At 34.8% G+C, this 72,089-nt stretch overlaps 1 protein-coding gene across 1 annotated transcript; it reads right to left on the reverse strand.

Annotated features, from left to right (window-relative positions):
- Nucleotides 1-13,131: 13,131 nt before the first annotated feature.
- LOC149769750 (polypeptide N-acetylgalactosaminyltransferase 1-like) lies at nucleotides 13,132-49,314 on the reverse strand. Its single transcript, XM_089949772.1, has 9 exons — nucleotides 49,154-49,314; nucleotides 39,773-39,950; nucleotides 38,147-38,347; nucleotides 37,223-37,340; nucleotides 27,809-27,997; nucleotides 25,241-25,375; nucleotides 21,151-21,255; nucleotides 13,677-13,811; nucleotides 13,132-13,401 (listed from the first exon to the last, which is right to left on the reverse strand). The coding sequence occupies exons 1-9, from the start codon at nucleotides 49,284-49,286 to the stop codon at nucleotides 13,276-13,278; spliced, it is 1,320 nt and encodes a 439-aa protein (XP_089805898.1). The 5' UTR covers nucleotides 49,287-49,314; the 3' UTR covers nucleotides 13,132-13,275.
- Between the last annotated feature and the right edge of the window lie 22,775 nt (nucleotides 49,315-72,089).

Below are 72,089 nucleotides of genomic sequence, written 5' to 3' on the forward strand. Positions count from 1 at the left end.
CAATGATCTGATTCATCTAAATTTCCATTCGCAGATACACTCACACATCTTATTTAAGTCACATGTTTCTTACAATATTGCTAATTTTGATATGTGTCCATACAAACATCATCCATTTAATAATAATCATGTTAATACACTTGAATTGTCCGTAAAACCAAAATATAGATCTGTGTCCATACAAACATCATTAATTCAATAATAATTATTTAAATACACTTGAATTGTCCATATAACCAAAATATTGATCTGTGTCCATACAAACATCATTAATTCAATACTAATTATTTAAATATACTTGAATTGTCTGTAAATCCAAAATATTGATATGTGTCCATACAAACATTATTAAATCAATAATATTCATTTAAATACACTTGAATTGTCCGTAAACCCAAAATATTGATCTGTGTCCATACAAACATCATTAATTCAACAATACTCATTTAAATACACTTGAATTGTCCGTAGAACCAAAATATTGATCTGTGTCCATACAAACATCATTAATTCAATAATAATCATTTAAATACACTTAAATTGTCTGTAAGCCCAAAATATTGATATGTGTCCATACAAACATCATTAATTCAATAATATCATTTAAATACACTTGAATTGTCTGTAAACCCAAAATATTGATCTGTGTCCAAACAAACACCATTAAATCAAAAATAATCATTTAAATATACTTGAATTGTCTGTAAGCCCAAAATATTGATATGTGTCCATACAAACATCATTAATTCAATAATAATCATTTAAATACACTTGAATTGTCCGTAAACCCAAAATATTGATCTGTGTCCATACAAACATCATTAATTCAATAATAATCATTTAAATACACTTGAATTGTCCGTAAACCCAAAATATTGATCTGTGTCCAAACAAACACCATAATCATCTAAATACACTTGAATTGTCCGTAAAACCAAAATATTGATCTGTGTCCATATAAACATCATTAATTCAACAATGGTCATTTAAATACACTTGAATTGTTCGTAAATCTGTGTCCACACAAACATCATTAATTCAACAATAATCATATAAATACACTTGAATTGTCCGTAAACCCAAAATATTGATATGTGTCCATACAAACATCATTAATTCAATAATAATCATTTAAATACACTTGAATTGTCCGTAAACCCAAAATATTGATCTGTGTCCATACAAACATCATTAATTCAATAATAATCATTTAAATACACTTGAATTGTCCGTAAACCCAAAATATTGATCTGTGTCCAAACAAACACCATAATCATCTAAATACACTTGAATTGTCCGTAAAACCAAAATATTGATTTGTGTCTATATAAACATCATTAATTCAATAATAATCATTTAAATACACTTGAATTGTCCGTAAAACCAAAATATTGATCTGTGTCCATACAAACATCATCAATTCAATGATAATTATTTAAATACACTTGAATTGTCTGTAAAACCAAAATATTGATATGTGTCCATACAAACATCATTAATTCAAAAATAATCATTTAAATGCACTTGAATTGTCCGCAAGACCAAAATATTGATATGCAGTCTGCATGTGCATGGGTGTGTGAAACGTAAAGAGAAGAGAAAATAAACAAGGAGAGGGAAGAATACAAAACATTGGGTAAGAAAGAGAATCAATCACATTTAAGTCAGTAAGAAAGTCGCGGTTATACAGTACATCAGTATTCTCTCGTGCAATACTCTTGATAATGTATAGTAGGGTGATTCAAATTGCGAATTGTCATATACAAGGAAGGATACTACAGAAGTGCGGATTTGTTTCTACTAGAACTTCAACTACTTTCGACTTCTCTAGTAGGTGTCCGTTTTCTTTCAACATTTCTCTAATAATTGAAAATATTGCAAGCTGAATGATTTCTATTTTTGTTATTTCTACCGATTAATTGCATCGGAATTTAACGTGCATGGGTTATATACAGTCTGTGATTTTGTCTGGATGCGGAATTCCTTTCTTCCGTTGTAAACGAGGACTTAAAAATATATTTGTTGTGTTGTGTTAGCCTGTTTGATTCTGGATTTCACAATATAAGAGAGAGAGACAGACAGACAGACAGACAGACAGAGACAGAGAAAGTAAGACAGAGAGAGACAAAGAGAGTGAGACAGAGAGAGAGAGAGAGTAAAGCGCATATGTTCGTGCATTAATTTAATATAGGCATTTTGAAATTTACGAATGTCATATGACCTACAGAAAGTAACACCCACATAAGCCAGAATCCTGAATACTATAGTAGATATTAGGATGAGAAATCTTTTTAAGAAAGAGGAAACGATTTCAAATTGAAAAATGATTTCTTCTTCTAAAGGTGAAAAGTATTCAAATTGTAAAAGTTATTAATATCTTAAATTTTCATAGTCGTATATTTTCTTAATGCGTTTTTCGTTTTGATTATATCACGGTTGAACTATTTTAAGTAACAGATGTTCGAACGTATTTCCAAATTTGGACCAGTTTCCTTTTCAGAAGATATATACGTCGATTAGAAGTTTCGTCATAAATTGTAAAATCGTAAAATATTACATTCCTTAGTGAGAAAAGACTTATGCGATTAGGAACAGCACCAACATATTAAGAAAGTTGCTTCTCCGAGTTACCCGAAATATGAAAGTTTTCATCGTTATATTTACACCCATCCCAAATGAATCATACTGAAGATAAACATAGGTGTGTACACGAGAGTGAGACAGATAACACAGTAATGGGCTGGCAGTCTTACCTGTAATCAAGGTGGGCGACGACATTATAACTCTAAAACATGTTTCAAATAAATAAAGCTGATAAAGAAATCAAAATGTAATTTATTTCATTACCGTCTGCTACATCTAAGATCATTTCACATTCAACGATTTTACATAAAGCATTCTTTTCTTTCACTTTACCCCGGTTGAAAACTTACATTACCATCTGATGTATATCTATGAGCTGACTTTCGCAATCAGTAATCTTCTTCAATGTCTTTCTTAAAGTTACTATCTGAAGTAAAATAATGTATCAGACCCTAAGAAAACTTCGTTTTTACTCAAAAGTTAACCATGGTTCTTTCGCGTCTTTGCAAACATGCTTTATTGTCTGTATACCGGTACAAGCTTGTACGAGGAGAGTAAATATATACATTTTAATGACTACGGTATTGGTCTTACTATTTACGGTCAGTGATTTCATTTTTACGTTCTTTTTTAAAAACATTTCTGCTCTTCCTATTGGGTTTAATATAATGAAACCTATTAGTATTAATTTGGGTTTCAGATTTTATCAAGTACATCACAATGGATAAAACATATTTCCGTCTCCGCTAAAACTATGGGCAAATTGATCAACAGTATAAAAAAACATTGGCATTGAGATCATTAAGAATATGCATTACTACGACATTCCAATCTTTAACAGTTTATGCACGGGGGGGGGGGGGGGGTGCGTGTATTGCCGGTCCACCTATATTTTGTCCTCATTTCATCAATGTCATTTATTTCGCTCAAGGACATTCCATCATTCTGAATGAAAATCCGACGCACTTTGGTTCTGTTAGGTGTTCTACGGCAAATCAACACAAATAGGTTCTTAATAGTAAAGGCGATTAGGCATAAAGCGCCTTGCCCAGTGACAGCTTAACAACCCAGATTGATCCGGTGGCATGATTCGAACTGGCAGAGTTTTACTAGCGACTCCAGAAAGTTTGCCACTGAGCTACTTAAGACACAACCATTACATACGTTTATTTTTTTTAAAAACCCACATAAAGTTTCAAAATGACTCAATTATTACTTGCAACAGCACCTAAAACCCCCTTTATAAATGTACTTGAAAATTATATGTTTACTTTTTCTTTCAACTGTTCTTTTTTTTTAACTATCAAAAATTCTAAATTGCCCTTATTAATAGCTCTTACCTCAAAACTTCGTCTTGATTCACAGCAAGTGCCCTTTGCCCATTGAATTATTGATACGCATATACATATAGTTAATTTACGCTTCCTTCTCTTAGAGACACAAAAGTTTTATTAAAAAAACAAAAGGATTTAGCTTTATTTTTCACAGAGATTCTGATAATATCAAACGGTTATTGGCCTTTAGGGACTCGAAATAAAGAGTAGATTGATTAGCCACTTTGAATGCGCTAAATATGTGCACATAATAATTGCTTCGATTCTTTCATTGATTATGTTTTTAACTAGACGTTTTCTCACCAAAACATCATACCATATGGTGATACTTATAAATGAAGCATGAAATAGTTTTCCTTTGTAACAAGAAGTGATTATAAATCGTGCTACTTAAACCTACGTCACGGAGCAGGTTTCATTTAAGTCACCTTAACTTTAATACTCAACTGTATGCAATTTGGATGGAACTTACTATGCATGTTTCTTCTTTAACGCCTCACAGGTTTTGACACTGCAATGACGGTATTAGGTTACCAACTTGAACATGAGCAAGAAATTAAAGATAATTACATGTTCTGAAAATGTGCTAAAATATATAAGGCATTATTAAATCTTATTTTTGTATGTATAAGGTAAATTTCTGCATTAGTTATAAAAAAAAAATAAATAAAAGATAACGTGATTTGTACATTTTATTTTTCTTGGGAGAATATAAATATTATTCATAACATTGAGCATAAAAGAATCGTACTTTTTCAAAAAATGAAAATTGGATTTTGTCTGAAGATTTTATAAATTCTTTTTTACTAATCTGCATATTTGTAATTATTCATAAACGAGTGAAAGAGAAACTTCATTTTGAAACTGTAGTAATGTAAGTTTGCTCATTATACGGAAGAGAATATTTGAAAGTATACCTGTATAATACCACCAGCATTAAACTACGGATATTTGGAAGAACAACTTATAAAAGACTAGTAATCTACATCTCCAGGATATTCTAAATAACGCTACAGTGTTACAAACTGTCTAAATAGGTAGCATTGTTCGCGTGGACTTAGGTCACAAATATTACGTCCAGATCAGTACCGACGAAACGTACATAGTTAAATTGAAAGTGATTCATATACACAGCTAAGTTGAACATCCAAAGATATATGGCAACACATCAAAAAAAATTAATGGTCGTTCCAAGCAGAAATGGAATCCTTTCCGATGTTGACAAATAAAGAGGAAACTGCTCTCCATGAATCCCACTTGATATCTTAGGATATATGTTTATTTGAAAAATTGTTTGGTAATTAGAACAATATAACCTAACAGATTAGAGGGTTATAATTCGCTCCAAGCAGGATTCGAATATATGCAGCCAGCAACGGCAGCAATCGCAAAGTTCTTATATACAAGAACCAAAACTTCATTCGGTAATGCACCCATCTCGCCCCCCACCCCCCACCCCGACAAAAACTTGGATGGAACAAGTGTTATGTATATTTAATTTATATTGTGTCCTTGACCTTTGTCGGTGGTGGAGGGTACAGGTTTGGCCTAACTGCCTTCAGTCATTGTTTTAAAGATGTTTGCGTTGATTTGATTTCAAGATCTGGGTATTCTTTTGTCCAAGAATGCCGTATGAGTACTTAAATATTCCCAGGGAAAGGTATTAATCTCACAGAATCCAAATAATTTGAAGAAAAATTAAAATGTAATTCCAAATGGTCACCAGAAACTCCACCTTGATATCTAAGTCCACCTTGATATCTAAGTGTTTAAAAGCCAAAATGAGATTATTTCTCATAGCATCCTTATTATACCTGACTACTGCACAATTCCGGTAACATTATAATTTCGAAATAGAGGCTAATACATGTACAAAGTCACGTACAGCCAGCACAGCCTCCATTTCACCCTAAAATCCCACGCTAGGAATGAATAAAACAATTTAAAAAGAAGTTGTTTACTTCAACTGTTACTTATTTTGAATTAAGGTCAGGAACTAGGTCAGCATAAAGATATAAAGTTCTATTTTTAGGTGCTTACGAAAAGAAACAGTCAGGTCAAACCAATTTCAGGAAAAGGTCAAATTTCAGTAAATAAAACTGCATTACTATAAGATGTCATTGAATAAATAATTTTCACCGAAGTTATCATATGTTACAAGACTCGAGAATCTGTAGTGAGAAAAGGCAAATACGTTAGCAAATCAAGCATGAAAACGTTACTGACTCAAATATTCACCTGTGGAAATAAGCGTTAAACTTACAATTTACTTTTTTATTGAATAATCGGAGCTAAATTTAATAAATGTTTTTGAAACGATATGAGGCTAAAAAGAGCATTACAATACACATTATACGAGTTGTTAACTAATACAAGAAAAGCGTTGAGCCTTGGCTGAGTATTTTATTTCATGGACTTTTACCATTGAAGGTATGGAGCTTTAGCTGGACAGGCTAAAGCAAACTCAAAAGGACACACACAGTCAGCCTGGTTGAACTTGTTAAGGAAAACTCTTTGTTCAGTCAGACAGTTTTATCATCAATGATACTATTTACTGGGCAAATACAATCTGGATGAGACATATGGTGGATATCACACATAACTACTTAAGATAAGCACATTGACAAACATTGGACACTTTGATGCGTGTGTCAGGCCTTACCTTAAAGTTAACAAAACTTGGCAAGTCATACATCACAGTTTTTAATTTATTGATTCATTGATGGATGAAAATGCAAATGTGTTTATGACAAAATATTGACTTATTTCACACTATCAGTAGGTAGTTAGCAAGATTTCGGATTAAGAAGAATATAGGTGTTTGAGAGTGTATGCATAGGGAAGTTACTGCTAAAATCATTTCTCGTTGTCAGCTAAATATATCAAGTACAGTTTCCATTCTGCAAATGATTGCACAAGCACGAATAAAAGTGTCGTCTGTTACAAAGTGCATACATTATGCATGCAATAAGGATTTATAAAAATGAAGAGCAATAATGACGTCCACTGTTTGACTTCAGATTGGGTTGCTAAAACAAGATGCATTAAACATGTTAAATACTTACGATCGTGGATGAGTGGTTTGCATGTAAGACTTTACGTTTAATGTCAAAAACTGTTACGAAGTACGAAAACTACATAACTACATAACTACATAAATAACTACATAACTACATAACTACATAAATAACTACATAACTACATAAATAACTACATAACTACATAACTACATAAATAACTACATAACAACATACTACGTTTTACCTCTGAACAATAAGATCCGTGTCAGAAATAGCTTTATGCATGCTATCTACAGCATGAAACGCGTTGTCACCATCAGTCTGATTCTCATTTATAAGATAAATAATACGGTTTTCTTTCTTAATGGAACTAGTCTGATTCTTGTTTAGAGGACAATTAAAACGGTTTTCATCCTGAATGAAATCAGTCTAATTCTCGTTTAAAAGATGAGTAAAATGCGTATCGATATTAATGAAACCAGTCTGAGTCTTGTTTAGACAAAAAGAAACAAATAACAGAGATCCATAAAAGTAAACAAAATATAATTTAGCAAGGACATTCAAACAGTTTTTGCAACCAATGTCATAATTATAAAGCTTGTTGAAATATTTCATGACCCATGTCTTCTAAATCGTTTGCAGTTTCGGTTGTATGGATTACGAGATCTCGTCATTTTTATATTTGGTACATATTTTAGTAAAATTCTCATATTATATTTAACTGTCTGTCTTTGGGGACAGTGTCACATACAGTTGATCAACTGCTGAAATTTCATTGTTCCACGTTGGTATTTATAGCTGTATTGGTTCTAAGAGGAAATGTATCGGAAGACGTATTATTCTATACTACTTTTCCACACACTTTCGTAACTCTGACACTGGGCAAAACAAATTATACAACCACTAGCAAGAGAACAGCTTAGTCTATCTCGGAATCTGAAATATATTGTTGAAATCACGGGGTTTCCATTTAAATCATACACAGACCAAACCAAAGTTTTCGCAGGATCCTTAGCAATGGAAAGGAACTTTAGAAGGCGCATTCTTGTTTTAATTTGGCAACCTCAAATACATGTCACAAACGACTTAACGCTTTGAATAAAGATATTCTTTTTTTATTTAGTCTTTTGGCATCTAGTAGAACATTAGTGAGCCTATTTATTGGCATCATCACTTGTTCACATTTTATTAATTTCGTCAGCAGAACATTTAATCTAGTATTCTACAGTTCCGGTAACCTCACCCGCTTAGTAAGAAGGGTGGTTAATTGAATTTGGCTGGCGTTATCTAGAGGATCACTTCCCTCAATAATATAGCCCGGTGGGAGTGGAAAGGTAGAATTTCAATGAGAACTGAGCAGGACTATTGGCAAGAAATAAGGCAATACGAGCCCCCTTAGACAAGAAAAAATAACAAAATTGAATCAATAACAATTAATAGCAGCAAGTCCAATTCAATCCAAGTTATGCCAACATAATTTAAAAACAGTGTCTAGTTTGGATTTATTTCATCATAAAAATTAGTGGTGAAAAGAGCGCAATGTCCACGACTGATTGCATCACTTTCCTCCCTCGACCATGTATCAACGTCTTGCTATTTCCTCGATTCTTCCTATTCCGAACGCTTCACCCATTCATTGATTTCCATGTCCTTTATTCTGAACTCGTCACTTCTTTTTTTAGGACTTATGTCTTCGGAATGTCCCATCTCTCACCAGAAAGTTGTTCCTTAAAGGACAAAATTACCCCTAAAACTCTATACGTATTACTTTCTATACGTATATAACATTCCACACTTACCTTACTCAGAAGCATAAATAACTATCCGAACACTGCATAAATTCTGAACAAGTCCGATTGAACATCATCCTCGCTTCAAAGCGACTGACCATAAATTAACACGTGAGAGGTATATCTATAATTACTGTCTCTCTTTATCTATGTTACTACATGCTCGATTACTTTGCATAGAATTCACAAAATGCTATCTCACGAAAATCTCTTACTTACAAGAATGTTTAACCATTCCAAAATCAGATATAAATATGCTATTAGTGTTAACTCACGATAAGCAGTAGCGTCCTAACAGAATAAGACAATTATTTCAAATAACCCTATGAAATCCTACGCAGTCAATACTATCAATGAACTAGTAATTGCAAAATTAAAGAGATAGATTGCATAACAACTCTCTAGCTTTAACATATTTCCATGAATTTGAATAAACGATACATACTATGGATCCTAGTCATATTAAACCATCTGCATAAAAAACAATTAAGAATAGAAACTTACTTGGAATATTAAAATTGCGTACCTTAATGTTGTTCTTTTTCAGAAATTGTGTGTCTTAGCATCAAACCCTGTCTTTTCTTACAAGTCAGCCGCCTGCTCCCCTTGTTGCCACTTTACCGCTATCTCACGATATTTAGACTAAAGAATTTCTACCAACGGTCGTCACTTTAAATTCACATTACTTTCAAATTACGCGTTAATTTACTCTGCCCAATCGTAAGCAGCGGTCCCTAAGTTATCCAAAGATAATCATTGCTTTGTCGGATTCAGACAGCCTAGAATATGTGAACTGTGGTGCATATCAATTTTACTTTGAAAAAATGATAATTTGACATGGGTTCCTATCAAACGGTTATGATTGGTAGCTCAAATGTGTACTCTCTCAGGACAACGTTGCAATGATCTGGTCAAATCTCACTGGGTCGTAAATGCTAGCCTTTCAAGTTTTAACACTGACATGTAGGGAGAAAGAAAGGAAGGTTGAAGTGACCCTTCAGAAAGACTATTTTGGCTTAAATGTGATACAATTTTAATGCTCAATGCATTCAACTTTAAGGTTCAATACAATTCCAAATTCGACACTTTCCATACAGACACACAGACACACACACACACACACACACACACACACATATATATATATATATATATATATATATATATATATATATATATATATATATATATATATATATACATTTGCGTGTGTATTATAAAAGCTTTTAACATATCAACTTGTGTAGATTCTCCAAAATGTACATGTACAGTATTAAGATCGTCAAGGCCATTTTCAATAAAATATAAATCTTTCGCATTTATATATCACCAATCACTCTTAGAATGACATGGAGACATCTTAATTGATTATAGATTATGGTCATTTGCTTTACATATATCTCGTTGATTGGATTCAATACTTGTTCATCAGGTAATAGTATCAACATTCTGTAAATAGCTTTATAAAAATAGTTGTTTTACCTATATGTTGATTTTTCAAATTATAGTGTACTCTATTCTCATGAAAGTTAATAGAATATTCCATATCCTAATAATTTCATCAAAGCTACGAAAATTATTTTATTTTATAAACATTGCGTGCTAGACTAAACTCTATACATGTTTATTGTATCGTCTTTATACAAATCTAATGTGTGCTTATGTTATAAAAAGTGTTTAATGGTGTGTATTCAGAATAGTTTTTTGTCTGTGTGATATACCTTCATATCCTTAATTTCATTTGTTATATTAACTGGTATAATTTTTTACAGTCAATTTGATGTGTGAAACCGAGTTGCGGTACAATGATAAGATGTACCGGCCGATGAGTTTTTACAATTTTCATTATTTATCTAAAATTTCAAATTATATTTTACTTTCCAAATGTTAAAAATTTGAAAATATAAAACTCTCAATATTTGATCTATACGCTACAACAAAATATGTTTCTATTTTCTTATGAATGTGTACATTAAAGAACGGCATGCGGTATTAGCAGATCGTTGTTCATACTTCTAGGATGAAATGCTGTAGGTCTTATAATTTATGATGTAGTTATAATAACCGCAGTTCTGGTAGTTTTGATATGTAAGTTCATTGTAAGTTTCCTTCTTAAAACCTTTTTTGTAAACGTCTGAATTAGGACGCATATGGATGATTTTATTTTAATATGTTTGTTCTTTTTCGACAACTGCTTTTTGGTTACTTGTATTTTTTTCAACATTTTGTCGTGATTGGCAGGTTTTTTATTTTAAAACAAAATGGAAATAAGGTCATTTGTGGCTGGGCCAGGAATAATTCAATCTAAACAACTTATCATAGTATGAGATAGTGATTGGACAAAAAAAAATTGTCTTTGGTAGTGTCCGGTCATGACTTTGGGCAAATGAAAATAATGTGTCTTGTTGCTGAGCCATAATTATTTCCGCTAGCTCTTCTTGGGTTTTGCAGAGTTTCGTAGGCTCAAAACGCAAAAATCCAATTCAATTATTGTCATTTTGATAGTCATGGAAGAAAATATATTTGCATTATATGTGAATGAAAATGTAGGCAGTTTTCATTGCCGCATATATCATTACGCCAGCGTGGGTTTTCTTTAACTTTAGCTCACTCTGAGCCATAGTCGCTTAATAAGCGATACTCCTATCTGGAGATTTACTATCCAGTTTTGGATAGTATTACTATGCAACCAGCTCTGAGGACAAGTCTGTATGTTAAGAGTAATACAATTAGTTCCAAATACTTTGTTTATTTTCATGGCTTGGTATTTTCATTCTGATATATGCTTTGATTATAATTTAAACTAAGTCAGCTTTTTATTAAAAAGTGGTAACGTGTTTTTGCAAAAGGTAATATTGCTCATGCCTTCTGGAGCTCTTCCTTTATCAAATCTTTAGTTTTGGAGGTCTATACATTAATACGTTGTTAAGGTCTTCAATTTCGAAGGCAATTAAATCTTACATGCGGAACGGAAACTCATTGTGCCAAGATAGAAGAGATCGGATTTTGGAAAAACCGGAATGTCTTAAGTTTGAACCTTGAATACTTAGAAATACTGATTTATGTTCATTGACAGGTGCACAAACACAGCTCCCGCAGGGTGGAATCCGTGTTACCTCTAATTCTCCGGATGTAGAAGTCACCACAACAGAAGACATATAACCAAAATATTTAGGTAACGTCACAATACAGGTGAGTTTTTACAGGAATTGTTGTCTTTAGGAAAGCGATCTTCAGATGTACTAGTATGTGAAAATGGATGCTGTATTCGTTTTTGCTATCGATTATGTGTGGTCGAACTGTTTTATATTTAATGTTTCGGACTTTATTTTAAATTTTCTATAAAGTAAGACATTTGCCTAGTAACGCCATGCTTCAGATAACATATAGTCTGTTCTAAGTTACGCATACATAATAATAATCTCGTACGATCGTTCACATGAAAGAATTTAATGCGTTATGAAGGTAGTATACGTGCGCTTACGCGTCATATATATCGTTGTATATATACTTGAACGTGCCTCATGTATTACAAGATTATGTCATTATAATGTTGCCTGTCACGGTGAATCATAGAACTCCGAGATTTTGTGTAATTCGGATACTGCTACCATAGGCGACGTTCATACTAAGATATTAGTTTATTCACCGTGGGGAGCCAAAAGTTCTGGACGAATGGGTCTGCAAATAAGAAAGTTCTGGAGAGATCTGTCAATCGGCTTGGGGAAGGTGACCACGTGAGGTCCCTCATTTGACATTTGACGGGAGAAGAACAATTAGAAATATCTCGTATTCATTGACAGGATGCCATGATATATATATATATATATATATATATATATATATATATATATATATATATATATATATATATATATATATATATACCATCGCATATTTTGTTTTGAACAGCAAATTTAATGTCATTATATGTATGACGATCAATAGTATATACTTTGTGCTTCTGGATAAGCCATACCTTGATAATATTTGTTCTTAAATTCCATACACTGTTTAAACCTGTTCATAAATCACATACATTTGTCATAACTGGTGATGCAGCCATATATCAATTATGTGTGATGATAGTTTCATACACTGATCATCTCCATTTTGTACACAAGATAAATTGTACTTACTGGCATTAAATGTTTTGTTCTTCACCTTTTAAGATCAAGATCGCTTGTTATAGTCGTTGTTGGATTACGTTCTATGAGATGTGTTAGATTCATTCATCGCTGCCTTGCCTTATAAATAAACGTTTCCTTCACGTAATTATGTTAAGCGTTTTCGATAGCACCAATCCCACCTGGTTTCATCCTGTTTCATTGATTATTCGGGATTTAGTATATGGCTTTTAATGTCTGTTTCATGAAACGTTGGGGTAAAAGAAGCAAATCACGCTTCATATGGAGACTTTAATGTTGTACATAGAGAAAATAGCTGTACAGATTCGCAATGAGTATATAAAGGAAATAATATGGAAAATATATATAAATACAAATTGATACGAAATGAACCATAACATTATTTTGTAACAATGTATGGCTAGTTGAGATAGTTGGTAAATTCCCACAATTGCGTGAGGGTGTCTTGAGTACAGTTCCTCATAATTGGCCCCGATGTATCAATGTCGAGACATAGTCCGGTTTTCTCGTGCTTGATGTACCCTCCCTTAAAAGAGAGATTATACATAATGAGAACATTACACCATTCAAACGTTTCTCAGTTTGGTGCGAAACAAAGGTTATAGAGAGTTAATTGATACATTTAACAGATGGACGATATAATAACTACCGTAAAGTAGTTTTTGATGTTAACCATAAACTGTCCAAAGTTTAAACATATTTAACATGCTAAAGCTATTCAATTTACAATATTATTGCAAAATAATGTAATTGTTTAGTATTGTTGCTATAACAGAAGCACATAGTCATGTTCGTATTTACCTTATTGTGTTCCCATGTTTCGAACGGGCCGTCGAAACAATCTTCTAACTTGGGTCGTTCACCATCCGAAGCTGTCTTCACAACAACACATTGTAGAGTAGTTCTCAGTTGTTTGTTTGTCATCCAAGAAAACCCCTAAAGGAGTCAATGTTAAGTTATAAATAAAATAAGTCTAAAAAAAAATATGCTAATTTTGTTTATTAGCACAAATTGCGAACAATTTTGATTCGTTTTGGTTCACGTTATTTAGTAATAAACTGAGCAATACAAAAATAAATAAAATGGATCGGCTAAAATGGTTATAAAACATTTGATGCATCTCCCTAATTTAGATGCATATATAACGTTTGGTCAGAAAATATTTGAAAATGTAGTTGTAATTTTATTTTATATACATCTAAAATTTGACCCTTCCCATCAACCGTTCCGGTGCTAGTAAAGGATGACACCCTTTATAGATTGTTATCCAACTGGTAACAAACATACGTTTTTATCAAAGTGACAACAAACCTACAAATTTTCTATCGAAATGGCAACCAACCTTCGTTTCTATCGAAATCGCAGCAAAGCTACAAAATTTATATCCAAAAAGTAACAAAAACACAATGTTTATATCCAAATGGCAACAAACTGCCAAAGTTTCTATACAAAAAGTAAAAAAATACAATGTTTCTATCCTAATGGTAACAAACCTATAATAATAATAATAATAATAATAATAATAATAATAATAAAATCACGATAATAATAATAGCAAGGACATGGCTATATACATACATATATGAGCATGCATACGTGAATTTACAATCAAGTATATATCACTGCGATTTAGATGCGTTCGTGAAAACAAGGATGCCTAATTTGTTTATTGAAAGTGGATTACTCAGAGTTAGATATCTGTACCATCCATCCATAAATATTCACTGTCCCTGGCTAATTATATCATCCATCCCCATCCATACATAATCACTGTCCTTGGCTATTTGTATCATCCATCCATACATATTCACTGTCCTTGGCTATGTGTACCATCCACCTATAAATATTCACTGTCATTGGATATGTGTACCATCCATCCATAAATATTCACTGTCCCTAGCTATTTGTACCATTCATTCATACATATTCACTGTCCTTGGCTACTTGATCATCCATCCATAATTATTCTCTATCCTTGGCTATTTGATCATCCATCCTTAAATATTCACTGTCCTTGACTATTTTTACCATCCATCCGTAAATGATTCACATGCCTTGGCTATTTTTACCATCCATCCATAATATTCACTGTCCTTGGCTATTTATACATTCCACATATAAATATTCACTGTACCTGGCTATTTGTACCATCCATCCATAGATATTCACTTCCATGGCTATTCGTATCATCGATCCATAAATATTAACTGTACTTGGATATTTGTACCATTTAACCTTAAATACTCACTTTCCTTGGCTATTTGTATGACATTCATAAATATTCACTGTCCTCGGCTATTTGCACCATCCATCCATAACTATTCATTGTCCGTGGCTAATTTTATCATCTATCCATAAATATTCACTGTCCTTGGTTTTTTGTACCACCAATACTTAAATATTCACTGTCCTTGGCTATTTATAGCATCCATCCATACGTATTCACTGTCCTTGGCTATATGTACCATCCACCCATAAATATTGACTGTCATTGGATATTTGTACCATCCATTCATAAATATTCACTGTCCCTTGCTATTTGTACCATTCATCTGTAAATATTCACTGTCCTTTGCTATTTAATCATCCATCCATACATTTGAATTGTCCTTGGCTATTTGTACCATCTATCCATAATGTAGACTGTCCGTGGCTATTTATACATTTCACCCATAAATATTCACTGTCCCTGGCTATTTGTACCATCCATCCATAAATATTCACTGTCCTTAGCTATACGTACCATCCATCCAAACATATTCACTGTCCTTGGCTATTTGTAGCATCCATCCTTAAATATTCACTGTCCTTGGCTATTTGTCCATCCATCAATAAATATTCACTGTCCTTGTCTATTTGTACCATCCACCCATAAATATTCATTGTCATTGGATAGTCGTACCATCCATTAATACATATTCACTGTCCTTGACTATTTGTACCATCCATCCATAATTATTCTCTGTCCTTGTCTAGTTGTACCATCCAACCATAAATATTCACTGTCCTTGGCTAGTTTTACCATTCATCCAAAAATATTCACTGTCCTATGCTAAAGATGGGGTTATTGAGAAACAAATTTTTCATCACAAAAAACTTATTATCAACAGAAAAGAAGAGCGGATTGGTTTACTATATTGTGACTTGCAAGCATAAGAGCGTATGTGTTTACTTTATATTTTAAATCAGTAACATGCTATTCCTCATAGCCATCCCATGTAAACATTACATCTAGAACTCTGATGGGGCTGTTCTTTGGAGATGCATAACGCATTAGAATTGTATTCATCCTCTACATGAGGGACTTTCAGCTTGAAGGTAGAAAATTATATTTGCAAAGTACGTTGCTGAATGTGACTAAGGCAACCTAATTGTATTTTTGCTGTAAGTTTCTAATATTTTATCCAGAAATTATTTTGTGTCTTTACTGATCTAAATTCTCGTAATTTGATTTGTTTCTGTAAAGAAAGATTGCACGTATGACTTCTATTTGTAGATGTACATCTGAGAGAATTTTGTTCAATGTAGTAAAAAAGTTATATGTACTTATATGCGACGTTTGTAAACAACCACAATATTAAAGGCAATTGGTAAGAGTACACTAAGAGTGAATTCGTGATAATAATGAAATTATCGTGAGATATTCCCGATATGTGCGTATACTTTAAAATATGAAAAGCTGCCAATATAGGTACATTGTATAGTGGGACCAATTTAACGACCTCTAGCTCTCGGCCGATCTATCCAACATGTATAAAGAAACAACCGACCAAATTTAAGGATACAGTAATTCAGTTTTAATTTTAGTTATAATATGTAGTAACTTTGCACTCTAATATCGTTTAAGCTATTGCTCCTAAAGTTTAACTTAAAATGCTGCAAGCTAAAGCTAATTCAATTAAATATCCAAACGTATTCAAATACAAAGGCCCATATGAAAATACGTTTGACGGAACGAGCTGTTTCATCAGTGAAGTTGTGGTAAGTATAACGACTGCCTTCATAGTATATGCAGTTTTGTTTGTTTTGTTTGTGCCCAGCTATCAACTGGTATCATGGATGTCTTTCTCAAAGATATAAATATACGCTATATAGAATGGTCCGAATAAAACATAAGTCTGAAATTAACGACGAGTGAAAATCGTAATGATTTTAGTATTTTCATGTCTTCAGAATATCACTAAATAAATAAATTGTGTATATGCTACAGTGCGTTACTTTTCAAACGATCTTATAAGCATATGTCAGTTCCACAACACCATGTAGAAAGTTATAGTAATTCGATTTATAAAACGGTATAGCTCTGAGATAGGTTAATCAGAAAAAGCGTTCGATTGTGGAAGACATACTTATTGCATGATCAGTACAGTTGTAGCTGGTTTGACGCATCCTGTTTAGTAACCACAACTGTAAATAAAACTCGAAAATGCACATACTTGCTGGAGTGCATTTAATCTCAACCAAGCAGCCAACCCCCACTAAAACAATATCTAAACTTCAGAATAATAAAAAATTAGGTATTTGTATTATAATTAATCTCCTAAATGATTGTATGCATTTGCTCTATGACTTGTACACTTGTTAAATGCATGCAATTTATATATAACGTTATGTACATTTAATTTGCATTGCTTGTAAGTTTTATATTCATTATATGCCATGGAGAATTGTTTTACGAAATTGACTTTGTCTAAAGTCAAGTTCATTTTCTACCTGATCTGAATCATTGCGTTTGGTTTTGCAAACAACACGTTTATCTCAATCTGACTCAAGAACATTGGAAATTCTTGATTACATGCCGGGTCTACCTGTTGTTTACCACATTTTATATTATAATTTAAATAACATACCTTTTATTTATAAAGAAGAGTTTATCTTGTAAACATTTAATCGCAGACTGGACCAATGTCACTTGTGATTATATTTGCCTGCAACAGATTGATTTAATAACCAGTTTATCTTTTTGATGATATGTCATTGATACACCTTATAGTGATGATATGTCATTGATAAAAACTTCTGTCGATGATATGTCATTGATACACCCTTCTATTGATGATATGTCACTGATACACCCTACTGATGATATGTCATTGGTATACCATTCTTTTGATGATATGTCATTGATACACCCGTCTATTGATTACTTGTGAACGATACACCCTTATATTGATAATATGTCAAAGATTCACCCTTCTTTTGATGATATGTCATTGACACATACTTCTATTTATGATATGTCATTGATACACCCGTCTAATGATGATATGTCTTTGAATAATCCTTCGATTATGTCATTGATACGCCCTTATATTGATGACAGCCCTTTGGATCATCCTTGTCTTGATGATATTTCATTGATACACCCTTCTTTTGACGATATGTCTGGATCATTCTTCTATTGATGATATGTCATTGGATCATCCGATAACTGATGCTGTGTCATCGATACACCAATATATTGATAATATGTCATTGATAAACCTTTATATTGATGATATGTCATCGAATCATTCTTCTATTGATGATATGTCATTCGATCACCCTACGTTTGATGCTGTGTCATTGATACACCCATCTATTGATGATATGTCTTTGATAAACCTTTATAGTGATGATATGTCATTGGCTAATCCTTCCATTGAAGAAATGTCATTGATATACCTTTATATTTATAATATGTCATAGGATAAGCCTTCTCTTGATGATATGTCATTGATACACTCTTCTATTGATGTTGTGTCATCGACACACCTTTCTATGGATAATATATCATTGGATCATCCGTATGTTGATGGCATGTCATTGATACATCCTTTTAATGGTATATGTCATTGGAACTTCTATCTACTGATGTCATAGGATCATTGATATGTCATTTGATCATCCTACTATTGATGACATGTCAGTGATACTTCTATTGATATTATGTCATTGTATCATCCTTATATTGATGATGTAATTTGATCATCCTTCCATTAACGATTTGTCATTGATACACCCTTCTATTGATGATAATAATTGATACGACCTTTAATTGATGGTATGTCATTAGATGATGCTTCTCTTGGTGATACGTCATCGAACATCCAAATGTTGATGATGTATCATTGGATCATCCTTATATTGATGATATGTCATTGGATCATCCTGCTATTGATAATATCGCATCGATACACCATTCTATTAATGATATTTCATTCTTAACCCTATTATTGATGATACGTCAAGTGATCATCCTTCGATTGATGATATGTTCTTCATACACCTGTATATTGATGATATGTCATTGATATATCCTTCTCTTGACTATATGTCATTGATAAACCCTTTTATTGATGACATGTCTTTGGGTCATCCTTATATTGAAGATATTGCATTGGATCATTCTTCCATTAATATGTCATTAATAGACACTTCTTTTTATGATATTTTATTGGATCATCCTTCCATTAATAATATGTCATAAATACACACTTTTGTATGATAAGTAATTGGAACATCCTTCACTTGACGATATATAATAGGATCATCCTTCTTTTGGTGATATGTCATTGATACACCCTTCTATTGATAATATGTCATCGATATATCTTCTATTGCTGACATGTCATTCATACACCGTTGTAATGATGATATGTCATAGGATCATCGTTTTGTTGATGATACGTCATTGGATCATATTTACATTGGTGAGATGTCACTGATACACCCTTTTATTGATGACATGTCTACGGATCATCATTCTATTGATGAAATGTCATTGGCACATCCATCTATTGATGATATGTCATTGGCTAATCCTTCTATTGGTGATATGTCATCGATACACCCTTCAGTTGATGATATGTCATTGTACGTTTTTTTTATTTATTCACTATCTGTTCGTCTTATATATTTCTTTCATTTGTTGATTAATAAATTCATTAAGAAGCAAACAATGAACATTACTGTTCACAATATATATCGTCATGTTTATAGCTCTTGTTAGATCTTTGTCGTTGCTGACACAATGAAACCAATTAATAAATAGGTCCAGTCAATTCATTATTATTGGTAATATTTTTGTTGCTGGGGGTGGTGATGCTAGAGATGTTGTTGCTGGTTTGATTTTAAACATAATTTTAAATCATGTTTCAATCTAAAGTTTCCTTTAAATAAAAAAAAGAGTTCTAAATTAGCGGTATTCGGTTACGTAATGACGGAATGTAATGTTTTCCTAATATGTGGAAAGGTTGAGAGTTACATGTTGCAATAAACCATAAATCATCTTGACATTTATTTTTATTGGAATACTACTTTTACGTATAACATCATTTATCGTATAAAATGATTAAATTGACATTTCTTTATTGACGAAAACAAAACTACCAATAAACAATGACATATATGACAGTTATAAGATATTTAAAGATCGTTAATTTCATAGATGGTCTCTTTGCTTTTGCTACGTAAAAACTGTTATACGACGTAACCAGAACCGTTTTAATGCGGTTAAGAAACGTTCCAATTAAACACAGGCGTCAAAAGAAAGAAAAAAATTAAATATCTGAAATTACATTATTGGTCAGAGCAATAATACAAGTAGTATCAATGTTGATTATAAAATTTGATATTAAATTACAGGCAAATGAAAAGTTTACAAGCAATTTTCACTAATTTGAAACGAACTAGTGATAGTATTCAAAACATTGCAAATGATAAGGTCCGGCTTCTCCTCTGACCTTATCTATATGGGAGTAAAATTAAATTCTAAAGCCATTCATTTGATGCATTTATCTACTAAAAATATTGTGCCAATTTATAACTAAATCAAAATCAGTTCCTCAAAGAATAGAATAAAAGCCCCTGCCTAAAGAACATTTGATGCATTGAACATGGTAAAAAAGGGTTCCTATTTAATGGCCAAATCCAAGAAGACGTGGTGTCATGTTATCATTAAATGTATATTTACGGACGCATACACCAGCGACAGAATAGACATAATCACGAGGAATGAGTATGCCTAGAATACAGATGGAAACAAACAAAACAATGTCACTTAGAACAAAAGTAAAAGAAAAATTAACCTTTTCGTATATTCATTGTAAACACTACTGATACTTCTACAACTACTACTGGTACTACTACTAATACTACTACTACTACTAATAATAATAATAATAATAAATACCATAACAATAGTTATAATTATAGTGGTAGTATTAGTAGTAGGTTGTTTTTATAGTGGTTGTACCATTAGTAGTACAAAATAATAATAATTCATGAGAATTACCTGTGCCTCTAACTGAAAGGTACATTTTTCCGCGTATAGTTTTTCCGCTTCTCGATACAGGTAGTAGTGGTTATCTAAACACTTGTTTGTCTGCGGGTTCCTTGCCTTGAACGAAAAATAGACCATAACGCACGATTACAAATATTGAATTTGTACCTTAGATTCCATGTTAATTATTCAAGAATCACTCATACAAATGTCGGATAATACATATGCATTGATTTGAAACCAAATATCGGTCAGTTGTTCTTAGACTATTGTTTATTTAAGATTAAAACGAACAGGATAAAGACTGACATGAATGCAAAAAGCAAAGGCTTTGTGAATTTGATGCAACAATAGCCGTGTTTATTATATGCTCATTTTATTCCCCGTTAAGTTTTCATTGTCAGAATCGTTCAGTATTACCCGATACTGAACTCTGCGACAATGCACATATAGCATTCACGTGCATAAAGGAACTACTTTCTTTTGTAAACAAACAATGGACGCAGACACCAGCACTTTTGATTTGTACACAAATCATGTACACTCGCGTAAGAGGCGCTTTACGTTGTGGTTGTTTAAATTTGTTTCTGAAAGAACTAAACAGATGTTTCGTGGACTGCCACATACCAGCTGTTTTGACACATTCCGCGTTGATACAATGTTACGGATTTAGGCTAGCTACAGTATATATCAGACGCAAGATATGGTCCTTACAAATAAAATGCAAATGACAAGTCATATACTCTCTTCTTTAGCTGGTGATAAGAATGGCAAAATAAAATGTACTTCCAGTTTTACATCCTGAATTTCCTCAAAATGCATTTTCTTAATTCTGCAAATCCGAATTACATGAGCCATGTCATAGGTTCTCAATCTTGATTACACATTTCGAAATTGTACTGTAATTTCGATGATAAGTGCAATTACATCCTCCTTACTGCACTCAAAATGAAATAAGCATTAAATTCTATAGCGTCTTTTTGATAATTACATTTGAAAGACTTCATATTTTTCCCACATTATGATTTCAAACATTCAATGACAGAAACAGAAACACGTTTGCAGATGTCAACACGCTTCTCCCTAGCTTATTAAATCTCATATATTTCATGTGGAATCGTCATATACAAATACAAATCCAGTCCATAATCAGGAAATTTCCTAGAATCGAGAAAAATACTAAAATCTATTAAATCCAGATTAAATGTAAAAGTTGTTGCAATGCACATTTATTCATAATATGACTCCAAATTACGATTTTAACTAGACACGCCATTTTCTTTCGAAAGTTATGTCGAGCGCGCGACTAAGTTCAAATTTATCTGGGCGGAGTTATGTGCGCAGGAATAATGTTGATTTGTGTAATGATGAATATTCGCTTGTGTATTTAGTTTGGAATGAGGCATACATTGATTTACGTTGTTTCTTGTAGTGTATTGTGTTTATATAATTAAACCTTAGGTAGAATAAAAATATGAGCATATAACAAAAAGGTTACTGCATTTGTATGGGAAAATATGAACTCGTTTTGTCGGAAGCTTATACTGCACTCCCAAAGTCGTGCAGTATTCCATCCCAAATCTCTTTCATATTTTCCCATACAAATGCAGTAACGTATAATTACTGTATAAACTTCAATGTATTCGCTCGTTTCAAAGCTAGATCATATTTTGTGCTCTTTGACTATCCATTTTCTAGACATAAAATGTACACATCATAACCATAACTGATATATATCATAAACATAACATGTACATATCAAAGCCATAACATGTATGTACATATTATAACCATAACACGTACATATCATAGCCATACCATGTACATATCATAGCCATAACATGAACATATCATTGCCATATCATGTACATATCCCACCCATAACATGTTCATATCATGACCATATGTACATATCATAACCATAACATGTACATATCATGGCAATTACATCTATAATAGAAATTACGACACAAGACTTTTTCAAGAAATAGCCATGCTTATATGAGTTAAATTAAAAGTACAACTCAGGCATTGTAGTTTTCAATTTATATTTTTAATTTTTTCATATTTGTTCTCATTGCTTTTAGATGTATCTATCGTAATCATTTTTCTGTAAGCAAGAAATGATGAATAATAGGGATTATCTTCGTGTATTTAAAAGTAGCTAGTGACAATAACTATGACGAAATATGTATTAGTCAAGTTCATATATGCAACGTATGACTTAAAATATTAGTATATCAATTTGCAAGCGTGTACTTCAGCCATGGGTGATATACTGTTTTTCACAGTAAACTGTATCACAATCAATACTCCAATGGAATACGAGCAAGTACAAGCTTACGCATATCTCGTCACTTTACAATTCATTAATATTTATATAATTGGAAAGAAAGGATATATATTACGATAAATTAAATACAAATAAATCGCTATTAAACTCATTATTTTGCAATTATAAACCTATGGTACTATGGTACTTTTCTCTTCCTCAAACATGAATATAACAGTATTCTCACTGAGTAAAGTTGAATAGAAATATATAAAATTTTCTACAATAATATCAGTTATTTTAGAGAGTTGTCTTAACACCCAAACTTTCTCAGAACTCATTAATTCTTTCAACTCTGCTACATTTGATCTGATACAGAATTATAGGGACAGCAGCTGCTTTCTTTTTCCCGGAAAAATGTAGTTGCATTTACTTATATGATATTCAACAATCACGAAGTCAAAGCAAAGTATCAAATATTTTCTTTTTTCAGTAGTTTTATCTACTAAATTATACTACATTTATTTGAGATTTTTTAGTAATTAATGCTTTAAATTTGATTCCTTTTAAAATTCAGTAAGGATCGGCTCCTGTCGAGCTAGAAATGTTTGACCCTCATGACTGAATATATTAGTCACTAAGTCTCTCCTTACAGGTTTTATGTAACAAGAATATTTTGATTCACCCAAATAAAGTAAACCTACTTTAATCAGTACTAGCTGTTCGAATCAACCCACCACATATCAGTTGTGTATGTAAGAATTGCACCTATTGTTATATCAAAACGTTAATGGTAATAGCCAACATAGATGTATAAATTTAATATAGTTCTCTTGAAAATACACATAACTTTACCGGCTTGTTTAATTGTGATATTAACTCCCATTAAGTCTATACGTATTTCTTCATAGATTAATCCTTAATAATTATAATTTATGACAGTTTCAAGTTCTGAATGTTGTAATATGAACTTGATATTATTACCTTGGTTAATTTCAAGTTTTTATATTTTGTAATATTTAAAGAACACTTCAAGATTGGATTGCATATCTTTTCGATTAACTGAATGTCTTACTTTATCTCCATCTATTAAATCAACTTAATTCGAGCTCATATAATAATTTTGATGTCATTTATATTCAGATCAAATAAAACAAGAGAGAGATGTTCGCCTTGTCTAGCTCCTTGACTGCATGAAAAGCACCTATTTATTTTCATTGTGGAACATACAAGACTTCCGGTTAATATATTTATTCATTATTTCCTTGAGACTTAATCAGATCACTCCGTTATCGAACTCTTCTGCCTTCTATATAAAAGTCCTAGTAAAGATGTTAAGGTAATGATAGTATTTGTCACGGAGTACCATTTACAAAAGATAAAATTGTCTCAGAGAGCAAAGTGTTCACTCCTAACAAAGTTAATTCCGTTGTTAAGACGAACAATACAAACTTACTTAGACATGTATGGAACGCAAAATGAATGTAACTGGCAGGGTCTGCCACAATCGCCTTGTTTAACTTATATTGATTTAAGCAGCCCTGCAGTCCAAGGTTCTGGAAGAAACCCTGAATATGCAATCAACTTAGAAGTGGCACATCGATTAGGATCAGCGCTTTATCACAATTCAGGTCGTGACAACACAATCTTGTGTAAGAAAAAAAACAATCAAACAAACAATCACGTGTTATCCTTGCACGACTTTAAACAAGAACTTCAATCTGCTGATACTGTGGATACATATTATATTTTAATATTGGGTACACTGCTAGGAAACAGACTATAAGAACTTTATCATTAACACAAGCGAAAGAGATGTTAAACACTTACAGACCCCCATGCGTAGACATTCTGGTTGTAAACCAAAAGTTCAGGCCAGTGGTTAGCAAGGAAATAGGAAAAAGGTTTACACTGTAGTCTCGTTTTGATTTCCAGCCTTTCTGAAAGATTTCCAACATCAATGTCCTAAATAGACAAAAAGGGAAATCATTGTATATTTTTAAATGGCTATTTCAATGAATGCATTTATGTAAATATTCGTAGGTAAATAAACATTATGGCACATGCAAAATACAATTGTGTTTATTTTTTGTAACGATTATCGCATAAATATAGCGCAACCAAAATCTATACTTAATCTTCACGTAATGGACGCGACTATTTGCATAGTGAGTTTATATTGCAATTTTTGGATGCATTTTGTAATGTAAATACATTAAAATCACAGAAGAACCCTGTCATGTATAACAAAAGCGATGGAATGATGAAGACATAGACATTAATACATAAAGCGTATATCAATCAATCAAGATATGTGTTCTTACACCGTACTAGTTACCTTCTATAAGGCAATATGGGGTAACTTACCAATTTTGAATTCACATAAACTACATTTTCGTTAATGAACACAATAAGCCTACCAAGCAGATTGCAGGAATCTATCTCTCTCGCTTTAAGTTCGAAGTATGAAAATGTAGCTTTATAGAAGAAACGACCAGGTATAAATGACTATACAATCTGAATTAAAGCTCATTTATAAAAAAGGAAACTACTGATGGCGTTGAATGCTGACGATGGAACCTGGACGAGACGTGGACAATGTAAAAGTGCAAGCAAAAAATGGATCAAACATTCAAAGGCCACGAGTCCGATTAGTGATGATGTAGGAATCTACAAATCACGTTATGTTAGAATTACTTCAATATAATTACAAATATAACATTCTTAAAATCTAATAATACTTTTCGTTAGGTAGAAGGAATAAATGGGTGGATCCAGTAATCACAGATTAAAACTATGTTAACTGATAATGAAGATTAAACGATGGTTAAATAAGTTAAATATAGGCATTTGCTGCACAAAGACGGATATCAGGTGTAATTATTGCGCGTAAATAAAAGTTGGACAGTTTGAAATCATAAGTTTGCTGAAAGGTTGTGTTGGATTCTGATTATGCACCTAAACAACGCGGAAAGGTGGTGTATTCTGATAATGAACCAATGCAACATGGAAATTAATGTGGATAGGTCTTTTAAAGCATCAGATATAAATGAGTTAAACGATCAAACACGACTCTGTGAATCAAACTTTTCCCATGTACATTAAAATATGTGAAATTCAATACTAATTAAGTCTGTCGTGCGTGGAAACAAAAGCAGGTAATCTGATAATCAGGGAATATAGTTCCAATAAAAGAAGAAACAGAGCGATAACAAATGAACTAGCCCTTGATGTCATGAAGCTTCAGATTCATTGAAATCCAATTAAAAAAAGGGATTTATTTAGAAGAAAATATATTTAGGCATCCCCATCATTAAGGACGTAAACCCCCTACTCAACAATTGAGTACAAAGCTGACAATCAAAGGTAGAAAAGAACTATTTAATATCAAAGCAGAATACCACATGTGGTGAAAATGGAGGGACAGAATGACAGAAGGCCCAAATTATTATCTCCGTTTGAAACAAAAAACGAGTAACAAGATACGAAGCTATCATTTACATAGCGATTTCATCTTCTGTACGAACAATACTGAAATATTTGATTCACACCTAGAGGTCAAAACTGAACACATTAACAGTTCTATATCCCAGTCTTCTAATACTTCGGAGTAACCTAAAGGTACATTTTAACTTATATCTTATTAAAGTCAGCAACTATAAATAGTAGATCTTCAGACAACAAAATAATGTCACATTTTGGTGACTTTTGGATCCAATTATTTTTAGTAACTTATCAGATAAAGCTTTTCATTTCGTGTTGCGGAGAGCTGTTGTACGACACAATATGTTCAGTGTAAACTTTAATTTGATAGGGCAAAAAATCATTGTGTAGATGCCATTGAGATTTCCTGTTTATAATGTTAACTTCTGACTGTACAAATCAAGTACTACTGAGTTTTCATTCATCATTGGTCGAGAATTTCATAAAGTTCATATTTATGGTTGTGTACTTGCTCTCATCCTAATTCGTTGTATGAACCCGTAACATAGTTTCGATCTTATTTCCCGACCACTATCGCGTCAATAGTCTTAAGTGAACCAAGCAAAAGCAAATATGTATAAAAATTCTTTAACACCTTATGAACCATTTCGACCGTTTACAAGCTGTTTATTGTAGTACTAATGCATGTACTAGTTGACATTACGAACGCATACACCAGAAAGCTGTGTGGAAATATCACACTAACGCCCACCCCATCCCTGAACTGTGATGCAGTATGACACTATGCCCCCAGCTGTGAAGCAATATCACACTATGCGCCAAGATGGGAAGTAATATCGTTCTTCTCTCTCTGTGTCAGTCTGTCTGTCTGTCTGTCTATCTCTCTCTCTCTCTCTCTCTCTCTCTCTCTCTCTCTCTCTCTATTTAATAGAGTGTTATATATATATAAATAACCTTCATTTCCGGATAATGGTGGTACACAAACATTTTGTGGTCTGCCTCCATCCAAACTTCTATTGCACGCTTATAATTATACATTTCTATTGCACGTCTTCCTCCGGGAAATGAGTACGGCTGGAATCTGGCGACGTGGCCAAAATGAGAACATGGTACATGGATGAGGAGTCCACCGCACAAGATCACCTGTAATAAATTCTCATTTAGCATGCTATTTTTCGGCATCAAGTTAAATCTCGTTTCATAAAAACATCACTTACATTAAAGACAATGCTTGGGTTGACTGAATATAATTAAGGGCAGATGATTGATGAGTTATGATTGAAAGAGTATTCATTTAGGATATTGTCATAAAATGTTTTTCTATTTCTTGACATTTAAAAATAATCAGTGAGTTCAAAAGAAGCACAAAACATCTCGTTTGTAAAGCATACAATAAGTCCATGATAAAACGACAACCAAAGAACGCAACGAAGTTCGTTTTCATTTCCACATATTGTTGCAACATGATTAGTAGTATGGAAGTGTTCGCTTTGCCCCCTGGCCTTTTTGGCATCCTTGGTACCAGTTCTAGCGTCTACCAGTCCCATGACGTTTTAAGCCTACATAAGGCCCATGCATGTTTATCAATTTTAATTTTCCACGCACTTAACCAGACGTGACTGTATACGGCACCGATCAGTACACATCGTGAGACTAGTGCAATGAATAATTTTCTGTTGCAGCAATTCCGATCATTATGCATGCCTCTACATGAAGATTTTAATTATTTAGCATCTACTTTTTGTAAACCCTCCTTGTTTCTTATTTGTGCTAGTAACGGCGATTTTTCATTTCCGTCAGAATAGTCTCAAACTCGACCACACAGATCATTTTATTTTCGAACGCCAAATATAACAATTTACTGATCGTATTGAGACTGCTCTGTGTGACTGTAAGCAATTCGGAATAGATGCGTGCACTTGCATGCAGTCGCATCTAAATTAATTTACTAACACTGGTTACAATCGGTATAGATCCGACCGGAACACCGTTTGGTACGTGGACCAACTATTGTTGTTTCCCTGATTCTAGTAACAACAAGACCAACAACCATTACTGCAGCAAGACCACAAATATTAGTTGTATGTCACGATCAGCGCGTTTCTCTTGGTGATTTACTCTCACTGCTTCGATTATATTTTAACGTCGGTAAATCTGGGTTCAGTCATAGTTCTTCTAGCAATAAAACAATCGCGTATGTTAATTGTTTGAAAGGCAAACTTTATCGAGTCTCATCGTCAGGAGTCGGTGGTACTGGTACATGTTTCATACATTTATAAAACCTCTAACTCGGGATTACGTCAGTCTTAAGCGATGGTGCGTTCTGATTGTCTGGCGCCCTTTCATTAAAAAAACACTGATTACGTCTACACCTTTTACATCGTACGTTCTCTCTGCCCAAAAAATATACCCAAACAAGGTATCCATGTTGTAGAACAGTCGAGAACTTCAATTCATTCATCAGTGGTGTACATTATTTGTTGTTGAATTAATCGCGGTGGATGCATTGGGGAATAAGAGGTTTTGCGTTTGCTAGTGCAGTTTAACACTTGAAATTTTTCGCGTGCACGATCGATTATTCCAAGCTGGCCGTCGGTACGTTCCTCAATCACATCACCTCGGTCAGATTCCATTGCGTGTATATATGTTTGTGTTAAACCGATATCGTCCGGATTCGGGTACATTTTCAATGCTAGGCCTAGTTGCATACATGTATTCCTCAATAGAAACAAGTGGATCATTTGTTAAGGATGCTTCTGCAATCGGGTTTACATCTTCTTCGGCTAATTGTTCCGTAATTTGGTACCATCAAGTTACTGTAAGTGGTGGTGCGGGCACGCTGGTTATTCGAATAATTACATATTGTCTTCTTGCAATATTGCCAGTATCAAAATAGTTTTTGATAGACGCAGCAGATATGCCGATCTCACTGAGCCATCGTTTTCAGTGAAATCAAGAGGTAGTTTCTTTTACTGTAGCTCACTTGAGCTTGATTATAATATTTTAATGTCCCTGGCGGGATAGGAATAATACTAAATATATATTTGATTTGATCCACCAAAACAGGCGACCCTGCATCACATACATCTCTAAACCGCTCCATAATGAGTATATATTTCAGTGATTTTTTAATACCACTGTGGGACAGCTCCACTGTCCATTGCTAGATTTGCAATCGCTGATTCTGACTTTCGATGTTGAGCGGCTTTGTTGTTGACTTTACCAGCTGAAGTCAGCATTGATTCTTTGATGGCAATGAAACTGCATTAGATGGTGCTCGAGTCCCCAATGGTCGAGGTACATCTGGAATCGATGGAGCCGAGCGCCAGCCGAATTGTTTCATTCTATATACAGAGGCAATTTTGATGCTATATACGACTCACATTGTACCTTGCTTAGCGATTAGTACAGCGCTCCAGGTTAGATGCCTAAGCTCATAGGGCGCGCCTTTAAATAATCCACGAACAACATCGTGGCGGCCTGTCCTGTAATATATCAAGTACACGGGTTTTCTTGCGTTAATACCACGAATGTATTTCACTCGTCCATGCAAGATTTTCATTGCTAGTATTAAATTGAAGTGTCAGGTCGATCTCTAATGTACAGTCATATATTCCGTGTGACGCCGCGCAGATCATCAACGGTCCCTTTTTTATTCACATGGGGAAAAACGAATACGTGTCAGCCAATTAGTATAACATGTAATCTACATACGTGCTTCTGGCATATCCGGTATCCAATTACTGGGTTGTATGTTGGTAACTGCAAAGAGAGCATAAACCCCTGAACAGTTATTCATGTGGGTTCAAACCTGAGTTAATAGCTATTAATGATGGCGTCACAAGTTAAAATGACCTGAGTTGTTGAGATAGTCCTCAGAGTGTCAGGCGCTATGATATCTAATCCGTTTAGGTCCTGCGCTCAAAATTTATTTCGGGAAGATCTTTGGGTCAACCAAGCACTCTCATCAATGACAAATGTCCAATGTCAAACATAAATTGACGAGATCCAATGGCGATGACGAGGCTGAGCGTGTGCTCATGCTCACGAATATACCTTTTCCAGTCCGTGCCAGCCAACACTTGGAATTTTAGTCGATCCTCGTCATTGATTGATAACACCAATGTGGCGTTAGCTGGCAGGCCGCCAAACGGATTAGATCGGATATTAAGCTAACTGTAACACACTTGCAGCGATGCTAGAGCGACCTCGGGTGTGCGTGATTCACCAGAGGTCAGATGTGAAGAAACGTCACACTGAAGTTTCGTTTCATTGTTGACATTCTAATCATCGAGGTAATACCATGTGTTGTTTTTAAAACAACCTGTTGCACCGATGCATATAGTTTACGGAGCAAACGCACCGTCCAAAATGTTTCAGAACTAATCCTCGGTGAAGTATAACGCTCGTCGTATACATCGTCAATATCTTCATTAAATTCATGTAGCAGCGAACGATCATTGATGAGCAACCGCTGACAAACCAATACGGCTTCAATAATGACCTTAGGTGCACGAACTGAACACATGTTTTTCCAATCGATCAGCATTGTCGTTAGGGTCTAGCAATTCACCAAGGCCTTATCCACGCTTTGTTGATGCATGTCTTGGTAACGGTTGTTGTGCCAACATTTCTACTGGCTCGTCTACCCATTCTGATTATTTTTCCAAAGCTGGAGATTTCTTGTGTTTTTGCAAGGTTATTTCCATGTAATTTTTTACTTGTTGAGGCTTACGTTTTGGTTCAGGTGTAGGTGCATGATCAGGATATTCTTCTCCGCAAATTTTAGGAGAAAATACTGGCTGATCAAATTATTCCTCCGTCATAGTTTCAGAGTTTGGTCGATAAGATTATTTTGTCTCAGTTTCACAGACAGGTCAATATTCTCCTGTTCCATACCAGAACCGCATAAAATAATGCATCACATCAGCTTCTTCACTTTTTTCCAGCTTTCAAATCAAGTACTTTATTGTAAGAAACACCTTTCCAAATGTTTCATTAGATCCATAAATTCTCGGTGTACTAACTTTACCCATAGCATTGTTATGTGCATTAGTGATGTTTTTTGTTGAATAAATCTCTCAGGTATTTTAAGACTTGGACGGAAAAGGTCTTTATTTGACGTACGAGTTATCGTTTTCATTACAATTTTGTTTCTGTGGATGCGTCAATGACCGGTGTCTAGGTGGTGGAGGAAGTTATTTTTTTGATGGCTCTCTCTAAAGGTATTTTACTCCAGCTACCATATAAGGCAAGATTATAATAACCTTTCCAACTGTTATTGTAACTTTGTTGATATTCTTGGTATCTTTGGCTATCCAACGAAGTGGACTAAGTGCTTTTGTTTTCGTTAGCGCTGCCACTGTTTCACTGTGGCATTTGTAGCCTTTTTAATATATGCAGCACGTTCGGCTATGTACTTTATAGGTTCAATCAGCGACGCGAATGTTTGTTCAAACCCGGCTATGAAATATTCTCGTGCAATTTATTGCGACTTTAACACATGGTTGACTTTTGTGCAGCCTTCTATAACAATTTGAATCAGTTTTTTGCTGTCCTTCAGCCGCTTTCCCCATGCTCCTCTATGATATCACTGGCAGACATTTTATATAATTGTCTTTGATTGCTAAATTGACGTGTGAAGACCCACGTGATTGTTACCCCGACCTGTTCCGGTCACATCAATGGTGAGAAACTTATACAGGTCCGAGTTGATCCGTTCAAACATTTCATCCAACGTGTGGTCTACGACACACTAAGTCAAATTGATGAATCCAAGACCATTTGCCTCAATACCACGAAATATTAAGATCTTGTTACAGTTATCGCGGTTTTATTTAGGTCCATGTGTTTATCGTTCAGCCAAGTTGATGTAGGCTGTGATTTTGTCTCGGCCTCGTGAAACTATTTGCTCGGGATTGACTTGATTTTCAAGCATCACATCGTCGTAGACGATACGATTGTTCTTTTTTTATTGCATTCAAATCATCAATGGTAAGTGCTTCGACAGTGGTGGAAAAAAATCGATGGTGTTGTAGTCACCGCTTCTCAACGCTTTGTGAATATCTTTTAAAATATCATACATGATTGATCATCTGCTGACGGTGCAATCACGTCCAACTGATCCCAGGTTGACAATCGTAAACCATATTCAGCAACAATAGTGTTACTCTGATTCAGTAGAGCCTACGGATAGCGAACGAAGTAAGGTTTTACACGCGGTTCCATCACCATAATTTTGTTTTACCGAAAACATATACTAAGGTACGTTTGGTTGGTGCCACGGAATAATGCTATATTTTTTTTACTGGATCATGCCTTTATATTGTGTGCGACGACGCGCAAGAACAAATAGCACAAATCCAAGTCAAGACCAAACACGTAATGGACGAGCAGTGATTAGTGGAATTTGTAAAGTATTTCACATATCTTAAAACGTCGGAGGCATTGATATCGCGACTGCATTATCAAAGTTAACAGGGAACTCCATGTAGTAAAATCACATTGCTGGGTACAATTACTGTGGGCTTGTACACGACTAGATATACGACTCGATTCTAACATCATCCAGAGCCTTGCTAATCACCCGTTAGACCCTTTGGCGTGCGCGTTACCGACATTACATTGCTTATAAAACGTCCATGACTTAAATGAGATTAATGTAATACTGGGAGAATGAATCGCAAAATGTTTCGTTAAAGGCGGTATGAAATCCAAGATCGTATGGTGATGGACAAAACTCCACTCATTAAAAGTAAATTATATCGATATAAACAAACAGAGAAACAAAAGGACACAAAAGCCAGACATTATTCAAAACATAATACAGTCTACGGTGGTACTGAAGAGGTGAAGCCTCAGTAGAACAGTTATACAGTTTTAGCCAAAGTCACTCATGGGATTGATCGAGCATGGATGGCCAAACAGTGCGGCAAACTTATTTACCAGTAGTAAGAAAACAACAAATAACGCATGTTAAGCTGAGATGTTATTTCTTCCACATGATTGTGTCCGTGATCAACAATGTAAATAACGCACATACAAGTACGCGTTACGCATTGTCGATTTAACCAACATATACAAAGAAGAGAAGCTGTTCAATTACAAATCATACGCCACAGTTGTTACAATTGGATCCTGGTAAAGAATATCTCGGAACTGTGGTTGTGATGGTGATCGAACACCACGTGCGAGTAAATGTCAGATATGTAAATGTGCATCATGACCTAGCTACTGTTGAACAATTCAATCGCACTCTTGCTTAACGGTTATTCGGTCCTCAGTACGCACAGGATTTGTTGATCTCGGACCACAGAGAGGTCTAACGAATAAGTAGCACGACTTCCATTGGTCATAGCACCAGTGAACAAAGAAGTCAGTGGCACGACTGGATTATAACCAGCAAGTGACCTTGTATGGTCAGTGGATATATTTAAGATTTCAGAACGGATAGATACTCCACGCCAACCAACACGTTACCGATTGGGACTGTCAACTAGTAGAGCAAACCATCCCAGCCGTGCATTTGTGCGAGAAGAATTACAAATCGTTCCAGCAGATACAGAATTATCACCAATGATTTGTGCTAACATGTTAATAGGTAACAGTTCGAGGACCAAACGCGTAATTAGTGATTATATCGGGAGTATCCATCGCATGGTATAAAGTGGAGACAAACGCTCTTTTGTCTATCGGTATACATCAATGCGGTGCTTCTTTGATCGTATCATATTAACTGTGTGTATAGCTCGTGTTTGAGATCTTTTTCTTCAATCACCGTCTAACACCTATGGCTTTCTCTAACTTTGGGATGTTCAACCCTAACCGAGTACATTTTTGGTCACAGTCCCACACATACTCTTCTATTAGTTTATCCGATCATTCGTCTTTAAACTTGCCAAGAACCTTATCTTTAGCGTTATTAAACAACGATTATTCTTTAGTATACTGGTTGGAATCATATTCATTTACCAAACTTGGTTGTGCCATGGCCGCTTGCACATCATAGGTGGTGATGTGCATCAGCAATGAGTCAGTTTCGATGTACTGCATATTCACCTGATCTTGATAGAACGGTTTCATCCTCTACCCTGATTAATACTCATTTATGAACAGCCTCTATAAGTCCTGTACGGACGCTGCAACATAGTTAGGTTTTCTCAGCATCAGTTTTCATTTTTACTGTGAACGATATCAATTCCTCCATTAAATATATTTCTGGATTCAAATTCCGGGTCAACGACGATCCTTCTTGTCTTGCTTAATATCATATACCAAGATAAAATTCGTTTGCGCAGATTTTTTGGTTTGTTTGTTTTTTGTTTTTTCTTAAATGGCGTTGTTAATGAGCTCGAAACGGCCTTTTCAAAGTCATTAGTGGCTTTAGTTCTCGGATCCATATTCATCTGAATGTACGGGGTATCAAAGCTTGCTGCCGAAATCCATGCACTATATATTTTTTGGTTACACGCATACCCAATCGTAAGAACAACAGCAGAGTTCGCACGTGCAATACACAATTGTGTATGGTCCTAAGACTTGGTACCAGTTTGGTGCATTCAGTGTATTAGCATCCGGATTCACCGACAATCGCACACTGATATGTGGACAACCGTGTACATGCCACCGACCGCGTTTCTGATACCAGAAGATAATTGTTGTGTGATTCATCTAAGGATATTCCATATCAACTTCAGAGAAGTATCTTCTATCATTGTTGATGTTGTGATCGTGGATGTGTTTTGTAGATTAACGTGCGCAAGAACGATCCTCTGAAACTCACCAACCGAAAATGGTTACATGATTGCTTTGCTCACTCTTTAAAGGTTTATCTAGTCTTGATACATGATATCCCTGCTAAGGGTTGTTGGTATGAGCGTATCTGTGACTTCACATTGATATTCCGCCACGAAGTTTTCTTTCGATAAACAAATGTTGATTAATGTCGGCGTGTAATTTCAGCTGAAATTTTGACAACAGTGCATCCCAATACATACCCATGGACGAGCAGTAATGCGCGACATCTATCTTGTACACGTGCATAGCAGTGTTACGAACTTACTCAGATGCACCAGAGAGAGACAACACATAAGTGCACAAATACAGTTCGTGATAGTCTCCAAGTGTTTTGCACTTTAATGCTGACCAAACGTTCCTTTCGTATTTGTAATCATTTTTTGAAATACGATTACGTGAGAATGACGAATAAAGCGCTTCATTCGGTGGCAACTGAGTTTCATCAAATCTGTTCCAATCACGCATGTACTCAAATAGATGCACGCCTTTTCTCGTTAGTTATCAAATCAGATTGGCTTCAGCAGCCTCGACGTGTAATTACAACTTTTTCCCGCTGTCAGGTTGTTCGCTGACTTGTCCATGAATTTATTTATAAACTGTAATGAATAGATAAATTGAATTTTTTGTCCATCCCAAAGCGTCCTGTATTTTCTGTGTTACTGGAGATCAGTGGAACTGCAATCTTTCCACAAATCCAGCAATAATCACGACTGCGTGTGGATAAAGCTGCTGCCGAGTCCATTTTGCCGTAACTTCGAACGACTTTAGAAACATCTCACCTTGAGTACCCTTCGCATTCAAAATCCGAGTATTGGATATAAGGGACATTCATGTTTCGTTGTAGTGTAATACATTTGACTATTTTCGCCTACATTTGACTATTTTCGCCTGGTTATGGCATTATTGTTCACCGCAGTTTCAACTGATAACACTACAGTAAAATTCATGACTGGTGAGCATTTGTTGAACCTTAAATATATACATACAACGTCCGCACGGATATTTTTAGAGATGATACTTAGTCTGTCGGTTAATTAACCAAGCATATATAGTGCGATATCTATTCTGAATCTTTCTTTTCACTCTGTAGCAACAAATTAATCTGAGTTCGTCCATTCTGTCCATGTGTAGACAGTAACAGCTGGCAAAAGCCTAGGTCATAAGCGAACACATTAACAGTGATACCTGGATTTACTGTTTCAAATTTAGTCAGTGTGGCGTTGGGCAAAACCAAGGGAAATTCTATGTAAATAAAGTTAAGTTCACATAAGTGTTGCTGGCATTTTGTATGTATGTTTTGTGAACTCGAGCAGGATATATAATAAGACAGCCCATTTAAAACATGTTATTAACGTTTATTACATTTATAACTGACCGTGGCGGAAGACTAGCTGGTGTGTGTGTGTGTGTGAGCGCCCAACACTAGATATAGTAAAAATCCATAAATTTAGAATGTGAATACTTTCGATAAAATATATGTTTAATTGACCAATTTGTAAAAAACCAACCATGTATCACACTTCTTGCATTGGTTATTATACGGACCTCTTCTTAATTCTGAGACTAACTTACCCTCCAAGACATCTCTAGATTTTCACCTCCCCACACTTTCATACCCTCGTCGTAAGCTCCGATTTCTCTGAAATAGCTACTGTCAATAGCAAAAGCGGCCCCCACCATGACTGTACCTCTGAAAATAAGTATGCAATAAATTAACGGTCTCTTATTCTCACACTCATTGCATATTCTCTTTGAGATCAAGCTTGTTATTTACATTTTAAGAATAGATAATTGAATCCAAATTTTGGCAAGCAATAAGTCAGTCAGAAAATGATATAATTTCAGCATACAGTATGTCCGTGTTACCACTGTTGGTTCTGCATTTACGTGCATTTAAATGAAATAACCAGAATATGTAATTACTGCAGCATTTTAGTGATAGGACGTAAACATCCTCTTAACTTCATTTTGTGAAAAGCAGTAGACGTAAACTAATGAACACTTTTCCTTTTAGGCGGTTACTTAATGTACTTAAATTCTTCTTTTTTACAGGTGTAGCGTGTCTGCACGAAATTTGTAGAATGTAATATTGATGATTTTCATAGGCAAATCATTATAGGTCAACAATAACCAACTAGTGTTGCAATACCTGAATCATGAATGTGCATGGCAAATATGATCGCATCATGTACAACGTGGGAAGCTTACACAAGTGGCTTTTGTAATTTATGTAGTACGTAGAATAGTACCTCCATGCTACAGGTAAGGAGTTACTCACTGATTTTGTATTCACATTTGTGGTAAACATTGCCAATAAGTGTTTACTATGTTCACACCCAACTGTTTACTGTAACAAACTATTAAAAAGGCAACGTTGAATAACTACACGGGATACTGCAATTTAGATAGATAAGACAGACATACAGACAGACAGACAGAAAAAAATAAAGAAAGAAGAAAGTAAGAAAGAAAGAAAGAAAGAAAGAATCTACTTACGGTCGAACATCTTCCGCACTTTTCCCTATGTGATGCGTCCTGAAATACGTCTCAAAGAACCCAAGACGCCACTCGAACCCATATCTAATAACATAACCTTCGTAGTAATTGTACTGAAATGAGTCCCTCTGGACAGAATCTAAAACTCCCATAGCAACTGTAGTCCTCTCTTTCTTTATCTCCGCCAGTAGAGGTTGTAACCTGTCGACAGAGATTTATCCAGGCCGTTATTTTGGTCTGACTATATATATATATATATATATATATATATATATATATATATATATATATATATATATATATATATATATATATATATATATATATATATATATATATATATATATATATATATATGTGTGTGTGTGTGTGTGTGTGTGTGTGTGCGTGTGTGTGTATGTGCGTGTGTGTGTGCGAACGATCTACGATGATAGGTCTAACCAAATGGTTGATGTATGAATTTCACTATAAGAAGTAAAAAACAAATCTCGTGATAGCATGAAATTGTATGAGACTACAAAAGAATGATGCAGATAATATAAGTTTTAACACAGGAAATTTGAATAGATTACGACAAAGTCTTGATGATTAAGAGTGAGGTACGATATATCATGATACTTCAAAGATATTCAGATGCAAATCATAAATATTACATTGAGGTTAATGGGGATATAGCGTGATACCTCAAATATATTCAGACGCAAATCATAAATATTACATTGAGGTTAATGGGGATATAGTGTGATACCTCAAAGATATTCAGATGCAAATCATAAATATTACATTGAGGTTAATGGGGATATAGTGTGATACCTCAAAGATATTCAGATGCAAATCATAAATATTACATTGAGGTTAATGGGGATATAGTGTGATACCTCAAAGATATTCAGATGCAAATCATAAATATTACATTGAGGTTAATGGGGATATAGTGTGATACCTCAAAGATATTCAGATGCAAATCATAAATATTACATTGAGGTTAATGGGGATATAGTGTGATACCTCAAAGATATTCAGATGCAAATCATAAATATTACATTGAGGTTAATGGGGATATAGTGTGAGGACGAGTAGGTCATGGCCATTAATTGTTACCTGGATCTTACCACCCTCCATGGATAAGCAAAACATGGGAGCAAAAAACATAAATGGACAACTGATGAACTAATAAACTGATTAGAAGAGACTTAGTTTGAACATCAGATGGATATGATATAAGTTTCAGAGGTGGGCTTCGCTTTATCAACACATTTATCTTGAATGAACTTATAAATCTGGCTTTGTCAACACATTTATATTAACCAATGTTACAAATAGTCAATCATCTAGATATGTTTCAAGTTAAAGTTATGAATTATTTTTACTACAACTAGTATAAATATTTTATGGTAAAGTCCTTCCCAATGATTTACAAGTCGTGCAGGAGTTGTAATCGTTCAATTTAGTTCTGAAGGGTTTCTTGTCCCTAAACACGGGCTCCAAAATCAAAGAATATGACTGGTCCATGTGTGTCAAATCTAAGATTTTGTGGCTTAAACAATTTGTTTTTATAAAACTAGACCCTTGCTCATCATTAATATATCGTTTATTTGTAATTAAAATCAAAACAATACCATTTACCAATCTATATTTACTTCCATGTGGCTATCGAAGAAGACGAGGACCTTGCCAGTCGAAATCTTCCATCCTTCCGTACGAGCTTTAATCAAACCACTTCTCTGAGGCAGTCGTACCAGTTTAATCAAGCCCTCTGGAAAATAATTTCGGATATAGTCATCCAGACCTCCTTTGAGTTCTTCTGAAACGATAAATGCAACACAATAATATACACCTCAATTAACGGGAAACTAGATTGCCCCTGATGAGCGTTTGGAAATATCGACATGCCTAGTTGAATACAAGATTGAATTCAAACTCAAACAAGTACATTGAAGACAGTCTTATATATATATATATATATATATATATATATATATATATATATATATATATATATATATATATATATATATATATATATATATATATATATATATATATATATATATATATATATATATACATAAATATATATAAATACATATATACATATATATACATATATATATATACATATATGTATATATATACATATATATATATATATATATATATATATATATATATATATATATATATATATATATATATATATATATACATATTTATATATATTTATATACATATATATACACACACACACACATATATATATATATATATATATATATATATATATATATATATATATATATATATATATATATATATATATATATATATATATATAGCATCGAAAGGAGCCATGAGAGATAAGAAAGGTGCTGCGACCCTAGGGCCACCGAAAATGACCTGATGCGGCCCTCAGGGTATTTTGAGTTTGATACCCTTGTTGTAGACCAAAAAATGTCACATCGCCCTCGACATTTTGTAGTTCTTACTTTTACCTTCTACCTTCATCCATCCATGTGCCTTGGGACAAGTATATGACCGTGTTGTAAAGGGCGCAGGTGAGCTGGTGAATGGGAGCCAGAGGATATGTATCGCTAATCACAGCGCTACATGTACACACACGTGTTAGCATTTAAATACATATATATGACTTGAAATTAGTCACAGTCTTGTCAGATTCATTGAATATATTGTGCCTCCGTTTGTATAATAAACACTTGCATCTGTATTGTTCAAAGCAAGTTTATTTACACCTTGGAAAGGGACCAGCTATTAGATAAATAAATAAATAAATAAATGCGGCTGATGAGTCCTACACGAGATGCGCATGTCCTGGAGCAGTATGTACACTGAAGGCATGTGTTGGTTCCTCACGTTGAGGCCCTCCTACGTTCTCTGGCGTCGGCGACTTTGGTTCTGCGAGCATCCTCGAAGGTTTGCACCCATTATTATCAGCTGCATGGAAACCAGGTCTCTCCTTGGCGTAGGACGCGTGGTTTGTCACAGATATCGAGCATCGTCTCAGACTCTCATTGATGGTGTCTTTGAATCTTTTCTTCGGGCGACCAGCTTTTCTGTGTCCAATAGATAGAGCTCCATACAAAATCTGATGTGGCATTCGAGACTCCTCCATACGGATGACATGACACGTTCACCAGATATGGGCTCTAATGACCGTCGCCTCGATACTGGTTAAACCTGCTCTATCCAGGTTCATCACTTTGTCTTGCCATCTGACGCCCATTATCTAGCGCAGGCTCTCGTGTGGATGCGCTCAAATTGTTTGATGTACTTCTTGTATGTTTTATGGGTCTTGCCTCAATATAGGAGGTTTATTAGCACAACTGATTTATATACCTTTATTTTGGTGGAGAGATTAATATTCATGTGACTCAACACACGAGAGCGAAGACCCATAATGATTGACTGGTGCTGATAGCGCGTACCGTTATATCTCTGTCTAGCGATCCATCTGAAGATATGATGCTTCAAAGGTACTTGAATTGATCGACAGGTTTTAGTTGGGTGTCTTGGACAGACCCAATCTGAAGGCGAGCTATCGTGACTGTGCCAGGTTGGTAAAGTACCTCTGTCTTGTTCCGACTGATAGTGAGTCCGAAGAGTATTGAGGCTTCCGCGAAGCGAGTAACGATGATATGGGGATCTGCTTCCGTGTGTGCAATGATATCACAGCCATCCGCGAAAAGTGCTTCAAGAATAAGTTTCTCCATTGTTTTCGACCGACCATTCAGTCTGCGAAGGTCGAGGAGAGAGAAACATCCAGTCTGAACTTCACGTACTCTTATCCAAAAACTACACGTCATACGACCAACGTTTCCCCTCCTTGATGTAGTGGGGCCAAGCAATATGGTATTGGTGGAGTAACTTCACAGCACCAAATGCAGTTTCGTTCAAATGTGCAAGTGCGATCATTGTGGGTCGAAAGTATGGTGACAGGAACAAAACCGCAGAATGAAAAACAACGTTGGAGAACATTCGACAATCGTACACAGACAAACGACAAAGAATAGCAGAATTCCGCTTACATCAGGCAGGTATGAAATACAAGACCGTCATGACGCCTTAACTCGCAATACGTTAAACTTATTTCCTCGTGTGGTTCGCGGAGCTCATTTGTTTTCTGTCTCCGATTTCCCAGACGGAAGATAATTCACGTGTATCACCATGAAGAGCATTTCGAGTCTATTAATAGTATCCAGAAGTTTCTTGGATACGCTTATTAGGGCGAGGATGTGACTAAAGATTTGGTAATACGGAGCAACATATTGATTGAGGGGAGAGATGTCTGGATTTTTTAGCGTCCGGTCCATGCAATTTCAAAGGAACTGAAGGAATTCATTGTTTTTTGGTTTACAAGCAAACCTTTGCCAGTCCAGACTGCTATGAATATCATTGCATGGCACATATTCAACAGCTGAGGAGGTGCTTGTCAATTATTTAGATTGAGCTCCACATGGAATATCATTCTTACTGCAAGGCACACGTTTGTCCAGCAAAGAAAAAGCTTCATATCCCCACATACATATCTCTCCCACAGCCGTTAATACTCAGCCAAAGCTCTGCAATCGTTACATTACATCTGCTAAAGGGAAGACAAATGGATCCAACATGCTAGAAACATGGAAGAAAAGAAAATTGAAGTCTTTCGACAAATGGTTTGGATTTAAAAGACCCTCAGAGCGTTCAAGCATTCCATGGATGGTTATTTTACGGATTCCCACGTTTTTCTCTCAGCGACACCTGAAAAGTCCTTTCTCGGAGTTCACCATGAATGAATGATACAAGCAAACATCCCAACGACGTCCGATGTTAGAGTAACAATGATTCCTAAGAGTAGAAATGTGAAAGCACGAGTACGATTGAAGTTTCAGAACCAATTCCAACTTTAAGCGCATTAACATTGAAGAGACAGTTTATTTAAAGGAAGAACCCATGACATGCGCATTCTGTATGACGTTGACGAATCACAAGGAGAAGAAATCAAGTACATCGATGTATGTTCGCTGTGTCCATGGTTGTGTGAATAATGCCGTTTTCCCTCAGTACACCCCAAAATGCTGTCAAACACATCGCCGTGGAACACATTCTTCAATGCTTGATCAAATGCAAATACGTACCTCCCACTGGCTTTTACCATCTCATCTTATAACATCATTGCCAAGGAGAACATGCATTTCATGTCATATGTGTACCGAAACATGCAATCAAGAACAACCCTTCATCTATGCAGAGGACGAAAGCGCTTTTAACAGGAACTTGGGAATGGATTGAATTGTTGCGTGCTCTGGATCTTAGATACCGCTAGATACAAGTCTCCGAAATTTTGCACTTTCCTAACGCAGAATTCCACCAAAAGGCGACGATTCCTAGAAAGAAAATTTTCTCAGACAACGTCGACAATTTCTCAACTGAAACAAGAAAGCAGTGTCTAGCTCTACTGATGTCAGGCTGCAGAGCTCCAAGCGACATTCAATGAACAGTACCATCTCATAGTATGCATCACTTTGGAACAAATAAAATAATAAGGAAGACAATTGTATGCTAAAATCATGTTAAATTGCTTATGTGGATAATTGGTGGAACGTCCCATTTTACCCAAGACGGACTACCTGGAAGTTCTGAGTCGCTACTTTCAACTGATAGACGACAAAGGACAACTGATGAAACACTCAGAAATCGACTTTGAATATTTGGTCCTATTCAATTATGAAAATTTGACAAAATTTATACCCCCCCCCCCCCCGAGGAGTTTGGAAATAATCTGGCAGCGTACATGACAGCAAACTATCGCCTAACATTGTACAATGTCGTTGACATTTTAAGAGATACAGTCCTACACTTTGAAACTGACAATTGCATCTACATTCAATGCTGTCACGGCCTTCACCCAACTATCGAAGCGAGCCATTTGCCCAGCTATCGAAGCGAGCCGTTTAGGTGCGTGGACAGACAATCACTCAGTAAACAAGATTCTTCGTTTAGCTAACCAGCAGTCCCAAAGGTTACGGATACCAATAGCGAGACCTACGGGGAGAAATTCATTCCAAAAGCAAAATCAAAGGCCTGACACTGAACTATCGATCAAGTGGTAAATATTGGCCTACTGAAAGAGTCCAGAGAGTATCGGGATTTTGCGTGACTACATTCGATCCGCAAACAATTGTACGGTTACATAACGACTCAATTATCAATCGACATTTGAGATTGTGTACCCAAAACGATTGCGATTCCGGAACATGCTATTTTACCGTATCAACACATTGAGCTCCAATTTAAACAAAGTAAGACTTTCAATAACGGCATTTCATACGTCGACATAGAAAGATGCATAATTCAACTTAGTAACCGAATGAGGGACTAACTACAAGTCCAGTAGGGAACTCGATTTCGATGGTGTACATTCTGATCACATCAATGCCGGAATCGGTGGCATTATCGATGCAATACGGCATGGCCTTTTCTCGACTGCCATAGAAAGATAAACCGTTCCTGTGGCCATCGAAAGTGATGAAGTTCATTACCGTGTACTGTCACTCTTTTCTAGCGCAAGAGATGCAGCACGACCATTCTGCTTTAGTGGTCAAAGTTAGGCCATGCGTATACTAATTTACATCGCATGTATGGTCTTGACAACTACTCCAGATCCACCACCTTCTCCTCGAAATAGGCACGTCAAAAATACACGTTTCCTGTGGCTTAGCATGGCGATTGTAACTGAAAGTCTATTCCAAACGTTCAAAGGGTAATGTCCTATATAACTGGATGGACCGGTCCCCAAACAATTAGCCATAGCAGGATTTTTACACTTGGGAGAAGGAGATAAAGTCGTGTGTTTTAGTTTTGGAGTGACAGGTCACGAATGGGATTATAAATACTCTGCTTATCTGGAACAACGTCTTTTGGAAGGAAGAAAGTAATCATATATTCATGGATAATATAAAAAGTAAGATTCATTATTTGCCTCTTGAGCTAAGAAATGCATTTTAGAGAACTGTCATGTAACAGCTGAAACGCCAAAATAAGTGGATGCTTTCACCATTGGTACGTGAATAATATCAGAGAATCGATTGTTTTAAAATGTTCAATTAACCAGACATTAAACAACAATCCACAGATCAGGAGGATTTTGATGCTACGACTTCTACTTATATAGTGCATCAGGTACAGAAAATTTTAAAGGAGAAGGAAAACGCAGCCTATCTACAAAAATAGAGAACTTTTGCCTCAAGAAGGGACTTAACAGACTGCGTAGTGTTAGAGTTAGTGACTGATCTGGTTCTACTTCGTTTACCACCCAATGCCAAAATACAACCTTTCATACAAATGCAAGACATTCTTGTGAATCACTAATTTAGAAGAGCATATCTTAAATCTACCATTTCAGGTACGGGAACGGATTTATTGAGCTTGTCAAGATTCAAGTTTAACACAATCCCCGAATCATTGCGAGTCATTTAACTATGATTATGTCCGGATCAGACGAAGGAAAGAAGTAAATGACAGAAATCAAACTTTACGAGAAGAAAGTAAATGACTATTCAGACCTTTGAAGATTAACATCATCTTGTACATTTGTTTTCATTGCCTTTTGAGACGGCATGCCATGTGTGTTTTAGTAACTTTTTTTCCTTGATTTCAAAAGAAATGGTATTTGCAGCATTCAACTCTAGGATATTTGCCATTGTCAGACTTCCATCCTGTATACGATATGCATCAACAGCGAAAAACGCTTATGATACATTCAGACGTGTACATCTTTGGAATATCATGGCAATATGTTTGCTCAGAACAATTCCCTGCGATGTTTCGGCAATTCCAAGATGGATTTTGTGGATGACTTGAGTAAACGGAACACTTCCCAGCACGCCAGTGGTGTCAAGCAATGCTGTGTGTTGGCCCAAGACCTCTTAAGTATAATGTTCTCTCTCATGCTTACTGGTGACGTTCAAGATTATGACAATTTGATAGACATTAGGTACTATGATATCCTATTTGCTGATGCTTTTTCCGGTAATGCCAAGTCTGAACCTGACACGCAACACGGTGTGTATCATTTGGTTTCAGCTTGTGATATTTTCGGCCTCGTTATTGATATCAGGAAGTTAGAGGCAATGCATCAACCTGCACCAGGAGAGCCTAACGTTCACCTTTAATGACCAAACCGTCGAAACATTCACGATTTTAGGCAGCACACTGTCTGATGCAATCCACATCGATGATGTAACCAATGCCAGAATTGATAAATCAAGCTTACCTATTGGCACATTATGTGCAAATGTGCGGTAGCGCAGAGCTATCGGTTTTCAAACAATACTTAAGGTCTACAAAGCCATTATTTTGCCTACCATGCTTTACGCTTGCGAAGTCTGGATAGTGTATAGATCGAGCGCCAAGAAGCTGAAGCATTTCCACATTGGCTACTTGCGGATATTAATGAGGATGAAATTGCTGATGACACACATTTGAGATTGGCTGACCACGTTAACGCGTTGGCAGAAGTAAATCAACCAAAGAACTGAAAGATTGGAAATTATGTGAGGGTGTTCAGCAGAAACGCATCATTGATTCTATCAAGTCGTCCTAGTAAACCTTCAACTTTGACCAAGAGCCTTGTGAAGATCGAACACAGGATCGCTCCACATGGAGGAGTCTCATTCATACTGGAATTACAGATTTTAAAGTCTGAAAACACATCAGATCCTCTATTTATCAGGGTAACACAAGCAGCACCGGCCGTTATTTGTGCCAATGACAGTTCAGAGAAATATTTGGCATGATCAGCCAGTCTCGTACTCACAGAAACCAAACCAGTTAATGATTTCATGGCACTGATTGTGTATAACCTTTTGACTTTCGTGTTATTGCATAGCTATTGCTAATGGCTTTTTTGCTATTCCTGTTATATTGCAATCATTTGTCTGACTACTTATTTTAGATTGATTATTAGCTGCATGTATTTTATTCATAACCAATATTGTTATTTATTTTTACAGTAGCCTTACATTAATTGTATCAGATGACATTTGTAAATTAATATTATAGTCAACAATGATGCATATTTGGACAAGGTAACAAATCTATACCATCATTACCAACTGCATACGTCAGTAATTTCTGACAACGAATAATTTTATAATGTAAGATTTCATGTTCTATCCCTATATACGATTCAACGACAACAAGCTTGAATGACCCTGATATATCTCTCAATTTCCTCAGTACCGTTATGCGAGATTAGAAAGTCAGTTATTGTTAATAAGTCCAAAAAAATATAGTCATTTTTCCTTCCGAATGATCAGAAATTTTGCAAGTATAAAGCTTCAAGGCAACTGGATCTAAACAAACTAAACCAACCTATCTAGTGTTTCCACAAGAAATTATAAATGCATGTCAGTTAGAGACCAAACGTCTGCAAAACGATCTGCTGATCATTAAGCTAGCATGGAAACCTTTGGTCATATGGTCTTTCTGGAACTTTGAAATTGAAATGAATTCATTGTAAAGGTGTTAAACTCTGACGTTGGAACAAAAACTATCTCCATTTGAAACTTGTGTGGAAGTATTACAGTGGTGGGATGGTGTAATCGTAACGATTTGTGTATAAATGGTAGTCCTGGTGTTACTTTAATCTAACTAAGAAGTTTTAACTGACCTAAGGTAAAACATATAGCATCTCCAACTTGCGATTTACCTAAGTTTGCCTAAACATGTACAAGAAATTGAATGATAACCATTGTTCAAATAAACATTTGGATGAAAATGTGCAGTGTTTCAATATAATATCGGCATTAACAGGGCACGTATTATTAACTTTATATGTTAGTGAAAACAAACGAAATGCAACATATTTTGACAATGGTTGCAAGAATAACTCACTGAGGACACATTGTGAACACTAAACGGTAATTGGAAAGAAAAATAACACTTTAACTACTACTCTAACATTAGATGTATGTTTAGCATAATGATCACTCAAAGTTTTCTACCTACCATGTGCCCTTGATGTTTCTTCATTATTTATTAGGTCAAGCAAGAGAGAGAGAGAGTGTGTGTGTGTGTGCGTGTGTGCGTGTGTGTGTGCGTCTGTGTGTGTATGTCTTTGTGTGTGTGTGTCTGTGACTTAGATTTGTAAGATACCTTTACCAATTTTTCACTCATATCGCTACGATGTCTGCATTTTGGTCAGCACTGGGACATTATGACGCAGACATATAACATCATGTACCACCTGAAACCAGGCGGACCAGTCCTAAAGGTACCCTCTTAATGCTGAACGCACAGTCAGGCAGCTGCTAGTAATATTTCTATTATTCTTTGGGGTTCGAACCCAAGATCTACCGACTCCGAGGAGGACGCTCTAACTACTTATAACACCCAAAAGGTCGACTCATACATACATACATACATACATACATACATACATACATACATACATACGTAGGTACGTTCGTAAGTACGTGCGAGCGTACGTACACACATGCATTCATACATACATACATATATACATACGTACATACATACATACATACATACATACATACATACATACATACATACACTTAGGACTTTACGCTTAATGTAGCTTCTTCATACAGTATTAAGGGCATATTGTATTTTATGTCTGTTTTGTACGAATTATAATTTATGTTGAAGTGTGTGAACATGAATGATGGCATATGGATCATTTTTAAAACTTTAGATTTGGCGCAACTTGCATATTTAGAAAGAAAAAATATTGTGTGTGTTTGTGTGTGTGTGTGTCTGTGTGTGTGTGTGATTGCCGTGCAGTAGCTGCAGACTTTGTCCTTTTCGAAAGTATTAATAGTATGTGATTAAGAAGGAATGTATTTTGCATTTTCATATTATTCCACACTAGAAGAAAATAAGATATCAACTTGTCCAAATATACATACGATGTTGAGCAAGAATATAGAGAAACGATTCAAATGGCGTAGTAAAAGAAGTGAAGGGAATATGTAAATGTGTTACCCAATGTACTACCGTCGTCAACCAAGATTATTTCTTCTAAGAGATGGCGCGGAGTTCGATTGACCACGCTATAAACAGTTCTAAGAAGAACTGATGGCCATTCATCATAGAACGGAATGATTACACTAGCCATTGGAAGCTCTTCTGGATATTTGATTTCCTTGCATCTGAAATTAAATGCAGAATCAGCGAAATTAAAAAAGACGATCCTGAACAAAACATGAAAAATAGCCAGGCTTCTGACTGACATATTCAAGCCACTAAACGACAGCGTCTAGTCACGTCCTGGCAACAAAATATTGAGTACATAATTGCACAAATAATCATAAGTGCTTTAGAGACTCGTATTTGGCGGAATAAACACCAGCATTTATAGAAAGGACAAGCATGTGCACGTTTGCTTGGACTTTAATTGAATGATAGTATTTAATGTAACCATTACTTAACAAATGACATAAAGGCATTATTTATGAATTCTGGTTATAATACGGTAATATTGAGAAATTAGGTACTCAGTTTATAACGAAAGCTGCGCCACTAAGGATGCTAAAATGTAAAGATAAATGCAAATTTGACTAGCAGGTAGGATGTCATTATCGAAGAAAAGACACTAATTATATTGGGAAGATTGTCAAACAATGAAAGCCTTTCAAGAGAATATTTAAATAATTTACAAGCTCTGTTCATTTAAATTGTAGGGCGACTTCTGTAAGTTCAGTTCGGCTTTATACATACCAGCTTCAGTCACTCCACGCGCTTTGGGCTTCATTGTAACCGAAGACGATTCCTGGGCCACATCTCGCCTAGACCTGTCTAGTTTGGTACTGCATAAATGATTTGTAGTTATCGGACAAAATAAACGATGGCGTTTTATTTCACAGTAGGGAATAACTTTATCAATGACAATATTTTGATCTTTGTCGCTACAGCAATATTGATATAATCCAATTAATGGTGTCGCAGTGCCAGGAATAATCGATTCAAAATTACATGATTAAACTTATAACATTCTTTCTGAAATCATGTTTTCATTCATGCGTACCATAAATGTCAGAATTGATGTTTTATTTTCATCCCTTCATTCTTAACCTTGGCATATATAGTTCGTCGTCTTATTGTTCCGTCACGTTCGTTATCCACGTGTCTTGATCTCGTGTTATACTTCACATTTCCGTTAAATGTATATAATATAAGCCGAAATGTACCTCTACATTGTACTTAAGTTTCACCAAAATAAGGCTAGATGAGATGTCCATGACAATAAGGGGCTCCGACTGGCCGAGAGGTTTAAAGCGCTCACCGTTACGGATCACCACCATCTCACCTCTTTCGGCGTTGGTTCGAGTCTCTGGTTTGGCCAATGTTGGTATGTGGAAAGCTTGCCAGTAGCTTCTTTACAATCTAAATTCATGGCCAAACGTTCATTCGCATTATACATATACAAAACACTTTTCAAAGAGTCATTTAGTATCATATGTACAGTGTGCATTGATGTAGATAGAGCAGTACGCACGAAAAGTGATATTTTAAGTTTAGAAATTGAACCATTACTATTTAGTATACAAGATTTGGCTTTTAATCAAACAACTATCCATATGTTAATTAATCCTCTGTTAAATGCATTAGGTATAGGTTTCTGAAGATGATGAACTGGTGGCTGATGATCAGATGGTACGGATAGTTGTTGGATTATAGTAGTATGACCGGGCATTCATGCTACTCAACTTGAAATGGATCAGTGTGTTGTATTTAGACAGACAAGCTTACGATAGAGATCAATACACACTGTAACGAATGTACTTTATAAATCAAGGCTTGTATTACTTCTTGTAACTATACTAATCACTATACACCTTGTTTATTTGTACTAAAAACTATTGTTACCTGTTCACCATGTTATCCCATGTCGTTGTCTTAGATTATATTCCATGAGTTACTTGCTAAAATGTACTGATACTGCTCAAGTATATGCAATATTAAGTACATGAACAAGCGATGTTCATATAATTTTACTCTTATTTGCCAGTAATTTATATGTGTAAACTGCACGCTGACATTATGTCTTTCAATGTTGATTTCATTTATCACATGTTATGGGTCAGCAATGGTAGCATATCTTGTTTGAATGTTTTAAGGTTATTATTTGTAGGCTGTAAATCTTTTTGAATAATGCAAGATAGTTTTACCTCAGGGCAATATTTGTAAGCATTCCATATCGGATACAATCTGGTTGGGCTTATTCGATATCGTTCTTGGAATTCTATTACAGGAACATAACCATCAAAGCTATATAGTAGTTTAATAGTTTCTGGCTCAAGGCCTTTGTGTTGTTGGCATTTATAGATCGTATTTCAATAGCTGATTATTTAACTTTAACTTCTGGTAAATTCGTGCAGTTTCTTATTTTCTCATACATGTCTGTGATTTCCATTTCTGCCAGTACAGTCTCAAACTCTTTAATCTTCGATGGATCTGTACAATTTACTGATCGTGTTGATACTACTCTGTGTAGCTTCAAGCGATAAGGAATGGACATGAACTCGAGATTGTAGTCGCATTGAAATTAATTCACTCGCATCATCAGAGACACCAATTACTATCGCTATAGCTCCGGTAATAATTGGAGTACCTACGATTTGGATATGAATCCTGTAACAGCAAGGAAAATGCCAACAGTTACTGCTTCAGCAAGACCGCAAATAGCATCTGCGATCAAACAGCACGTTTGTAATTTTATTATCAGCGCGGTCTTCTTGGTGATTCGTTTCGCAGCTGTTGTTCCGCTTCGGTTCTTTGTCCACCGTGGTATGAATGATCGTCCGTCATAGTTCTTCTATTAATAACACCATAGCAAAATAGGTTTGCACGACATGAAGACCTTGCCGGGCCTCGTCATCAAAAGGCAGGCACAATACGCACTCGAATCTCTAGTTAGTTGTTTTCATTTCCTGGCACAATTGTCGTAGTTATAAACATAAAACCTCTACCTCGGAAATACTTAAATCTCCAGCGGGATAGTTCGATTTGGTGGCTTGGTACTCCTCTCATAAAAAGCACACCGATTATAACTGAACTTTTGATAAATCATAGTCATATTTGCACGACATTTGTTACCCGAATAATGGAGTATTTGTTCAAACATAGACAAGAAACCTTATTTCTCAGCTAAGTCAAAGTTGGTGTAAAATATTTTATGTGAACGTATTCCTTGTTTACCTGGGCCTCGAGTTGGTAGTGGTACGTTAAGATGGTTCCAAATGGCAATTCATACCTGGCCAATGAATAAATGTGGGCCAGTTCGTACGAGGGTTTTTTAGCGCCACTTTGTCTCACGTATTCATAGACAAGTGAGCCAAATTGTTATCGATGTTAACACCCGCTACCTGATTATCCATCACCTCGTCGGTAGATTCTGCAACCTCATCACCGCAGTTCGATTTCATTACGAACACATAAGGATACAATCTAATCTTAAACACAAACACAAACATAAGAGACGGTTGACAGTCTGTTCGAATAAATATTGGTTATTGGTTCCTCCGGATTGAATTTCATCTCCGGTAACTAATGATGTTGAAAATGAGACTGTGAAAGAATGCATAATTAATATATTGGGCCTCTAACTTCCTGCTATTATTGGAACATAGTTATGATCAATATATCGCTTGTTATTTGTCCACATTCCCATTCGACCTCCATGTACCTTATCTTCCAGTTATTGGAAAAACGTATGTTCGGGACTCTCGCACTTTTAAAACGTGAGGTTCGTGTTATCAAAACTATTTATGCAAGAAAGGAAACCAAGTCGACCGATTGTTACGTCTTCAATTGTTTTCTCACCTCCTTTGGATGATATTCCTATAACTTCGTACCAAGAACTTACTACATGTTGTGATTCGGGTACGTGAGTCATTTCTTCTTGCAAGTATTGTCTTCTTGCAATATTAGCTCTATAAACATTGTTTGTCATAAATGCAATCAAGACGCTAAGGTCTCTGATTACGCCATTGTCAGCAATATCAACCATATATTTTACCACAAAGTTGTCTTTCATCTTGACATTAATATTTTAAATGTCTACGATTGATCGTCAAAATTCACAATCTCACCTGCATTGGCACAAACAACAACACGACTGGTAACCACAGACAAATCCACCTTGGTGACAAATCTACGGATGGCTCAGATCCGCATCAGCATAGTGTCATGCTAAGAGACGACCATGGATGTTAATATATAGTGTTGCATAATATTAAACAAACTTTAATGTGAAATCACTAAGTGTTTGTGGTGGTGAGCGCTCCAGGCAAGGCTTCAATTACCAGATGACTGCATAAAGGACCATCCAGCAGTGCTCGTATTGACATATGCGAATAAAACAACGGTTGTTTACCATACGTTCATAAATATTTAATAGCTTCGACTAGCGGTGCACGTGATTACGAGTCAAAATACAAACTATGATGAAATATTAGAAACTATGCGACCTAGTGATTGTAAGGCATGTTGATGAGTCCATATTGACGATGCCAGTTTCTCATGTGCGTGGGACCATCGATGCAAGTTAATCTAACTTAAAAACACCACGAAAATGTTTGATCAAATTTGCAATCACGAGTAAACGAAGACTGGACAAAAGACCCTCAGAACATTCGCTTCCATCAGCGGCGCGGTCTTCTGCGATTCAGTGATCTAAGAACTTTGCCTGATGATATTCGACGACTTGTTCCTAGTAATCAAAGGCCTTTTACTCTTCGCCCTGCCTCCAACCACCTTTTTCAAAGCCATTCCTAATACAGATCATACAGCCCCTAATGATCTAATGATGCAGATTATGCAACCCTGGAGTTCCAAATGCGAAAATGCTGGTAATATTCATCCTTTGTATTGCACTGCGCCACATCTGATTTGGACAAATTTAGTGTTACTTGGGTTGTGATTAGCTCCATAATTCTGATCGAGTTGTATTTGGGTCAACGACACGAGAATATGTCCAGTTAGCTTCGCCAGACAGTTTCACCGTTATCTCACAATTACTTTTCATTGCTTGTTTTATTTTTGGCACGTTTATTTTCAGGAAGTCCTATACGTAAGAGATTTAGTTATGACTTGTCCTCGGGTACATCGCTGAGCACCCTCCAAAAACAGAGTCTTGTCAGACGTATGACAGCATAACATCGAGAGCCACCACCACCGTCAACTAAATGAGCATGAAAATACATGTCGACAACGGATTGGCTGAACAAGTCAAGGTGTTCGAGTTAAAAGTAATGAAGTGTGAAAAGTGTCGTGAAGACATTTTGGGAAATATGCAAACCATTGTCAATGTTTTGATGACAGTCTATATACGACACAGATTGTGATATGCAAGTTCAGTATGATTGGTTTTAAGGTTAAACCCACTTTCACCCGAAGGTTCTTGATGACCGTCTAACAGCAAGAAACATCAGTAACTTCTATTTCGTTAAAAATAAGTTTGCAATGAGTTTGGGCATTGTCTCAATTTGTAAGCTGAAACAACGCAAACATATACTTTGGTGCAGAAAGACAGTGTTGGGTACTTTTTTTGCCAGGAAAATTGTTCCACAGTAGCAGTTGGTGGGTGTGCGTCTCTGGTATGCGCGCAAAATGACAACTTTGACGTGTTTCGGGATCGCATGAATGGCAACAATTGTGGTTCTGTAAAATGTAAAGACGGTGATACAGGCATCCACAGTGTTAAAATTTCTAATGCAACTCTTCCATTAGCAGCAGCTGCATCACGCCAAATGGCAGCGTTACAATGATTTTTTTTGTTGGGCGGTAAAGTTGTGTATTTGGCTCCATCAATAACCTTGCGAGCGTCTCTATAAAATCCAAATATGTGACTGAGTGGAATTGTGCAATAAATCCGTAATGAGACTCCACGAACTTAACCTTGGCTCTGAACATATCCACCACTGAAAGTGCCATTAACCTGTACAGCTGCACTATTAGAAGGGTTGGTGAGTAGCTTAGGTCGCCTGCTTGAGTACTGTTGTGAATCCGCATTAACATGTGTGTTTTTCATAAACATCATTGCTGGATCAGTTGTTTTCGTATATTCATCGTTGTATCTGGTAAACCCAATGATTATCGTGGTCACTCAACGTTGTGTAAACTAGATTCGGTTTCATTGCCATCGATGAAGTAACGTACACTGTCACACGTTTGTATGACATCATTGTTTTAACAAATCCCACTGTAGTAGTAACGAGATAATCGATATTTTCATTCTACACTTGTCCTTGCTATTCTTTTTTCATTGATTGCGGTCTCTGGCGGGATATGAGCAATACTAAAATTATATTTTCTTCAGTCTACCAGCACAAGCCTTTCCTTCTAATGAACTGGATCAAGCACCTCTTTGACCTGAGTTATTGCATAATGATTTATTTTACACGTTATATATTTTCTTTAATCGCGTCGCGTGGCAGCTTGCCGTTCAAATCCACTTTCCATTGCGAGATCTGAAATCTTTGGATTGGACAACCGCTGATCTAGCCACCTCGATAATGATCTTGCTAACTGCAGGTGGCATTGATTCTGTCAGCGTGATGTGACTCAAACCGGTTTTGGTGTTATTAATCCGTATTATTGATGGGCGTCATCGAGCTCGAAATGTCTGGGTTGTCTGTTAGCCGAGATGTTTCACACGATCCACGATTCAAGGCTGTGAGTGCTTTCGGTTCACTCGCAAAAAGCCACGAAATACATCACTGAGCCCGCTTCATAAATATATCATGCATTCAAGTCTTCTCGCGATAACTACGCTAACGGTTTTGTCATGTCCATGCACGACAGTCACTATTTTTGTTATTAAATGTATTTTCTATTTTGTTTATATATATATATATATATATATATATATATATATATATATATATATATATATATATATATATATATATATATATATATATATATATATATATATATATATATATATATATTTGAACTTGAATTCGAACTTGAATCATACAAAAAGCACTGAGGAAGAAAATAATATAAAGTTAAATGATACTTTCGATAACTTTTTAGACTATGATTTTCGTTAGATAATAATAATAATAATAATAATAATATATTTACTTGAATAATGTGCTGTGCCGATATATTTACTTGAATAATGTGCTATGCCGATATGTTCCATATATTACATATCGGGCATATACATGTCTTATTAGCAGCTGGTGATACAGTTTCTATTGGCTCTTCCTGTGTTTATTTCGTCTTATAACTTCTTTGTTTTAACTCTAACACTGTTTATTTCATGTTTACCTCTTAGTAATCCTCTGTTAATTCAAGGCATTTATTTGGATATGTTTTGAATTTTAATTTTTTTATACTACATTTTAACTTATGCCACTGTAAACCTTTTCGTCTTGGTCAGCAGGTGTTAAACCATATATTTCAGATCTCAGTCCAACAAATCATTGGATTGGCGTTTCATATCCTAAATAATCCCTGTACATTTGTATTAACTCGAAGAGGTTTTATATGACAAATGTAATGCAGTCGTAAATAAATGAAATGAGACGTTAAACGGACACCAACGTATAGTATCTTTGGAAAAATCTCCGTTTTAGAGATACTCGCAAAGCGTTACTTACAAAAACGATGCAATTTCCAACTTCTGTTTACCTTAGCTTCATAACCATGCATAAGAAACAGTTTTGAATAATTATAATGCAATGTATTTCTATATACAAAAGACTACATGCAAAAAGATCGTTTCAGATAATGTCTTAATAGATGGAATTGTGCGATTAGTAAATAATTTGATTCACCACATGTAAATGGGCGCAACGTTTATTCAGAGTTTATAATTATTAAGAGCACGTACTGTACTTTTACCAACGAACCTGTTGAAAATCTATCAAAGTTAGATAATTGTAACGTATACTTGATTTAATTTAGATATTTGTTCGTTAGTTTATCTTTTTTATTCTATTACATATTGTTTACTAAATTAGACTTTCTCCAGGAATTCAGTTCAGTTCCGTTTGGGTTATTTTTATAGTTTTTTTTTTATTTTATTAATAAAAAAACGAATAAAAGAAACACTGTATCTAGTTTCTGACCTTGATTCAGAACCAATGGCAGTTTTGATAAACAACCTTTTTTATATTTTTTACTTTTTTCTCAGAGTAACAGTTATTAAGTTAAGTCAAGGACGTACCTAATCTACACGATACTTATCGTGTAATAATATTATATTCGTTATGGAAGGATGAACTCTTGACCCCATCCTGGCATCTGTTTGCGTTTTAGTTAGTCTTATAACTCATACTATGATAACAATTTAGTGAATCTTGCCTTAACACTTGAAAAGTCAGTTTGTTTATCTTATGACCAGATTGGGCTAATTATTTTATTTTCTACAAATTAGCTTGATTTCAAGTGATTCTTTTCATCTGGAGATACATAAATGCTCCTACAGAATTCTTGGACAAAGACATTCAATAAAATTTATTCGGAATTCAAAACTGAAATAATTTTTTTCTGTTATTCAACACGATGCTGTTCACACAACAGCACGTTTCAGGTTACAGCAGAATGTATTGTCTTAGATTTTGGATTTCATTGGGATTCGAACTTACTTTCTCTAAGGATCTTTTAATGCTAGGTCTTCTATTTTAATGCTTGGACTTTTTTGGATTTGATTTGTAAAACCGTAAGTTCTTTTTTCTTTCTTCTGATTATGCACTTAATATTCTACTGAAATAAATTATTTGTTAAATTTTACAAAGCTTGTTGTCTTCACTCATTTCTGTTACTTTTTGTAAGAGTCTAGGCTCGTAACAGGATACAGACTTGACACATTGACTCTTTCGTTACGTGTTTTGGTGGTGTTTTGTAACAATGGAGTCAAAAGAGTGCATCACAATTTCTTATTTTGTTGATAGAATTTACCCTATTTAATTTTTTTATTTTAAGTTTGTAATAAGTAAAACCAACCGAATTTCTTTTTTCAAGGTATTTTCAAATAATTAAATCTATCACTTCATTAATGAGCTTCTGTTCTTGTCGGCAATAATATAATCACATTTTCTGTCTGAGTTTCTTCTCTTTATATTAAGTTAATGACTGAAACAAACACATTGTTGAATGATATCGAAACTAAAGCAAAAGTTAAAAATGAAAACAAACTGTCTCAGGAAAACTGAAAATGGTGGTGATGTATGAAAAAACAACGAAAATGACAAAATTTCCGAAAGAATGAATAAGCAAGGGTATGACAAAATATCAAACGTAAGAGAAATAAGACGAAAATGTGGCTAACGCAAATTTTAATCCTCTGCACAACAAATATGTTCCTCTGCAATAGTTGTCTTCCCTTTATTGTCTTCGTCATATTATTTCTATTTCTTTAGGTTTAGTTTTTGACATTATTTTTGCTATGTAAATCACACATATCCTTACAAATACAAATATTATGACCGGAACAAACTTTTCAACTTACAAATCTAGGTCCATTATTAACTCAGTTAATAATTTAATTTTTGTGGCAAAATTAAGGTTAGGTGAAATGATTATATAAAATGAATTTAAGTGGATCGAACAAAGATAAGAATGGAGAAAAAGGTTTTTGGTATAATCCTATAATATGTTTAACTCTATGCATAAGGGTACAAATGTGTTCAAAATATTTTTGAATCAGTTTGTAATAGTTATAAATTGCTGCATTTTTAATACGTATAATGGTTTCCCCCACTGTGTAATGTTCTTTACCAAATGGAAGCATATCCAAATCCATATTAATATTCATAATGATGAATATAAGAAATGGTAATTTCGTTCACTATTCAACAGTTTGAAAACAATAAAAAAGACGGTCGTTTCTACTTGTAAAATCCTGAAGAACAGGACACTCACATGTAAATAATACATCATACCTGAGCAAGCTTCATTACTGCCGTAATATGCATAATAGCACGAACGTTTGCCTATTAAAAATGTTAATAATTTGAAGGTTAGTATATATGAACAGTTTCTTGTGAATTGTAACAGATCATTGCAATACTCAATATGAGTTGGTACGTACGGTATTTTAACGTCGATACTTATAACATATTTTACGAGATCCTTAGAGTATACGGCACTTTGTTTCGTTTAACGAGGTTGCAGTAAATCATGTATATAGTCACGAGACTATTAATATTTTTTAGGCAAACAGCGTGATGTAGCGTGGAATTGACTAGAAATAGTCAAATCACTTAAACTTTTGACTCTTAATGTGCATAACAAAAGATAAGAGCTAAATACTGGTCCCTGTGGTATAACTCCAGTGACTCGTCCAGGATTCGAGAACTCATTTACAATAATAATTCTCAATGCAGCTAGCAAAGCTATTGTTGTAATGGGTTAAACACCATTTATTCAGCACAATATAGGATATACTTGGTGGCTAGTATAATTGGTGAATGAAGAATCCGGAAGAGCCAAGTAATACCCACCGTCATGAGAAGCTACTGATATCTTCCTCACTTGCGTACATTGGTTGACACTGGAACCCACGCGGACAGGATTTAGAAGGCTGTGATCGGTAAAGGCGTATAATTACTATTGATTCCATACCTTTTCTTTGTTAGTATTATTCCACTATGGCATAATCTGTCAAAGGTTTTGGAATATAATTATGTATATGGTAGATATTTATGAACTTTTACTGGTTGAATGGCCAGGTGTAAAACCAGGATCATTTAATTATGAATTAATTTAAAATCGATCTTTCGAAAAACATGGCTAGTGTGTCTTAGAAAGTGTATGGTCTGTAGTAGGACAGAACTGGTTTGTCAACTTAATTGAATATTGTCACCACACGGACCATTTCCCATTACTTTTTTTCACATTGTCAGTTGTCAGGCATTTATGGTTAGACTCAAGTTAAGTTTCTTGAGTAGACGTATATGTGAAGATGAAAATCCATCATCTATAATGCAGTTCCAATTTATATATTTACGCTCTATCATACATGTTATGGAATTATATTCTGGGACTAAGGCCACATTTGATTTTCGCTTTGTAGGTGTGAAGTCTGCTCCTCTAAGTGCTTGACTTTATTTTCCTCTTCAGAAATGTGGGGAGATAGGACAGTGATCGTATAGGACATTCTTCTTTGAAGATGTCATTTACAGACGCAATCCGCGACGAAGGAATCGAATTAGATAATGTATCTAACAGTGTTAGAACTGAACTAACACACTGGTAGAATTCAACTGTAACGATAAAATAATAGGCAAATAATACGAATGATTCTTGACCTAATTAATGCTGGCTACGCTGGTTACACTTTAGTCTTCTGCGATGGTATGATCTATGCACTTTTATATATTGTGTGCATACATGTGATGCATATCAATCAAATTAGATACTTGATAAATAAAAAATATATGTCTAGATTGTACGTCTGACAGACGTCGATGGTGCACATTGCAAGGACGGGCTATCGGGCTCTTTTCAGTTTTGGTGGTCAATTTTCACGCGAAAATGGGAAGACATAGGAAGTAAAGACGCTGGTACCGAGTTTCCAAGTCAAGTAAAAACTAACTAGGCTTCCAACTGCTTTCAACAGCCGCACTAACTCAAGGCCAGGAAAAAGTCCTCATACAAGACTCAGATGATCTCAAGTGGGCATGATTTAATATTATATTTATGAAACTCGTGGAAAAATAAACAGCTATAGCTCAACAAGGCTCGCAAACGCTAAAATAATTTCAAATAGATTCAGTAAATGAATATTTAATCATCACTTATTTAAGGTTCTGTTAGTCACATAGTTTTGTATTTTAATGGAAATAGTTTCGAGAGAAATAAGAAGGAATAATTTAGGTCATTTCTGGCTCAGTGGTTCTATCGTTCAATTTTTGCGCGTAAAAATGGTACCAGACGCTAATATAATTCATAACTGGTAGTTCTATAACCGGCAACATTTAAAAAGATTTTATTTGAAAAATTGTAATTCATAGAACAACAGTCCTTCCAAATAATAAAAAAAACCTTTGACACATACAACATCATTTTTTAACACATATTATATCCAATGGAAATTCCTTGTGATTTCGCATCGATGCACTCTGGTTAGGTTAGAAGTGCTGAAAATGTTTTAATTGTTTTATCTGTAACGTGTGTCAGTTTCACTGCTAAGCACTCCAGTTCGTGGTAATCATGTGAAATGATGTTCACTGGATGCAGAAATTCCAGATTAACTGTTATATATTTTGCATTATTTGATCTGAAATAGTATTGTACTATTAGACTTAGACACGGACACATTTTATTTTGTTAAGTTTATTTATATTTACATTTCCTGTTACAATTTGTCTTTATTATTTAATTAAAACTGTGTAAACAACATGGTACCTAGTTGCTGAACTTGTCCAGTGAGGATCATTATCCTAAGCTGAGTCAAGGACATTGTATTTTATATATAGTTATACATGGACTGCCTGATTTCTGCCACGTTGCATATGGTAACAAACATTCTAATCGTTCTAGAACACTGAACTTTTGATCCTCATCCGGGCTTTTTGCCTCTTGGTTATCATAAAACTGGGTTTGTTCTGAAAATATGTTATTCGTGCTTTAAGATCTCGCTTAACGAAATGTAATATGATGTGTTCCGTAATTCATTTGGGCTGGAATTTAGTTCTTAAATTATTTAATTCAAATAATGTTTCTTTGGTTCTCATACAAATAATATTCTTGGATGTAATCATTCCCTGAGATTTATAGTGAATTCCACCCTGGATATATTGTGTGTTTCAAGAAAAGACTGTTGGAACAACACCACAATCCTGGCCACCACAGGCGCATCAAGACCTCCAGTATTGGATTTAATTTAGATTAAAGTTTATTCCGAAATATTAGGACTTGTCTCTGCAATTCTTTGAATTTTTGGGGATCTAAATCGAAATACCATAGGTTCTTTATTAATTAGTTGTTAAATTTTACAAAGCTTCTTGTTTTCCACTATTTTATGTTCCTTGTTTTAAAAGGATCTACCCGTAACAATTTTGAGTCAAAATTGCATCACAAAAATGAACTCTTCTGAGCTAGTTTACAGCGTAAAAATGTTGTACATGTATAAAGTATTGTCAGTTAGGTTAGGAGACAGATTTATGTCCACGTTCTCTTCTGAGGATAGTCTATTTACTCCTGCAAGCTAAAATTTAAATCATTCTTGTTTGTTATTTATATTTGTTTTTAATCATTATATACAATTGGTAATGTAAACTCGTATAGACCTATCTTGTACATATCATTGAGAGTTTTGAAAACAACATTGTTTATCTATTTCTGACTGAATGATTAATATTAGGATTATTATCCTAAATTGAGTCAGGGACATTATGTTTACCATGTTCGTTGTTATAATTTTAGAAATAAATTTTCTCATTTTAACTAAGATTTTATCTTCTACACATTTGGAACTTTCTGGGATGAAATTTTCCTTTATATAATAGTTTGTTCTCTTAAAGAAAATTACAATTCTGCCATTGCTCAGGTACGGAAGAATAAAATCTAATTTATTGGGAAAATTGTTTACATGTGCAACACTATTAGAAGCAAAGGTCTTTCTGATATATACATACTGCAGGATGGAATTTGTTTTTTCAAATTATATTTTAAATGAAAATACAAAGTTCATCTAAAACAATAATCTTGAAAATATGGATCTGAATTTATAGTGAAATTACAAAAAGGATATATTAATGGATATTATTATTGTGATTCAACTAAAGACTGATGGCACATCATTACTATTCAAGACATCACAGGAACGTCAACACTTCCAGCGTTTGCTTACGTTTTCGAATACTACTCAAGCTTATTAAGGTCCTTAATCCTAGAATTTCTGTTAGAAATTCAATAATTATTTGGGATTTAATTCACAAATCCATCAGTTATGTTTTGCACTTTCACTTTACATTTTAAGGAAATAAATTGTTTGTTGAATTTTGCAAAATATGCTTGTTTTCGCACTTGTTGGATTACTTCGGTTAAGACCATAGAGTCGTAATACTTCTCATAGGGTAGATCCCATATTACTGGTCTACCTCTCTCTCCGGTTTCTTCTTTCATAATAAACGAAACTTTCTTTTGACAACTACACACACACACATATACATACACATATATATATATATATATATATATATATATATATATATATATATATATATATATATATATATATATATATATATATATATATATATATATATATATATATATATATGTGTGTGTGTGTGTGTGTGTGTGTGTGTGTGTGTGACAAAGACATATTTTATGTAAAGGAAACAGAAAAACAGCCTCCATCGACCAATAGGTTTAGGACACGCACAACAAATAGATAGATTCATTCATAGATAGACAGATGAATGGGTAAAGAGACCGAAACATAAGACAGATCAACAGATAGGTAGATTGATTATGCCGAGAACGCGATTCAAAAGCTTTGAGCTATTGACTAAATATGAAGTCTTAAATCCTATAATTTCAATCATAGTTTCTTCATAAATTTCAAACGAAACTTCGACTTTTTAAACTTAAGGAATGAGTATGAATCCCGTATCTATGAAAAGATGTATTTGAAACATATTAAGTAAACATAAATAATTTGTAAAGGTACGGGCACTGTAAACGCTTTAAACTGTCATTTATCTGCAACTTGAAAACCTGGTTTAAATTAATCAAATCGGACGTTGCTGCAAATGGCGACAAACGATTCGATGTTCTTGGTTTTCTTAGTTCAGACTATATCAAATATTGCAGGGTTAACAGTTAAAATGATAGGATAACTTACGTTATAAATCTTGAATCCGGAACCATTCTATTCACTGGTATTAAGTCACTTGCATACACATTGATCTGATATTGTTCTATTAATTTCTGTGTCATTATCTTCTCTTGTTCTACAAAGGTGATACCTCGTCCATTTTCTCCAATTTTACTGGGGTCATTTTTACCATAATCATCAATTAATGGATTTCCTGTTGTTGAGTTTGAATCATTCTGGTATTCCTTCCAAGATTTTGCTATATTTCTACCGATAAATGGTTTCTTTGCATTAAAAACTTGTTCTGGATGTGTATGTTTCTCATCATGTACTGAATCACTATTGTTTCTGGAAATATCATATGGCTTATAACATCCAATAACGGAATATAAATCTTCACGAAAGTAAACAATTACTTCAAGTGTGATCAAAAGAAAGAACAGTGTAAATGCAGTGATCATGTATCGGGTTATGAGTCTCATATTTTTATTTATCACAGATACATTTTCCACAAGAAAGCAAAATATGAAACAATGTGCCAAAACTTCCTGCCACAACGAATTTCACTCACAATACACTATATAGTTCTGAACTGTATCCGCCATAGGTACGATGGCATATACAGACCTGTTATCATTGTCGCTGACGTCACCGCATCTGACCAATGAATGCTCCGACCAAATGTTACTATTGAATTCTTGTGTCTCTATCGTGGAGTGACAAGTGCATAACATTAATATCGACAAAAACAAACGTCTCCAATCCGACAATACGAAGTACAATTATCTGCAAAGTACTCTTAACATGTCCCAGCTTCATGTCCCACAATGAATTCAGGGCAATAAAGTATTTCACTAATTTTTTGTTATATGACTATTCTTGAACTGTAAATGAATTGACAAACCGATCCTGTTTGTGATTCATTCATAATTTTTGTGTGTGATCTCTTATTCCGTTGATTTTGTAGGACGTTGCACAAATTTCATCCTCCACTCTTAAATTTCTTTTTCAGTGTTTCACATTTAATTGTTGAGCCAAACGATCCTCCTCCGCTGGGGTTTGCGCATGAGGAAAGACATTATTGTAGGTAAACATGTTTTACATTCAACTGCACAATTTGCTACTCATTCATTGAAACTTCCTCTACGCCAAGAAGCATCATTCCTTCACGGAAAAGAATGTATGCACTCAAGCAGAAAGGTTAGCATTTCCAGCTAGTAAGGATTTTTCTATCCAAATTTTTATCGTTTACACACTAGAATATAATACGTATGAATAATACTCAGAAGTCGGTAATTTCGTATCTTAATACAACTTTCAAAACTGATACGTACCACATTAGTTCAAGTATGTCCTGTTAAATTCGTAATCCTTTTAAACTGTGACTTTATAATACAATAATTAGACCTTGTTAGCCAAATATGCCATGCTTTCACTACCACAAACCTTTGAGGGAAAACCAATAACTATCAAACGAAATCGTCATACCAAAGTCTGTTTCAGGTATAGACAATCACTACAAGAAAATAATAGTTACAAGGTTTGCTTAAAGATGTATTATCTCAGTCAGAGATCTACATGAATATGCAGGTATAAAGTCAAAAGGTTAAAGATTGCCTATATTTTGTTCCAGTAGCAAATGTACAACCATTCAAGGTATTGGTGTAAAAACTGGATATCGTATACATCCTGACCAAACTTTATGAAGCACTGTATCTTCACTATCATATATTAAGGCCATTTGCAACGGTCAATATCGCAGTTACATATTATAGGTCAATTTTACCGGGCGATATCACTTTCCTTTTGGATATGGGAGGTTACTTCTCATCTTTATGGTAGTAATAGTAAACTGAAGTTGATGTATCTTTTGACACTTTTCATTTGAAACGAGGTTACAAAGCATTTAATGAACTTATCATAACGGCTAACGGCGTAGAAAAGATACATTTGTTGTATTAAATTTTTTCCTCAAAAGACCTTACAGATCTCGCATTGGATATTTGTATTATTTAACTGTATCGCTAACATAGCTCTATCTGCAAATGCTAGGTCACATATCACAGTGATATATATTTTGTACTGCTTTCTCGCTTCTATCTTTAAAGTTATAGTTGCCGGTCAACCTTACGCATTTTCAGGAATCCGCTTTTATTTGACTACCGTTATAAGAAGAAACAGTACCGAGGAGTTTGGGATTTGAAGTCGGTGGAAACGTACTAGGCCGTAGGTTTCAAGCAAAATGCATTCTTCTGAAAGAGTACACAAGACTTTGCTATGAATATATTAATCTTATTTGATCCATATGAATCTTTCTTCAACCTGACATGAATTTTATTATGTCGGCTCAAATGTTGAGTAGATCAAACGTATGATGCATATGCACAGGGTCCAGACCCACCAATCTAAACCAAAACAAATCAGTGAATTTCGTTTCGTTGGGGACAGAGCTTGTGTTCTCTTGTTTACGTATTCTGCGATTGCACAACTATGTATTATCCTCTGCCCCTACTGATAACAGAAGAGACGCTAAAGATATTACAGGACTTCACGTGACCTTGCCAAGCATAGAGGAAGGATATGTAAGTTTGTACGTGACCTTGGACACAATGCCAAGCGAAGGGGAATGTAATGTAAGTTTGTACGTAAAGTTGGACACAATGCTAAACAAAATATGGAGACACTATACAAACAGATTGTAGAAAAGGGGGTGCTTGTTTTTCAAGGAAGTTGGAGAAGAGAAATGAAAAGCTGCGACATTAAAAACACATTAAATAAAACAACGCAGATACCCCATACACCGTACGGTCAGGATGATGACATCATGCATATTATTGGGGAAAAAATGAGATAATAAAAGTGGATGTTGAAGTACTTTATAATAAATGTTTTTTTATTGTGTAGATTTATCGATATTAGTTACCAGGCAACATTTTTGAAGTAATACTGAAATGTAGTGTCTGTCTTACATGCATGTACATATTTCAAGATAACTGTGGTACGAAGTGCGATTATACTAATGAGACTTTGCTTTTACCCTGAGTACCACATTTTACTTTGATATGCTTATCTAATTAATTTTGTTTTGTTTTAGCCTTCGTTTTACAATTTGATGTTTAATGTTGAATAACTTTTATTTTGCGATGCTTGTTTCGTTTGACCTTAGTTTCACGTTAAATCAGATTTGTCTATTTTTATGCCAGTTTGATTACATTAGGTAATCGATATTCAGTATGTAGTGTAATACAGTCAATGAATGTTAATGCAGTCAATGAATGTTAATGCAGTCAATGAATGTTAATGCAGTCAATGAATGTTAATGCAGTCAATGAATTCATTTACTTTAGTATTGAAAAGTAGTTGTATGATGTGTAAATACTTGAGATAAATCAGACTTTAAGTGTTGCAAAATTTAAGAGTCAGAAAGCTTAGCATTTATTAACTTTCTTACTGAAGGAAATAATTATATAGATAATTATCATTTCTTAAGTTTTTATTGAAAAGGTAAGAAAATGACGATTGTCAACGGGAACTTACTATTATACTAAAATATATCATTCAAACTTTCCTGAATTGTTTCCCTTGCTTTAGTTCCGACGTGTATGACGTGTCTATTTATGCATGTATGTATTAGGTTTAATGGAAATGTAAACACAGTACAGGCTATATGGTACCTACTTTAAGCTGAAATATGAAAATGTAAATATGACTAATGAAGGCAACAAAATCTTTAATAGAAAAGGGGCATGCATTTCGTTTAATCACTTTCTTGCGACGCTAAGGTCTTAAAATAAGCAAAAAACAAGATCGAAAACCAGCAAGAGTTGTAAAATTTAACGAACAATTTAGATCGCATGAATAGGGTTTTGTAAACTGGCTTTTGCCGCAAATGTATAAGATATGGAGTATTGTGGCGTCTATGTAGCTAGAGTAGGACTTTTAGGGTTTATATACATGTAACTTGCATAAAACTGGTTTTGGGTTTTGTCAGTTGGGTGTTACAGCAAATGCATTTATTCTCTTGAACTGAGAGTTCTATATAGCTCGAGTAATCATTGTGTGTTCTATTTGATGCATTTTTCTGTAGTATAGTGGGATCTTTATAGAAAGAGCATGACTGGTTATGTTTACTGAATATTAGAGCTAATATTCACCATTGACAGAAATGGAGCACCACTGGTTATCTTGACTGGATGTGACAGCTAATATGCATCATTCATTAGTAGTGTAGGGTCAATAGAACTACAACAAGACGGGGTATGTTGACTGGGTGTGACAGCTAATATGCATCATTCATTAGTATTGTGCGTAAATATAGCTACAGCAAGATGGGGTATGGTGAATGGATGTGACAGCTAATATGCATCATTCATTAGTATTGTGCGTAAATATAACTACAGTAAGACGGGGTATGTTAACTGGGTGTGACAGCTAATATGCACTATTCGTTAGTATTGTGGGGTAAATATAACTACAGCAAGACGGGGTATGTTGACTTGGTGTGACAGCTAATATGCATCACACATTAGAATTGTGGGGTCAATATAACTAGAGCAGGATTTGTTGTTTTAAAGGTTCAAGCTGATGCATTATTTTATAGCACTGTGGAGTCTGAAAAAAACACGTCACTAGAAAATCTCTGATTGTGTCAACTGTTTAGGAGCTAATATAGCATTATATACTGTTATGGAGTCTTTTTTGATAGAAACAGACAACTTGTGTGAACTGGCTCTTACAGCTTACGCCCCAAAACTATGAGTCTTTTATGTCATCCAACCTTACCTGTTCCGACGTAAGCATTTGTTTTCCTCCAGTTTTAAGAATTTTTTTTTAAATTTAGGAATAAATATCTGAATATGTCTTTTTCAACTATTTGAGATACTTTTGCCCTGTACCAAAAGCACTTAGTACATTATATACTCTAATCAATAGTATTGCTATGGTTATCGAGTCTCTATTGACAGAAATAAACTGGTTGTGATCTATCTATCTGTCTATATATATATATATATATATATATATATATATATATATATATATATATATATATATATATATATACCGTTATTCGTAACTAGACATCGTACTTCGAAGCAATATCGAAATTAAAGCCTGTCTTTTTATATGTCTTTTACAGTTTTATTCTAACTCTAATTGGACACTGTTGTACTCAGGAAAGGTGAGGCATTTAATTCCTAAGAAGCTATTGAACACCAAAAATTACCCATGTCTCTAATATGCCGTAAATGTCATTGGACCGTATCATATATTGTATCTGGCAAAAGTATTCATAACTGTAGAACTTGCCTTTCGCACTAAAGCCACACCAGCAGATAGTGACTTCATATCGTAAAACACCACTCACGCAGAAGGCCAGCTAGTTGTTGGCCACATTTGGACGGCAACCAATCACAGAAAGAATTAGCGGCGGCATGTCATTTGTACTTACCTTCTCTTTGTATAATCCGTGCAGCCCAGAAGAGCTGGTTATTTACATAATAAAGCTGCAGTGCAAATAAGGTCAAGAAAGGACTAATTTGGCTAGAAACGAGACCTTTGGGCTCTTAAAAATTGTGCAGCTGAGAAATACCATAGACTTAGGTAAAACAAATTTCAAGAAAAAAAATATGAACGTTTCGATCTCATACAGCTTAAAATCACAATATTCTTCAAGTAAGATATGCTCACCATTGTGAGTGAATGATGCTTATTTGTGTACCTTTTGTGAATAAATGTATTTATTTCAGACATCTTTGGATCTTAAATGGATTACAGACTTGTATGTAAGTTTGTACTTTTTTGCCTGTTATCCCGCGACATGGAATTGCTAAAAGTGTGCTTCACATAATATGACATCGGTCCGTACATAAACATTATATGTAAATGATAGTCTGAACTGAAAACAAGATATTTTATTGATAACAAATGACTTGACATTATTCTTGCTGATATTCGTTTATTTAATTGCTAAATGTGTGTAGAAGTGCTAACTATGTGATTGTGAGAACTTGATTCAATTTGAATTAAGCTTTTAATACCAGGCTGCATTGTCCTCAAAAGCAACCTAAATTTATTTTTTTTCCGCGTGATTACAACATTTTTAATCACTTTAAACTTCATGCAGCTGTAGATATAAATAATAATTGGCAAATATATTTAATAACATGAGGTGTTTATAATGTTACTCATAATTCAACCTATGATATGGATTGAAATGAAGCGGTCTAAAATATGGTATATTTATATATACATTATATAATATTATTAAAATAATTAAATGTATGAAAGACATGTAATGAAAACAAAACATAATTTACATCAACTACAGTATTACTCTACATTTGACTGGAGTTTTATTTAACCCTTTCACCAACACACAATGTCAAGCGACATTTGTTTTCTCTCTATACCGCTGTTTGGTTCATAACGCGGTCAGCAGTTACGAATCCCAGCTACCGTTTAATAACGGTAGAGAGTTTTATTCGTCCGCAAATATCCATGTAACTGGTTTACGACCAGTTGTGTCAGCTGTATTTTCAAACTTAGTCATTATGCCATAGTGTTGTGGGTCTACTTACAAGAAGATATAACAAGAATGGTTTTGTAAATTTGGTATATATAGACAGAACAAGACTGGTTATATCAACGGGTTGTTATAGCTAATGAATTATGCGTTAGTATTGTGGGATCTGTATAGCTAAAGTAGGATTTATCGTATCATTTAGTTGTTGGACAGATGTTTTTTTATGTAGTATTGTGGGGTCCATATATGTGACCAGAATATCACTGTTTATGTCTGCTGTTTGCAGCTAATGTATCATTACATAGTATTCGAGGCTTTACAAACAGAGAAAGACTGATTGGGTGAAATGGGTATTGCAGCTAACGCATCATTCTCTTATACAGTAGTGACTCTACAGTTTGAGTTGGACTTGTCAGAGCTGTGTGTTCGAAATCATGCATAATTTCTTCGAGCTATGCAGGCTATGTAAATGAGACAAGACTGGTTGCGTCAGTGTCTCAGTATTATCTCATTCAATAGTAGCATGGGGCATATATAGCTAGAGTAGAAGTGCCGGATTACCAAATAGGCAGCGTAGGCACCTGCCAATGGGCCCCACGCCTTTTAGGGGCCCCGCGACAAAGGATCAAAATACTATTTAACAATATTTGTTTAATAACATAAAATGTTAATTTGTTTAATAACATTAATAATTGATAATATTTGTTTGTGTAGTAAAATTGGTTTATTAATATTTTTGTTTGGTAAAACGTATTACGAGGGGGACCCCAAGATTTCGGCTGCCGAAGGGCCTCCACAGGGTTTAATCTGGCACCGGACAGTAGGACTTGTTGTATCAATTAGTGTTCATGATAAGGCATAATTTTGGAGTATTGTTGAGTGCACATTCATGTAACTGGAGTGCTACTGTTTGTGTCACCTGTATTTTCCAACTTACTCTTCATGCCATTTATTTGTGAATCTATATTCATGTAGATAGAACAAGAATGGTTGTAAAAACTTGGTGTTGTAGCAACTGCATCAAATCTGTATCATTGTGGGGTCTATGTAACTAGAGCAGGACTTGTGGGATCGATATACATGTAACTTGCACATGACCGATTGTGTCTGCTGGTTGTTGCAGATAATGCATCAGTCGTTAATATTGTGGGATCTATATACATGTAACTTAAGTACGACGGCTTGTGTCAGGTGTTTTTGTCCAAGTGAGGCATCATGGCATGGTGTTGTGTTCTAGGTATGAATGAACATAGAAGAATACTAGTGTAAACTGGGTGTCGCAGGGGTCTATGTAGGATTTGTGGGGTGTATATAGCTAGAGTATGGCTTGTCGGGTGTATTTAGCTAGAGCAGAACGTGAGGGGTTTATATACCTAGAATATGACTTGTGGGTTTTATATAGCTAGAGTAGAACGTATGGGGTCTATATAGCTAGAGTAGGACTTGTGGGGTGTATATAGCTAGAGTAGGACTTGTGGGGTCTATAAAGCTAGAGTAGGACTTGTGGGGTCTATATAGCTAGAGTAGGACTTAAGGGATGTATATAGCTAGAGTAGAACGTTTGGATTCTATATAGCTGGAGTAAAACTTGTGGAGATGTAACAATTCGT

This window comes from Sinohyriopsis cumingii, unplaced genomic scaffold, assembly GCF_028554795.1.
Source record: "Sinohyriopsis cumingii isolate HCF-2022 unplaced genomic scaffold, ASM2855479v2 utg003294l, whole genome shotgun sequence".
Lineage (NCBI taxonomy): Eukaryota > Metazoa > Mollusca > Bivalvia > Unionida > Unionidae > Sinohyriopsis > Sinohyriopsis cumingii.

Coding starts and splice junctions, on each gene's coding strand:
- LOC149769750 (XM_089949772.1), bottom strand. CDS start 49,286: ATGGCTAGTGTAATCATTCCGTTCTATGATGAATGGCCATCAGTTCTT. Junction 21,256..25,240: donor ATGTCTACGCATGGGGGTCT/GTAAGTGTTTAA, acceptor TTTTCGTTCAAG/GCAAGGAACCCGCAGACAAA. Junction 13,402..13,676: donor AAACATGGGAACACAATAAG/GTAAATACGAAC, acceptor CTCTCTTTTAAG/GGAGGGTACATCAAGCACGA.